Source organism: Amblyomma mixtum, chromosome 3 (assembly GCF_055824585.1).
Source record: "Amblyomma mixtum isolate Tamu chromosome 3, ASM5582458v1, whole genome shotgun sequence".
NCBI lineage: Eukaryota > Metazoa > Arthropoda > Arachnida > Ixodida > Ixodidae > Amblyomma > Amblyomma mixtum.
This window is the reverse complement of record NC_143014.1, coordinates 219,923,476-219,995,564: the sequence shown is the minus strand read 5'-3', so window position 1 is coordinate 219,995,564 and position 72,089 is coordinate 219,923,476. Positions and strand designations below refer to the sequence as shown.

At 45.1% G+C, this 72,089-nt stretch overlaps 2 long non-coding RNA genes across 2 annotated transcripts; both read left to right on the top strand.

The window, feature by feature from the left end:
* The first annotated feature begins 17,330 nt into the window (after window positions 1–17,330).
* LOC149353735 (uncharacterized) lies at window positions 17,331–18,553 on the top strand. The gene is made up of 2 exons (XR_016289598.1): window positions 17,331–17,790; window positions 18,410–18,553. It is a non-coding gene; the product is annotated as an uncharacterized LOC149353735 (long non-coding RNA).
* A 20,961-nt stretch (window positions 18,554–39,514) lies between these two features.
* LOC149353734 (uncharacterized) lies at window positions 39,515–40,737 on the top strand. Its single transcript, XR_016289597.1, has 2 exons — window positions 39,515–39,974; window positions 40,594–40,737. It is a non-coding gene; the product is annotated as an uncharacterized LOC149353734 (long non-coding RNA).
* Window positions 40,738–72,089: the final 31,352 nt, after the last annotated feature.

The following is a 72,089-nucleotide window of genomic DNA, read 5'->3' as shown; positions in this document are numbered from 1 at the left end:
TTTTGTGGTTTAACGTCCCTCAGAAACACGAGCTACGATGCCAAAATGGAGGACACCAGATTAGTTTTGAAGACCTGGGGTTCTTTAGCATGCACTTGCAACACACAGCAAATGGGCACTTGTTAATTTCCCCTCCACTGAAGTCCTGCCTCCATATGGCTGGGAGCCGAACGGGAAGGCCGCCGGTGCACCGCGGCGGTTGAAAAGTTGGTAGAAAAGCAGCAGAAAAAAAATCTGTTGAGAATTAAAAGGCCTCAAAGAGAAAAAACTAGCTAGGCACCCCGCTTCTTTTCAGATCCTCCAGGCTAAACCACCCTCGTTCGCACTTAGTTTGCGCACAAATGCGACATTTACAGGTTATTTTTTTAATACTGCGCTTCAATCGAGTACTTACCTGCATCGGTAAGAATTAATCGAAAGTCCGTGTCATGTACAGGCGCGGCCATAAGTAAACGGAGGACGCTGTTGCGTTCGAAACTGTGCAATCGCGCTTTCTCCATTATTAATGACGAAGCGTTGTCTTTCTACAAGAAAGCCCACCAACCTCCTTTACCAGCATGCGCGTACCATTGCCGGAAATTTCAATTAGGTGACGCGTGAAAAATATTCGAAGACAGTTGCGTGCTCCGTTTACTTTTGTCCGCGCCTGTACATACCGTAAAACGGCCATACGAGGTCTGCGTAAAACGGCAAGGGCAAAGCGTAAAAGGAAAAGCGTAAGACGTAAAGCGCTTAACTCCTTGTATACTCGGCGTTTCTTTGTTCATTAAGCCAACAGCAAAACACTTGCTTACCTTCTCTGCACAAGTGATGGCTTGGTATGAACGTATACAGGAAGGAGCGACGAATTCGTGACCTTACGGGGTTCGCGACTGAAGCAGACGACAAGACGACGCAAACGCTCTGCCTTTGGCAGGCAGGCCATATAAGCATTCATACCAAACAGAAAGTCTTAAATTATTCACTTGTACTTTAATTTTCGTGTTTCACAAGCTGAAACGAAAAAAAAAAAAACTGGAAACAGATCTCAGACGACAACTTCTTTCAGTTCTTCAGTGACACGGACGTCTGCGTGACGGGCTCTGTGCGATTGGCACACGGCAAGCTGAATGAAGGAATTCCTATCTCTTTTGTAGAGCCTGTGTGTGCCTTGACGATCAGCAGCAGTGCAGATCGGAGCTTGGAGTGCATCGTCGATTGTGCTCTAAATAGCATTCAAAATTGACGCCGCGTCGCACAGGCCCGGCTGGGTTCGTGAATGTGGCGGCAACCGCAAGGCGCCACTGCTCAGATTTCGGTTCTGGTTTCTCATTTCAGTTGTTCGCCAGATATTCAGCGCTTTTTTAAAAGCAGGGTAGAAGCGCTAGATGAATGGCTTATCTGCAATAAGCACTATGCGATTTCAGCTGAAATAAAGTGAAAAGAAAATAGAATTCTGCTGATGAGGATCGAACCCCAGACGCCCACGTGAGAAGCGATCGAGTTCCCTACCCACTAGACTTCATTTTTTTTTTCATGGAAGTACACCCACACTGACAGGCTCCGACTTAACCAGGTCGCGTCACGCAACCAGTCATACAAAATTACACCAGCATCCACTCTCACTTTGTCAGCACATCAAAATTCAGGGAGACGCACGCCCCCACCATCCCCCTCTTAAACCGTGGCGGCTCTGCGTGGCGATCTGTCATGCGGCTTTTCCAGAGGCTAAATAGTCCTATGATGATCACATGGAACTTTGGAACCTTCCACATGTGGGCAAAAATCTAATAATATAGGGCGTAATCTCAATGACCTTTTTGACAGTGTGCTGAAGAATGTCCGAAAAAACAAGGCATCACGACAAAACACAAAGCAAAATGATCAATAGTTTCTGGCTGCTGACACAAGCGACAGCTCACCGACCATGGCATAAAAGTCCCTTTTTCACGAAGCCATGTTCTTACAGGTAAAGTTGACGTGTGAAGTTTAAAACAGAAAGCCTTTGCGGTTGCTTGAACACCCATCCGTTGCACCCACTTTAATACACTGTTGTCTAGAAAGGAGGGGTAAGCTTCTACCAATTCATTGGTGCAGGATACAATGCTTCAATGAGAATTTTTGTCATCAGTCTTCTATATAGACTAGTAATTTAAGGAAAACCATACACTGATGGAAACGGAATGTGTCGGCGACTTCTTTAAGAAAACCCCACAAAGGCCTCTCACTCCTTTGCCCAGTGGGCGCAAACAGAATAGGCAAATGAGCACTTAATCGTCTGTTAAACACAGCTAGAAGGAAGGGATGGTTTGCTGTTTTAGAAAAGAAAAACCTTGAAACAAACTCATGAACAAACAATTGAGTGCTGAAGGCTACCTCCATCAGCCTCCAGAGGGCGAAACAAATTGTCTCGACACATATAGGCTCCCATTGAGAGCGCCACACATAAGTCACAAAAATTCTATGAATCGTTTGTACTTTTTATATAACCTCCGAAACAAAGAAGATATTGCAAACTTGTGCTCGTGCAGATAGAGACAGCTCCCTGCCCATCCAAGCCTTGGTTTGTCGCCTATCTAACGAGATCTGAGAATCCCAGTGACGCCCACTGTTACGATACTGATGCAGGTGAAGCCCTAAATACTGTACATCGGAGTCCCACCTGATGCTGCCAAAAAGGCCTGGTTTTGTACCCCAGTGACCCAGAACCCAACTATAATACAAAAGATGCCCCCTCCGGTGCCTCTAAAAAGGTGCTTGCCCAGGGAAGACTAACGACTGCAGCGCTCCAAGCAGAAATGACCTTTTTTGGCCTCAGTTTCAGACTCTCGTTTGAGGCACTCTCTTCTTCTAGTACACTCTAGTTGAGTTACAGTGAACTGGAAGTTGAGGCGAGGCAGCCATGACTAGAGACGGCCAGCTCGCAGCGTAACAAAATCATTCCTATATGTACAAAACGAATTTCGTCCGTACTATTGGTTCGAGAGCAATGATTTCACCATGGAAATATTGATGTTAGAGCACTGAGGTAGCAAGACGTGAGGGACACACACTGTGCTGCTGTTTTCTTGACCTCGAGCAAGCGTACGACAACATACCCCACGCCGGGACCATGCTTTTATGTCCCTGTTGGACCTGAGGCTTCTGGAGCTACTGCTCGCCAGCATTCCATGCCTGTGTGAGGAAAACACGGTCGTCGGACACTTAGGGTCCTTGATTGGTTTTAAGGCCCCACTGCAGCGAAGAAAGGTCTGCGCCAAGGATGCCCGTCACCACCACTCGTAGAATTCAGTGAGGGCTGCTTAGGCTGCACGTTAAACAGGATGACAACTGCTCACTGCACGGTTTAGCCTTCGCAGACGATCTAGTACTACTTGTGAAATCCTCCTAGGATTTCCAGTGGTTGCAAAACTTCTGCCAGAATGAGAATACGCATCGGAACCTGAGGCTGAATTCCAAGAAGACGGTGGTTGTCCAAGTTCAGAGTTTTGGTGCCTGAGAGTGGAGGTACGCACTGCAAACCCACATGCAGCCTTCACGAGGCTAGATTCGACAGGCTGCCCTGCGGGTTCAGTTTCCCGCGCTGCCGATGCCTCTAGGGGTAATCTCTATGTGATGTTTGGAGACCTGTGGAAGCTTGTGCATCTCTCTGTGTTGATGCTTGAAAATGCTGTTGCGTGCCTGCCAGTGGGCATGAGACAACAGCGTGAGATTGGCCGAACTTCGCTTGGCTGTCGTGGCTGGGTAGCGAACGAGGAAGTGCAAGAAGACCTTTGCCTGGCTTTGAGTCTCAAGAAGCGTGGAGTGAGCTAACCTACAAGGGTCGTCTCCAGTGCATACCTCGAACTTGTTGGGCATGCCGAGCGTTTGACAACCTGGCCTGCCTTTTCATCCAATGGACAAAATGCATCTACCATCTCAAAAAGCAATGCGGCTTCTTTTGGGTGTGGGTTGAATGCAACTTCTCAGCAAAGTGGAAAACAGAGCTTTGCAGATGCTTCGAGGCTTCAGACAGGGAGATGTCGTAGGCTCCTGTAGAGGCTAAGACCACATTCTTTCTGTATAGCTTCCAGGAATAGGCATGTAGCCTACAATGCTCTACAGTGAGTGTTGTAGGAGTCTCCTCTTCGAGGCCAGAGCGGGGGCTCGGCAGACCCACAGTACTGGCACTGATTTCATCAGACAGTGGAGAGTACGCTATGCTGAAAGTGTGGCGCAGCAGACAAAACCAAGAAATGCTTGGTGCTGTGCTACCAATGCAACTCCAGACCACTACGAATGTTATGTTCTACAGTCCCCAGGGTCTTCATTTCCCACCCAGCCAGAGGAATTATATCCCAGTCACAGCAGCAAACATGACATCTGAGCCCCAGTGGAGACACGCAAGAAGCACCTTGCTCAGTGATGCTGAGAGATTCGGATGCACATATCAATTTCATAGAGTGTGATTTCTAACGGTGCACTGAGCTTCGAAGGCACACTGTGCTCGATGGCACTATGACACTTCAAGTTCATCAGAATGATTAAAAGTTCCTTGTGCATGTCTCTCGCAACATTTTCTGGGAGTTTATGAAGATTACGTGATGCCTTCAAATAGAAAAGACCTGAAGTGTTCTGAAGCCAGACCTTTTACCCAGTTTTCATTGGTTATCATCGCATAATGTGAGGTGGATATCCGCGCATGTTCTTGAAAATAAACTTTCCGGCAGTGCGGCCTGAACTAAAAGCCATACGCACTCATCTATCTCCCACTTTTGTTTCTCAAAAGAAGGCAGCATCTGACTAATCCTTTGCATGCCCTCGATAATGAACTGTTTTTTTCCTACTAGTGCAGTGATTATATTGATAATTTTCATCTCATAAAGTGACAACCGCAGTTGGAAATGATGCACTGCGCCAAATGCATATCATGGTTGCATATATGAGGATGTATGGGTTGATGTGAAATGCTTGGACTTAGTGAAGGTAGCTTTGGGTTCTACTTTTCGAAATGCTCGAGCCGATTTTTCAAGGACATTAACGAGGAAAGGTATATACCCCGTCATTCTACTTGTGTCTTTTGCAAACTCTGCTCTTTGAGTCGCTTTCTCAACAGTTTTTTTCTTCTGCAGCTGTTCTATCTACTTTCCTAATTTGAACCACCACGGTGCGGCAGCGGCCTTGCCATTCGGCTTCCGGCCACGGTGGCAGGACTTCAGTGGAGTGGAAATTCAGAAGTGCCCATTTGCTGTGCATTGCATGTGCATGCTAAAGAACCCCAGGTGTTCAAAATCAATCCGTAGTCCTCCATTGTGGCATCCCTCATGGCTCATGTGTCACTGAGGGACATAGAACCACAAAATTTAATATGAAGTTTTTTTCCCAATTTTTAGGAAGCAGAATTTAGCCTAGTGTGAATAAGTTTACTCCGCTCAGGGAAGTAAGAAACACCTACAAACATTTATTTGCTTTGTATGGTGGGTCACTGGTGCCATAGGTAGAGCACAAAATTGCAGGGGAACATTAAATTCCTTCTTATTATCCTTTGAAAGGATAGAGCCTACCAAAGAAAATGCCTGACACATCTCAGCTCTAAGGCACTTCTGCTGTATCCCGGAGCACCAAAATACAGTTGCTGATACGACGTATATTCCAGATCATTTAGTCACTTAATTATGCCTGCAATGCCAAATTTAAAGAGTGAAGAATTTGGCTGCACAAGCAATCCTTTTTAACAGGCTCAGCACAAATTTCCGAAAACTAAATGCCTTCAGTGCCACTTCTACGTCCCACTAGCTATGAACAAGGAGCAGATTTTTATGCTGAAAAAGAGTTGATGCCTATAAAAAGAAAATGCTGAAAGTTCTGAATACCATTTTGTAATCACTATGTAAAATACAATCACATGGCACATGTAACAAAAATAAAAGAAAAGTGCAATGCACCTCGTTGGTGTAAGTTGTTACAAATATGGGCAACTGAGGAGCAGGGGTAGACTCATGGCTCAGTCTTGGGAGGGGGGAGGGGGGAGGGGGGGGCATTTGGACCCTTTGTTTTTGGGACCTTTTTTGTTTAAAAAATAGGGTTCAGCATGGTTTTCCGTTGTAAAATTTCTTGCTTGAGAAAGTGTTGCCTCCACTACCCTGTATAGACCCATCCCTGTGGCCCAATTTGTGTCAGCAGAGGCAATTTAAGCAATTCTGGGCATCAACACCATCCTTTAGCCCAGATCACTTCTACCTGGTAACAAGGTTTGTGAACTCCAACGAAGACCATTCCACTTATCCTTGTTCCTGTTTATTGTGGGAAAAGAAAGACACTAAAAGTGAGAGAAAACATTTGATTTTCCTAAGCAAGCATAAGCACATGACACAGTCTTCAAAACGTGCCTCTCATCATTCGTTGAAATGTCTAGAATAATAAAGTGGCCTCGAGAGTTGCAACTTTATTGGAACGTTTGGTAGAATGCCTTTAATGCTAAGAGAATAAAGCAGGGTGGAGTGCATCTGGCAGGTATTCGCAATTAAGCAGTGAAAACCAGGTGACGAGTATTCCTCAAGAAGGCACAGCATCTTCCTTGATCTTACTGATGTGGCACAAACAATAAGGGTGAAAAAGGGGGTGGAATTCGAAATGAGGACAATGCAGGAAAGTATGGAAAGTAAAATAGCGAGGTAAGGGTATGAAGAGATCCTAATGCATATGGGAACAAATAGGAGTTAAGCATATGTTAACTGAAATCAAAGAAATGTGCACAGCCTGTAAGGTGGAGAACGGATAACTGATGATTCATTATACTAAAGTATTGGACTCCAATACAAGATGGGCATAGCAGAGAGTCAGGTGTGTGGTTGAGATTAAGAAGATTACAGGGATAAGGTGGCCACATCTAGTGCAGGAGAACATGGTTAATAGCATGGATAATAATATTGGAGAAGTTTTCATCTTGCAATGGGTAGAGTTCGGCTAATGTTGTGACTTCAGATGCTTCCAAGAATGAAAGTTATATGCCTAGAAAAGACATGCTTTCTTGAGCTAGCTTTACTCGTTAGCAATAAAGACTCTCCGATAGCAGATGGTTGCAAAGATCAGAATTTTAGTGGCACAAGCAAAACATGTTTCTTAACCATCGAAATCTGACATTTAACAACACATGTATATCAGGCATAGCTCTGAGTATGTACTACAGCTACAATGTGAATGCTATGCATATAATGAATTCTAAACAATTCAAATTGTTTGGTCAGCATGTCATACTGCTTTATAACTACATATGGCAATCGTAACAGAACTCTCTATGTATTTAATGCAAGCCAGTAATGGCAGCATTACTGCATTAGTTTTTACGGCTGCTAAGCTATTTGCGCCGGTCGTGTTGCATTATGGTAGGATAATTAAGTAAAGTCCGATTAATTCGCATCGCAATGATATGGGTAGGCTTGGGCAAAAAAGCCAATGGTTTGCACTTGAAGGAGCTTGAGCCCCCCTTACAAGACATACAGCATGAGCAAGCAAGAAAGGAAATAAAAAAATTTACATACATAACACCGAGCAGAAGAAAGCAAGTGTCAAATGCAATCGCCTATGACAAATGTTCACGAATGTTCATTAACAGGCACAGCGTATATTTCCCTGCCAAAGAAAACCTCTAAAGCGAAATGCACATATCAACACTAGGAAAATACAAAGACGCTTACAAAAAATATTCTCATAGAGTTCGGAGACTATAGATGTTTGTACTGACAGAGCACTAAAAATTAGTAAATCAATCATGGGGCTGCATGGTTTATTATGTTTAGGCCAAATTCTGTAGGGGTAATGCAGATAGATGTTCCAGTATGCTTGTTTTCAAAATTTATATGGTGCTGAGTCTGGCTTGAGGCGTGACAGTTGCAGAAAAATATATAGGGTCACGGTGAGAAATAGGTTTTTTGTGTTTTATGGCTAAGGAAAGTTGTTATAAATTATAAATTGGCCACAATTTTGATCTGCTTGAACAGCTAATTGCTATGTGATAGGCAAAAAAGATTAGGTATGTTACGTGCTACTTTCTATTGCAGCATGTATATTTTATTTTGTCCAGGTTAGCTTCAATTGTACTTCCCAAGGCAACGGAACAGTAGCTTTTCTGTCTGAAAACTTGGAAAAAAGGAACACAATTGGGCTTCATTGCACAAAGCCGGTTTAAGTTAGTTGAGAGTAGAACTAATCACCAGGCTATCGACGAAATTGTCTGGTTCAAGACTCTTTTTCCAAAGCATTTCACGCCACAAAAGCTAAACACAAGGTGTGAGGAAAGCTGGTGGGTTCCCAGCAGCACTGGGGATTGAACCTGGCACCGTCCACATGCAAGGCGCATGCTGAAATTTTTATACCTGTGCTTAGCAATTAGCTGGCAGTCTTACAATTTTGTTTGTCACAGTAATTGAGAACTCAGCCAACATACTTTTATTGAAGGAAAAAAAATGTACGATTTCTTTGAGGACAGTAATGATCATGAACATTCCACTTCTTGTCAAGGACATGTTAATGTTGTGGTAATAGTGGTGGTTATGTTATGGGGCAGGCAAGATTAGCCTTGCATTGAAAATTGCAGAATTGTTATAACTCTATCGCATAGTCTATAAAACAACTTACAACTCCTAGCACTGCTGCATCACAGAATGAACTGTGAGATTATGCTTGTGAAAATATCAAGAACACCCTTGTCACATTAAATAATACTTAATTTTCTTCCTATGAAGCAAATACCTACTGATCCATTAGAAATGACACAGAGTATTTTATGTGCTTCATGGGACTCTTGTTTTGTAAAAAGTGAATTATTGCTACTATGGTTCATCTTTTGAAAGTATGTAATGGAACAAGCACAATAGTAACTGGATAACACATAGGTGCTTTTTTCACAAGTGAATTGTGTTATTGAAAAGTAGTCTTGTACATCTCAATAAAGGAGCATACAATAAGAAAAAAATCAAAAATGCAATGAAGCTAATCGCTAATATCTCTAATATCGCTAATATCCCTTCCCTTACAGCATTCATTTCATTTTATTTCATTACCTTAAAGGCCCCTTAAAAGAGGTGTTACATAAGGGGTAGCAAGAATAAAAGTACAAATTCACAATAACAGGAAAGCTTCTACAATATCAGTGAAAAGACTTGGGCAAGTGATGATGGCACCGTTGTTTGGAAGGCTCTTCCAGTCTGCGGCTGCACAAGGAAAGAAGGAATTAGAAAAAGTGACAGTGCGTGATCGTGGACGGGCAACTTGTAGGTGATGGCTGGTGCGGTGAGATATGCATGTGGGTGGAAGAATATAAGGTGCGATGTGCATAGGGCTGGGGAAGAATTTGTGAAATAAAGACATGCTGGCAATGAGACGGCGGAGTGATAAGGGTGATAATCCAGATGCTGTTTTTAAGGACGAAACACTGATGTCATAAGAGTAGGATGAATGAATGAAACGAGCAGTGCGATTCTGTACAGATTTGAGGGTATTGATGAGATATGCTTGATGAGGATTCCAGATAGGTGACGCAAACTCTAGTTTGGACCTGACGAATGATTTATAAGCTAATAACTTGACATGATGGGGAGCATGATGAAGATGGCGCTTTAGGAAACCTAAAGTCTTGTTTGCTGACGATATTATATTAGTAACATGCAGGCTCCAAGAAAGATCGCTAGAAATAGTTATGCCTAGATACTTGTATTGAACTAGTTGTACCGGAACTTCAGATATTACGTAAGAGAAGGTTAGAGGATTACGGCGATGGCTAATGGACAAAAGATTACACTTATGTGGGTGAAGTTCCATTAGACATTTATTACACCACTCCTGAACAGTATTAAGATCATTCTGGAGAGAAGATTAGTCAGCGGTGGTGAAAATAGCTCGATAAAGTACACAGTCATCAGCGAACATGCGTATGTTAGATGTTACGTTTGAAGGCAGATCATTAATGTAATGAGAAACAGTAGTGGGCCAAGCACAGATTCCTGTGGGACGCCCGACGTTACTAAGAGTGAGTTAGAGTTCTTATTGTTAACGGATACAAACTGCGAACGATTAGTCAAAAATTCTTCAATCCACTTCAAAATATGAGGGTGCAAATTTAATTGAGAAAGTTTTATCAGCAGGCGTTTAGGGGGTACTTTATCAAAGGCTTTGGCAAAATCTAGAAAAATGATGTCAGTCTGTAGATTAGAATCAAGGTTAGCATGCAGATCATGAATGAATGTGGCAAGTTGGGTCTCGCAGGAGTAACCCCGGCGAAACCCGTGCTGAGCAGGATGGAAAGAGTTATTCGAATCAAGGAATGTCATGATGTGGGTATAGATGACGTGTTCCATGATTTTGCAGGGAATACTAGTTAGAGAGATGGGGCGGTAATTAAGCGGCGAGTTCTTGTTACCTGATTTGTAGACTGGAACGACCTTCCCATTTTTCCAGTCTATGGGCAGTTGACCTGTGAAGAGTGACTGAGCAAATAACAAGCACAACAGAGATGAACATATATCTTCAGTATTAATCAGTATTTTAGGGTTGATATTGTCAATTCCAGCAGAGGATGATATTTTAATGTTTTCTATTAGTTACAAAATTCCTGCAGAAGAAAATATAAGAGAAGGCATAGTATATTGAATAACTGGGGGGTTTGGAGGAAATGTCGGATCTGTTTCATTAGTAAACACGGATGAAAAGGCTGTGTTGAACATGTTGGTGCATTCAGTTTCACAGACAGTTGCACCCGAAGCATCGGTGAGGGAAACAGTGCATGTGTGCTGGGGGTTAATGACTTGCCAGAACCTACGGGGATTAGTTGACAACATTTTAGGCAGATCAGAGTTAAAAAAAGTGCGTTTGGCTTCCCGAATACTTGATACATAAGTTTTTTCGGCTGCATAATATTTGTTCCAAGCGTTCTGACTAGGAAGCAACTTGGCCGATCGGAAAAGACGCTTCTTTTTATTTTCAAGATGTTTTAGTGTATTTGTGAACCATGGGTTTTGAGGGTTATTTCGTATATTTATGTTCGGAATAAACCTGTCGACCAAATCTTCGATTTTCCTCTTAAACAAGGACCAGTTATCATGGATGGATCTTTGATGAAAGCTGGATTGAACTCCTGGTAAAAATGCGCGAAGTTCATTATTTATTGCTGTATAGTTTTCTTTATCGTACAGTCGGATAGTTCGTTTAGTTGTTATGCATAAAAATGGTTTAATTGTGAAGCTGGCATGTATGACGTGGTGATCGCTGACGCCTGGTAGATGCGTGATGGAATGAACACATTCAGGATTATCTGTTAATATTAGGTCTAGGATATTAGCGCAGCCTTCGGTTACACGGGTTAGTTCAGATATAGTTTGAACGAGGTTAAAGTTAAGGCACACGTCTAGAAATTCATTAGCATCCTTATTACCTGTAGTGGTTAGATTATGCCAGTCAATACTCGCAAAATTGAAATCTCCAAATAGGAGAGTGCAGGTGTTAGGTTGCTTAGCTTTAATTTCATTTAATGCGTTATTAAGTTTACGAGGGAAGTCTGGGCTGCTAGGAGGCCTGTAGCAAACGCCAATCACAACTGATTTAGGTGAAGCGTGGCATAAAACCCATAATATTTCTATATCTGATGAAAGATGAATGGCTGAGCATGATAGATCCCGAGCTGCTGCAATCAGTACCCCTCCTCCCCTTCAATCTGGGCGATCTTTGCAAAAAACGCTGAAATTAGGCAAGTCAGCAAGGACTTCACTATCAGAGATATCACTGTTTAGCCACGTTTCCGTCACGACTGATATGTTGCTAGCAGATGAAGTGACAATATAGGAAACAATGTTGCGCTTTGAAATGAAACTCCGCATGTTAGTAAAGATTGCTGACAATGAAAGTGCTTCTTGTTGTTCATGCTTCGAACGATCTGTCGATAGGTGCTGAGATGGTTGCTATTTCACTTCTTTTACTGTTTGTGATGGTTCATGGAATATGTAGCGTTTGGGACCAATATGTAAAGTTTTGAAGCGCAAAGAGAACTTATCGGATACTGATTTGGCAAAGGCTACAAGATGTTTGCGAGTGTTACGAACGGGAAGAGAGAAGTCTTCGCCAATGCTGTAGTTGGTGCCTTTAAGCTTAGTACCTAAAGAAAGGATGCTTTCTTTAGTTTGTGATGAGGTGAATTTAACGATGATTGGCCTAGTGCGATCAGTTGAGTGGCGCCCAAGGCGGTGAGCATGCTCAATTAGATCGGGTTCGATGGCAAAATCTAGTTGAGTGGAGCAATGACGAATGACTGTTTCTTCCGAGTCTGCATACATTTCAGTGGGGTTAGTGTCAGGAATATTGTAAAATATGAGATTGTTACGGCGAGAGAGATTTTCTGCATCGTCATTACGTGCTTCAAGTTTGTCGATCTTGCCGGTAAGTTTGGTGTTCAAAGTTTTCAGGGCGTCTATTTCAGATTAGAGAGTAGAAAGTGTGGCGTAGCGTGATTCTAAGGTGTCCATGCGCTTCTTTAAGTCGGTCAAGGTTGTTTCGGTAGTTTTCAGTTGATCTTTAATGTCCTGTAGATCAGTAATTAATGTACCTTGCCCGGTAGTTACTTTCTAGAGCTCGGAAAGTATGCAGTCGTAACGGTCGGGTCCTGGGTTAGTTTCTACATCACCTGACAACAGTAAAAGAAAACGGAGAACACATGAACACTCGGCAACAATACTACAGCAGCACTGAGGGCTCGGCAGCTGCATTAAAAATTGTTACTGGTTTTTTTAGCAAATAGGGAAAACTTGTTACTAACCTGCATTGCGAAAAGCAGAGGATTAGTAGTCTGTGCTGACAGCACGGGCTTTATATGCCTGATAGAGTTATCGGGTGTTGATGTTCCTGGCGATGGGGCTGGCCATGGTTCAGGTGTCCACCAAGATGTCAGTTACTGTGCCATTTCCTTTCTCAAAAACCAATTTTCAGTTTTACTGTGTGGCTAACATAACCTTCACCACATGTCAGGGGTGCATAGTAGAGGTCTTTTTTAAATAATATGAAAATTATTAAAGAACATCTTGGATTGTTATTAGCCGCCACCTTAGAGATAAAGAGTTGAGGCATGGAATAGGATGCCTTGCATGTTGCAGTGAACGATATATATTGTCATTGAGTAACTATTCTGTATATGCAGTTGATGGCCCAGTTCACATTAACAGTGGCAGCCATTAGATCCATTGCATTCGATTTTCCAACAGCTGACAATGAATAGACATATGATTTTATGTCAGGAACGTTCTATCCTTTCAGAGTCATCTAAACAATATTTTGGGGTTTGCTGCGATGGCAGATTTACATTTTGCCCACAATGTACGTAATGCATACATGCACACTACATAGTTTGTTGCTAAAAATGTACCCTTATCTCTGGCATATGGGCTCATGTAGGGTCACTGCAGATATGTGCACCCTTAAGTGTTGCTTTTCTAGTCATCCTCATAACTGTCAAATATACATACAATGCCCTTTCACACTTTTAATATCTAAATATAACCTACAATGCACACCCTTCTGCTTGAAGGAGCATGAATATTTGTTCGTGTTGTCAGAAATTCATTCCTGCAGAAGAGCACAGAAAAAAGTAAGCGAGCAAGACTACAAGAGTGCGTTACATGAAAACAATGCTTTAAATTGTCTGGGAGGATAAATGCAAATATATGCATCCAACACTCGTTATAATACATCCCCATACAGTGGGCATTTGGATGTAACTATTGGTGTTGTGATTTTTCTCTGGTCCGAGTCTATTTAAATCTAACATGTTTTTGTCTTAATGGGCATAGTTATAAAAGACTAGCAATTGCAGTGTTCTAAATTTGGGGTAGAGTTTGGTCCAGACCAACATTTCCAGCAAACATTTGCAGATTATTACTCTTCATGAAACGAACCTCCACAGCAGAACACACCATCTTGTAGACATGTGAAGCCCCAGCAGCAGTGTGAGCTTTGTCATTCAAGAGGATGCCTATTTTCTGACGTGAAGGTGGATTGCACCATACACTTCTAGCTACAGTTACGGTGTGTCAAAGTGTGCTGCGACACCATGTGCCCTTGTGCCCACCATTTTTCTTTCTAGGGGAAAGAGCCTTCCTTCACCTTTATTCATTGCTCCATTTTTTTTTCATGTAGCTTCATGTAATTGTGTTGCGAAAGTATGAAAGTGAGTTCACACATTTGATTCCCGCAAACAATCAAAGGATTCCGCCAGACAGCTGCTCTGTTAGGTTCTTGATTACATACTAGAAATATTGCAGTGCAAAGCTAATGCAGGTTCGTTTATGTGACCAAGGAAGTCTTTCATGGCTCAGTTGCTCTCAGTAAACAAAGCTTGATTAAGGTGTGCGGCTAAAGGGTTTTATTTTCTTGTTCTTATTTTTTCTGCCTCCTTCGGTTCACATTGACTACTTTTAATACAGTGGCCCTTCCCATTTAACACAAGTGGCCATTCCCCACATTTAGCTGTTGTGCGGTGTATATATATATATATAGCAACTTGCCCACTGTGTCAGGCAACAGTAATTTAATCGCAAGAGGCTGGTGAGGAAAACCAATCTTGGTTGCACCCCAACTCAAGCAACCGAAACCTCACCATTGGCAGCACCTGCCCTAGAAGAGCACAAGTGCAGCAAGGCAACTAAATTTTGTGATCACACACTAGAAATATTGCAGTGCTCAGTTTCTCTCTACATACAAAGCATCCTTAAGGTGTGTTGCTAAAGAACACTCCCAGGGATCAGTGAATGGAAAGAATGACCAATTCCGCATATTAAACCATTATCACTATCCAAGCAACTGCCATCTGGGTGCACTGGATCTGAACACCAGAACCGAAGGGAAAACTGAACTGCTAGCACTCCTAATTCGTATTTGGCCTAATTATTACTCAAATCAACCATCATCTTTTTTCTTAAATGATGCAAGTTAACTGTAGCATGTTGACTGTAGCACGTTTACTGAATGACTGCAAATTGTTTTTACTGCTGCTTGTGCTCTGGTGCACCTACAAGTATGGAATACATACTCTGAGTCATTTTTGGCAATGGATAAAGGGAGGTCTGCTTAACTGTGTCAGTCTGTCAGCGTAATTATGAATTCATATAGTGCAGTTGTCAGGATGCACACGTGCTGTAGCAATACACTGCGTGTCCCATTTTAAATTTTAAAAAATTAACTGCGGTTTAACTACTGCTGAACCTGGTAGAGAGCTAAAGCTGTGGCGTATCGGGCAACTGTACGCGGCTTGCCGGCTCTAACATTGAGTGCATTCCGGACAATGCATAGGCAGTGCACCTACCCTGCCACCCTGGCAGGTGGCAAATGGTTGATCGCGAGAATTTGCTCACCCAATGAATGCTGCAGCCTATTCCTGCAGTGCCGCATGTCTGTCACAACATTGTCAGAGCTAACACAAGCAGGCCACATCTCTCTCTCTCACCACCCCCCGTACCTCAAAGCGCGATTCAGGCGTCCACTGATCCAGGGAGCCAGTTATGTGCACTTCCTTTCCCTCAAATCATCGCAGTCTAAAACGTTTTCAACACCAACACCAGTGAACAGAATGAACACTGACAGCCTATGGCTTCAGTGCCACGCTTCTGCCACAATGTTGTCACTACCGCCAAGTAGCTTAAAGTGCGCCTAGGGTGCCCACTGCCCAAGGGGGTCAGTTATATGCCTGTCCTTTGCTTTTGAAGCTTCCGCTCTTCATCGGTTTCGTAGCAAAAAGCGCGCCTAAGGTGTCCACTGTCCCAGGAACCAGTTATGCACTTTCCTTTCCTTTGCTTTATCTGAAGCACCGCGAAGAAAGCCTGAGGTCCCGTGAAGCTTTCGCTTCAAAATATTTATATAATGTTTAACCACACAGAAAGATACCAGACCCTCTGCATATATCCAGACCCTCTGAATATCTACCCTGTCAAAAAATAAATGTGGAAATTGGAAATTCTAACTCCAGGGTACTTCAACTGGCTTCCCTACTTACAGTGGATATTCCAGTTGGTTCCATCATTTGGATCATCAAAACATTTACTGAGGTTCCAGTTATTTTCATGACACTCCCAATGGGTTGCCAAATTGGTTGCAGCTAAATAGCCCAGTTGGCTTCCCAGTCACAAAAGAAAGACACTGAGAGAGAGAGATAATGAGGAAGAGGAGGCAGGGATGTTAACCAGAAAAGTGTTCTGGTTGATTACTCTGCATTGGCACTGAGCAGTGGCACTGAGAAGAAAAAGAGAAGGGACGAGGGGCACAGTCACAATTGGTCCCTTAAAGGGCCACTGCCCAGGGTCCGGACATGTTTGAAAAACAAGCCCACTGCATGGATGAGGCATCGAAGATAACCTCTGCAAAATACTACAGCCATGCGCGCCCCGAAAAGCTGCGAAAATTCAAATCAAAGCCCGCTCGTTCTTTCCTTCAGCAAAAACGGCCCGCCCCACTACTCTGAACCCCGTTGACGTCATGGGGGTTACTTTAGCCAAAGGCACTCATTGGCGCATCGTTCTGACTGACGGGAGAAGGTTGGGCGTAGCCTTGGCGTCGCGTCGTCTGCACAGCGCTTTCCGCAGCGCCTTCTGTTCTGGCTCATGCCTACAAACCCGCATGAAGGAACAAAAAAAAAAAAAAACTGCGGAGGGAGCGTGCGGCGACAGCCTTGAACCCTAGCCATAAAAAGTAAAAAAAATAGTAAAACTGAGGAAGTTGGTTCGCCCCCCAGCCGTGATCACGTCACGAGACGCTCTGCGTGCGCGCTCCCTTCTCAGTTTTTTTTCTTCTATGCAAGCCCCCCAAAACAAGGTTTTAATTAGTAGTGCAGCAGAGCCTTTCCCTCGCTCGCCCACTTGACCGCTCCGCACAGACACCACTTATCCTTCATGCATCTTGCGTACGCCTTGACTCCAATGAACGACATGGGCTTCGGAGCGGAGAAAAGACACAAACACACAGAACACAAACACACATGAAAAAAAGCAAACGGGCGGTTGCCGGGCCCGCACTTCGCCGTGTTTTTCGAACAGAACCGCCCAAGCAACCACAGATATCCGTCAGACGTACGAGCTAGATCCGAACGTCCTTTGCCGAGATCGGACGTCCATCGGACGTACGAACACAATCCGATTTCGGATATCCGTATTCGTACATCCGCCGGACGTACGGACAGTGTCCACTTTTGTATATCCGCATGAGAGACGAGGTGGACGTCCGAAGGATATAAGGTCAAGTATTTTCCCAGGCCATGAGTATGGACGTTTTTTATTTCACAGAAAATTCGAGTCTTTCGTGTATGTATACTGTTTTATTTGCATCAGTTGGAGGCCGCCAACGAGCTAAATTTATCTAAGAGGAGAAGCAGGTGTTGCAGAATTTTGCAAGAACTCAATGACTAGTTTTATATTTATAAAACTTCTCCAAATTAGAGGAGTTGCGCGACATGTCCACTGTTTTGCTAGCTAAACTTGCCATTGAAACCATTCGTAAGCATCAAAACTCCCGTGCATTCTGCTATCACCATCATCATAGATATCAGTTCGCGGTCAGACCAATCCAATCCATCAGTACGGCTCCGTAGCGCTGTTGTTGATATGTCGCGTAGTGTTGTCGCGCAGATCTTTATAGCTCTGTTATTATAAAATGTGGCTTTGTTCGGTCTGTGGACGAAAGTTGTATGTAACTTAAGCAATTCGAAAGATACGGGAAGCGCCTGAAGCTCTTCTGGAACACCGGAATCCCGTACTGCGTCGACCTTGGTGTAAAGAAGGCTTAGTGCACATGTGATTGCCTACGAAGGTATGTATCCAGTACACTTCTTGGAACTTTGCTTCTAGGACAATGCAGCATGCTCATATAACATTCGTTCACAGGACAGTGGGAGCAGTAAGCGCGAGGAGATGGCTTCCCCAAGTGTGTGCTGTTCTCGCACTTTCGGGAGCCTACATCACACAGCTGCGGGAGCCCTCAACTCGCGCGACTAATTCCCACTCCTCTTCAAAGTTGCGGGATGGAGTGTTTTCGCATCTTGTTAATTTTTAAGGCATCGCTATGTTCACTGTTCCTATATAAAGAATGACAACGCGCGAAAGGCAGACCATAGGAAGCACGTGAGGTCGCAGTGGTTCGCAACGGAAGCTTTGCGGCTTTCTGTGCTCAGTCGCGTACAGTGCTGCGCAGGTTAGTGCCCTAAGGCTCATGAAAATAAATAAAGAACAGATACATTGTCAAATATGGTGTGGAAAAGTGAGAGCTGTTATTGCTTTATATTTATTGAAGTGTTTGTTAAAGTGCATTGTCTGTTATACTTGCAGCATTAAACACTTCTATTAATTGGTTCCAATGTTTTTACTTAGGCTACTGCATTGTACCATTTGTTTCACATGACTGATGTTTGCCGCGTTCTTTTTTATTTCAGAAATCCTGTGGGTGTGAAGATTACGGATGTGTGTCCCAAGCTTGCCACATTTGAAGAGTCACATTTAAGAAATTTTCCGAATGTAACCCATTGCTCTGCTGATGTATCATCAACCACAATAAAATATGCGTGCTATGCATCAAATTGTTTTTGGTTTTATTGCATTGTGCGGAAAAAAGCACGCATGCACCATATATGCGAATATTCGAGAAAGATCCGCCAATGGACGTACTCAACTGGACGTCCGTCGGCGGGCGAACCGTATACCTTTGGCCACCTTTCGGACGGCCGATGGACGTCTACCGGCTGTTTGCGGATGTTCAGCGGATGTACAGAACATCCGAAATAGACCTCTGTCGGCCGTCCGAAAGATATCGGTGGTTGCTTGGGCGACTTCCGCCCCTCCGCTCGTGAAGCGGTGGGGAGGCCTAAAAAAAAATGAAAAGGTGGCTCGCTAACTGGGAATGACAAACAGATGTATGAAAGGATGCGCTCGCTAACAAGTCTTGGTGGTCGAGCCGATCGCGCCTCTCGATCGTTCAGTGTGCGCGCCCGCAGCGCCCCCCCCCCCTCCCCTCGAACAGACCCAGCAGCAAAAACCAAGAAAAGAATTCTATTGAAGGCGGGGCCATGATGCAGCCCTGTGACGCACTCCACAGACACCACGCCTCCGGCTTACATCGGAGAAGGAAGGGGTGATTTTGCCTTGCCGAGCCTACTCGACGAGGAGCGGGAGAGAAAAATTTCGAGGAGGGAATGGAAGGAGAGGAGGCTCGCTCAAAGTGAGGTAGAGAGTGTTTGCGACCATGGGGTGGGCAGGGGCCCTTTAATTAAGTATTGTTAATTAAGCTGCCTTAAGCCAGTCGCTCTAAGGAAGCAAAACAGTGCCTTGTATGCCTTGATGGCAGTCGACTGCTCTGTCCATGGTCCCAGGATCTTATCCTCTGTTAAAGGGCGATGATCAATGGGCAGTTCAGCGCACAACGCAGTGTATGTCTTTCGCCAAAGCAGAGTACTCACACAGGAGATGCACTGTTGTTTCCTCGCAACTACATGTTTCACAAATAGGGCTGTCGGTCATTCCAATCCAGAATGTGTATTGCTTTGTAAATGCAACACCAAGCTATAGATGGCTCAGCAATGTTGCTTCGCGACACGGTACATTATGAAGAAGATAAAAGCGCAGTCCAGGGTCCAATGCTCTGAGGTGACGGCTGAAAAACTGGCCAGTGTTCCATGCAGAAAGCGTGAGCTTATGCACCAATCCTAGTTCACACAGTGCGTCATACTTTGAAGTCTGTAATTCTGTGCAGATTGGGCAGCCTTGTTCGCGTGGTGGCTTCCTTTGATACCGCAGTGTACTGGCAGCCATTGAAAAATGACATCATGACCTTTTGATATGGCGCACAATACTCCTCGTGAATCTCTGTAACCAGTTGTTCGTGCGAACCACAGCGTGGAGCAGCTTGCAGGCCTTGAAAGGCTGCTTTAGAATCAGTGAAAACTGATCATTCGTGAGAGGTTCTTGGCATGATGAACTGAACTGTAGCCTGAAGGGCAGCTGTTTCGCACCAATTGAGGAAGTGAGGTAGGTCATCTTCACCTTCCTCAAGATATGTACAGTCTTTGTGAGAGAGAGAGAGAGAAAGGAATTTTAATGAGGGAAAGGTGGAGAGGTCGGCCGGTGGTAACATGGCCCTGGCCTGCTACTCCACACAGGGGAAAGGGAAGAGGAGGAAAAGGAAAGTACGAATGAAGGCTGATGATGGCATAATACAATGAGTTTCACGGGTGATGTCTACACACACACACCACACATGTCTGGCACTCGCAGCGCGGTTAGTAGAATTCATTATATGCATAGCATTCACATTGTAGCTGTAGTATATACTCAGAGCTATGCCTGATATACATGAGGTTTTAAATGTCAAATTTCGGTGGTAAAGAAACATAGTTTGTTTGTGCACCAAAAATGATGATCTTTGCAATCATCTACTACCCGAGAGTCTTTATTGCTAACTATTAAAGCTAGCTCAAGGGAGCACGTCTTTTTAAGGTATATGACTTTCATTCTTGGAAGCATCTGAAGTCATAACATTAGCCGAACTCTACTCATTGCAAGATCCCTCTCCAATATCTCTCCCATCAACTATGTCCTCCTGCTCTAGATGTGGCCACCTTATCCCTGCAATCTTCTTAATCTCATCCACAAACCTGACTCTCTGCTATGCCTGTCTTGTCTTGGAATCCATTCTTTTAGTGTAATGAATCATCAATTATTCGTTCTCCACATTACATGCTGTGCACATTTCTTCGATTTCAGTTAACATATGCTTAGCTCATACTTGTTCCTTTACGTATTAAGATCTCTTCATACCCTTACCTCGCCATTTTACTTTCCATACTTCCCTGCATTGTCCTCATTGTGAATTCCACCCTCTTTTTCACCCTTAAAGTTTGCGCCTCATCAGTGAGGGCAAGGAAGATGCTATGCCTTCTTCTTGGGGAATACTCGTCACCTGGTTTTCATACCTTAGCTGAGAATACCTGCCAGATGCACTACACCCTACTTTATTCTCTTAGCATTAAAGGCATTCTACCAAATGTTCCAATAAAGGTGCGACTCCCGAGGTCACTTTATTATTCTAGACATTTCAACGAATGATATGACAGGCACGATTTCAGGACTGTGTCATGTGCCTGTGCTTGCTTAGGAAAATTAAACGTTTTCTCTTATTTTAGTGTCTTTCTTTTCCCACACTAAACAGGAACAAGGATAAGTGGGATGGTCTTTGTTGGAGTTCACAAACCTTGTTAGCAGGTAGAAGTGATCTGGGCTAATGGATGGTGTTGATGCCCAGAATTGCCTAAATTGCCTCTGCTGACACAAATTGGGCCCCAGGGACGTGTCTATACAGGGGAGTGGAGGCAACACTTTCTCAAGCAAGAAATTTTGCATAGGAAAACCATGTTGAACCCTATTTTTTAAACAACAAAATGTCCCAAAAACACACGGTCCAAATGCAACCACCCGGCCCCCAACCCCCCCAACCCCCCCCCCCTTCCCCAAGACTGAGCCATAAGTCTACCGCTGATCGTCAGATGCCCATATTTGTAACAACTTACACCAATGAGGTGTATGGCGCTTCTTATGACAGATGTGATTTTTGTTTTAGAAAGGAGCTTGGAACTAAATTTAGGAATCACAATTTTATTTTTGTTACACGTACCGTATGATTATTTTATACAAAGCGATTACAAAATGGTGTTCAGAACTTTTACATTTTCTTTTTATAGACATCAACTCTTTTTCAGCGTAAAATTCTGCTCCGTGTTCATAGCTAGTGGGACGAAGAAGTTTCACTGATGTTATTTAGTTTTCAGAGATTTCTGCTGAGCCCGACAAAAAAAGATTGCTTGTGCGGATAAAATTTAATAAGGTGCAACAGGCATACTTAAGTCACTAAATGATCTGGAATATAAGTCGTATCAGGAACTGTATTTTGGTGCTCTCGGATACAGCAGAAGTGTCTTAGAGCTCAGATGTGTCTGGCATTTTCTTTGATGGGCTCTATCCTTTCAAAGGATATTAAGGAGGAATTTAATGTTCCCGTGCAATTTTGTATACCTATGGCACTGCAGTCACCCACCATACAAATCAAATGAATGTTTGTAGGTGTTTCCCTACTTCACTGAGCGGAGTATGAAGGTAAACTTACTCCCACTAGGCTAAATTCTGCTCCCTAAAAATTGGGAAAAAAACTTCATCGTAAATTTTGTGGTTTAACGTCCCTCAGAAACACGAGCTACGATGCCAAAATGGAGGACACCAGATTAGTTTTGAAGACCTGGGGTTCTTTAGCATGCACTTGCAACACACAGCAAATGGGCACTTGTTAATTTCCCCTCCACTGAAGTCCTGCCTCCATATGGCTGGGAGCCGAACGGGAAGGCCGCCGGTGCACCGCGGCGGTTGAAAAGTTGGTAGAAAAGCAGCAGAAAAAAAATCTGTTGAGAATTAAAAGGCCTCAAAGAGAAAAAACTAGCTAGGCACCCCGCTTCTTTTCAGATCCTCCAGGCTAAACCACCCTCGTTCGCACTTAGTTTGCGCACAAATGCGACATTTACAGGTTATTTTTTTAATACTGCGCTTCAATCGAGTACTTACCTGCATCGGTAAGAATTAATCGAAAGTCCGTGTCATGTACAGGCGCGGCCATAAGTAAACGGAGGACGCTGTTGCGTTCGAAACTGTGCAATCGCGCTTTCTCCATTATTAATGACGAAGCGTTGTCTTTCTACAAGAAAGCCCACCAACCTCCTTTACCAGCATGCGCGTACCATTGCCGGAAATTTCAATTAGGTGACGCGTGAAAAATATTCGAAGACAGTTGCGTGCTCCGTTTACTTTTGTCCGCGCCTGTACATACCGTAAAACGGCCATACGAGGTCTGCGTAAAACGGCAAGGGCAAAGCGTAAAAGGAAAAGCGTAAGACGTAAAGCGCTTAACTCCTTGTATACTCGGCGTTTCTTTGTTCATTAAGCCAACAGCAAAACACTTGCTTACCTTCTCTGCACAAGTGATGGCTTGGTATGAACGTATACAGGAAGGAGCGACGAATTCGTGACCTTACGGGGTTCGCGACTGAAGCAGACGACAAGACGACGCAAACGCTCTGCCTTTGGCAGGCAGGCCATATAAGCATTCATACCAAACAGAAAGTCTTAAATTATTCACTTGTACTTTAATTTTCGTGTTTCACAAGCTGAAACGAAAAAAAAAAAAACTGGAAACAGATCTCAGACGACAACTTCTTTCAGTTCTTCAGTGACACGGACGTCTGCGTGACGGGCTCTGTGCGATTGGCACACGGCAAGCTGAATGAAGGAATTCCTATCTCTTTTGTAGAGCCTGTGTGTGCCTTGACGATCAGCAGCAGTGCAGATCGGAGCTTGGAGTGCATCGTCGATTGTGCTCTAAATAGCATTCAAAATTGACGCCGCGTCGCACAGGCCCGGCTGGGTTCGTGAATGTGGCGGCAACCGCAAGGCGCCACTGCTCAGATTTCGGTTCTGGTTTCTCATTTCAGTTGTTCGCCAGATATTCAGCGCTTTTTTAAAAGCAGGGTAGAAGCGCTAGATGAATGGCTTATCTGCAATAAGCACTATGCGATTTCAGCTGAAATAAAGTGAAAAGAAAATAGAATTCTGCTGATGAGGATCGAACCCCAGACGCCCACGTGAGAAGCGATCGAGTTCCCTACCCACTAGACTTCATTTTTTTTTTCATGGAAGTACACCCACACTGACAGGCTCCGACTTAACCAGGTCGCGTCACGCAACCAGTCATACAAAATTACACCAGCATCCACTCTCACTTTGTCAGCACATCAAAATTCAGGGAGACGCACGCCCCCACCATCCCCCTCTTAAACCGTGGCGGCTCTGCGTGGCGATCTGTCATGCGGCTTTTCCAGAGGCTAAATAGTCCTATGATGATCACATGGAACTTTGGAACCTTCCACATGTGGGCAAAAATCTAATAATATAGGGCGTAATCTCAATGACCTTTTTGACAGTGTGCTGAAGAATGTCCGAAAAAACAAGGCATCACGACAAAACACAAAGCAAAATGATCAATAGTTTCTGGCTGCTGACACAAGCGACAGCTCACCGACCATGGCATAAAAGTCCCTTTTTCACGAAGCCATGTTCTTACAGGTAAAGTTGACGTGTGAAGTTTAAAACAGAAAGCCTTTGCGGTTGCTTGAACACCCATCCGTTGCACCCACTTTAATACACTGTTGTCTAGAAAGGAGGGGTAAGCTTCTACCAATTCATTGGTGCAGGATACAATGCTTCAATGAGAATTTTTGTCATCAGTCTTCTATATAGACTAGTAATTTAAGGAAAACCATACACTGATGGAAACGGAATGTGTCGGCGACTTCTTTAAGAAAACCCCACAAAGGCCTCTCACTCCTTTGCCCAGTGGGCGCAAACAGAATAGGCAAATGAGCACTTAATCGTCTGTTAAACACAGCTAGAAGGAAGGGATGGTTTGCTGTTTTAGAAAAGAAAAACCTTGAAACAAACTCATGAACAAACAATTGAGTGCTGAAGGCTACCTCCATCAGCCTCCAGAGGGCGAAACAAATTGTCTCGACACATATAGGCTCCCATTGAGAGCGCCACACATAAGTCACAAAAATTCTATGAATCGTTTGTACTTTTTATATAACCTCCGAAACAAAGAAGATATTGCAAACTTGTGCTCGTGCAGATAGAGACAGCTCCCTGCCCATCCAAGCCTTGGTTTGTCGCCTATCTAACGAGATCTGAGAATCCCAGTGACGCCCACTGTTACGATACTGATGCAGGTGAAGCCCTAAATACTGTACATCGGAGTCCCACCTGATGCTGCCAAAAAGGCCTGGTTTTGTACCCCAGTGACCCAGAACCCAACTATAATACAAAAGATGCCCCCTCCGGTGCCTCTAAAAAGGTGCTTGCCCAGGGAAGACTAACGACTGCAGCGCTCCAAGCAGAAATGACCTTTTTTGGCCTCAGTTTCAGACTCTCGTTTGAGGCACTCTCTTCTTCTAGTACACTCTAGTTGAGTTACAGTGAACTGGAAGTTGAGGCGAGGCAGCCATGACTAGAGACGGCCAGCTCGCAGCGTAACAAAATCATTCCTATATGTACAAAACGAATTTCGTCCGTACTATTGGTTCGAGAGCAATGATTTCACCATGGAAATATTGATGTTAGAGCACTGAGGTAGCAAGACGTGAGGGACACACACTGTGCTGCTGTTTTCTTGACCTCGAGCAAGCGTACGACAACATACCCCACGCCGGGACCATGCTTTTATGTCCCTGTTGGACCTGAGGCTTCTGGAGCTACTGCTCGCCAGCATTCCATGCCTGTGTGAGGAAAACACGGTCGTCGGACACTTAGGGTCCTTGATTGGTTTTAAGGCCCCACTGCAGCGAAGAAAGGTCTGCGCCAAGGATGCCCGTCACCACCACTCGTAGAATTCAGTGAGGGCTGCTTAGGCTGCACGTTAAACAGGATGACAACTGCTCACTGCACGGTTTAGCCTTCGCAGACGATCTAGTACTACTTGTGAAATCCTCCTAGGATTTCCAGTGGTTGCAAAACTTCTGCCAGAATGAGAATACGCATCGGAACCTGAGGCTGAATTCCAAGAAGACGGTGGTTGTCCAAGTTCAGAGTTTTGGTGCCTGAGAGTGGAGGTACGCACTGCAAACCCACATGCAGCCTTCACGAGGCTAGATTCGACAGGCTGCCCTGCGGGTTCAGTTTCCCGCGCTGCCGATGCCTCTAGGGGTAATCTCTATGTGATGTTTGGAGACCTGTGGAAGCTTGTGCATCTCTCTGTGTTGATGCTTGAAAATGCTGTTGCGTGCCTGCCAGTGGGCATGAGACAACAGCGTGAGATTGGCCGAACTTCGCTTGGCTGTCGTGGCTGGGTAGCGAACGAGGAAGTGCAAGAAGACCTTTGCCTGGCTTTGAGTCTCAAGAAGCGTGGAGTGAGCTAACCTACAAGGGTCGTCTCCAGTGCATACCTCGAACTTGTTGGGCATGCCGAGCGTTTGACAACCTGGCCTGCCTTTTCATCCAATGGACAAAATGCATCTACCATCTCAAAAAGCAATGCGGCTTCTTTTGGGTGTGGGTTGAATGCAACTTCTCAGCAAAGTGGAAAACAGAGCTTTGCAGATGCTTCGAGGCTTCAGACAGGGAGATGTCGTAGGCTCCTGTAGAGGCTAAGACCACATTCTTTCTGTATAGCTTCCAGGAATAGGCATGTAGCCTACAATGCTCTACAGTGAGTGTTGTAGGAGTCTCCTCTTCGAGGCCAGAGCGGGGGCTCGGCAGACCCACAGTACTGGCACTGATTTCATCAGACAGTGGAGAGTACGCTATGCTGAAAGTGTGGCGCAGCAGACAAAACCAAGAAATGCTTGGTGCTGTGCTACCAATGCAACTCCAGACCACTACGAATGTTATGTTCTACAGTCCCCAGGGTCTTCATTTCCCACCCAGCCAGAGGAATTATATCCCAGTCACAGCAGCAAACATGACATCTGAGCCCCAGTGGAGACACGCAAGAAGCACCTTGCTCAGTGATGCTGAGAGATTCGGATGCACATATCAATTTCATAGAGTGTGATTTCTAACGGTGCACTGAGCTTCGAAGGCACACTGTGCTCGATGGCACTATGACACTTCAAGTTCATCAGAATGATTAAAAGTTCCTTGTGCATGTCTCTCGCAACATTTTCTGGGAGTTTATGAAGATTACGTGATGCCTTCAAATAGAAAAGACCTGAAGTGTTCTGAAGCCAGACCTTTTACCCAGTTTTCATTGGTTATCATCGCATAATGTGAGGTGGATATCCGCGCATGTTCTTGAAAATAAACTTTCCGGCAGTGCGGCCTGAACTAAAAGCCATACGCACTCATCTATCTCCCACTTTTGTTTCTCAAAAGAAGGCAGCATCTGACTAATCCTTTGCATGCCCTCGATAATGAACTGTTTTTTTCCTACTAGTGCAGTGATTATATTGATAATTTTCATCTCATAAAGTGACAACCGCAGTTGGAAATGATGCACTGCGCCAAATGCATATCATGGTTGCATATATGAGGATGTATGGGTTGATGTGAAATGCTTGGACTTAGTGAAGGTAGCTTTGGGTTCTACTTTTCGAAATGCTCGAGCCGATTTTTCAAGGACATTAACGAGGAAAGGTATATACCCCGTCATTCTACTTGTGTCTTTTGCAAACTCTGCTCTTTGAGTCGCTTTCTCAACAGTTTTTTTCTTCTGCAGCTGTTCTATCTACTTTCCTAATTTGAACCACCACGGTGCGGCAGCGGCCTTGCCATTCGGCTTCCGGCCACGGTGGCAGGACTTCAGTGGAGTGGAAATTCAGAAGTGCCCATTTGCTGTGCATTGCATGTGCATGCTAAAGAACCCCAGGTGTTCAAAATCAATCCGTAGTCCTCCATTGTGGCATCCCTCATGGCTCATGTGTCACTGAGGGACATAGAACCACAAAATTTAATATGAAGTTTTTTTCCCAATTTTTACGAAGCAGAATTTAGCCTAGTGTGAATAAGTTTACTCCGCTCAGGGAAGTAAGAAACACCTACAAACATTTATTTGCTTTGTATGGTGGGTCACTGGTGCCATAGGTAGAGCACAAAATTGCAGGGGAACATTAAATTCCTTCTTATTATCCTTTGAAAGGATAGAGCCTACCAAAGAAAATGCCTGACACATCTCAGCTCTAAGGCACTTCTGCTGTATCCCGGAGCACCAAAATACAGTTGCTGATACGACGTATATTCCAGATCATTTAGTCACTTAATTATGCCTGCAATGCCAAATTTAAAGAGTGAAGAATTTGGCTGCACAAGCAATCCTTTTTAACAGGCTCAGCACAAATTTCCGAAAACTAAATGCCTTCAGTGCCACTTCTACGTCCCACTAGCTATGAACAAGGAGCAGATTTTTATGCTGAAAAAGAGTTGATGCCTATAAAAAGAAAATGCTGAAAGTTCTGAATACCATTTTGTAATCACTATGTAAAATACAATCACATGGCACATGTAACAAAAATAAAAGAAAAGTGCAATGCACCTCGTTGGTGTAAGTTGTTACAAATATGGGCAACTGAGGAGCAGGGGTAGACTCATGGCTCAGTCTTGGGAGGGGGGAGGGGGGAGGGGGGGGCATTTGGACCCTTTGTTTTTGGGACCTTTTTTGTTTAAAAAATAGGGTTCAGCATGGTTTTCCGTTGTAAAATTTCTTGCTTGAGAAAGTGTTGCCTCCACTACCCTGTATAGACCCATCCCTGTGGCCCAATTTGTGTCAGCAGAGGCAATTTAAGCAATTCTGGGCATCAACACCATCCTTTAGCCCAGATCACTTCTACCTGGTAACAAGGTTTGTGAACTCCAACGAAGACCATTCCACTTATCCTTGTTCCTGTTTATTGTGGGAAAAGAAAGACACTAAAAGTGAGAGAAAACATTTGATTTTCCTAAGCAAGCATAAGCACATGACACAGTCTTCAAAACGTGCCTCTCATCATTCGTTGAAATGTCTAGAATAATAAAGTGGCCTCGAGAGTTGCAACTTTATTGGAACGTTTGGTAGAATGCCTTTAATGCTAAGAGAATAAAGCAGGGTGGAGTGCATCTGGCAGGTATTCGCAATTAAGCAGTGAAAACCAGGTGACGAGTATTCCTCAAGAAGGCACAGCATCTTCCTTGATCTTACTGATGTGGCACAAACAATAAGGGTGAAAAAGGGGGTGGAATTCGAAATGAGGACAATGCAGGAAAGTATGGAAAGTAAAATAGCGAGGTAAGGGTATGAAGAGATCCTAATGCATATGGGAACAAATAGGAGTTAAGCATATGTTAACTGAAATCAAAGAAATGTGCACAGCCTGTAAGGTGGAGAACGGATAACTGATGATTCATTATACTAAAGTATTGGACTCCAATACAAGATGGGCATAGCAGAGAGTCAGGTGTGTGGTTGAGATTAAGAAGATTACAGGGATAAGGTGGCCACATCTAGTGCAGGAGAACATGGTTAATAGCATGGATAATAATATTGGAGAAGTTTTCATCTTGCAATGGGTAGAGTTCGGCTAATGTTGTGACTTCAGATGCTTCCAAGAATGAAAGTTATATGCCTAGAAAAGACATGCTTTCTTGAGCTAGCTTTACTCGTTAGCAATAAAGACTCTCCGATAGCAGATGGTTGCAAAGATCAGAATTTTAGTGGCACAAGCAAAACATGTTTCTTAACCATCGAAATCTGACATTTAACAACACATGTATATCAGGCATAGCTCTGAGTATGTACTACAGCTACAATGTGAATGCTATGCATATAATGAATTCTAAACAATTCAAATTGTTTGGTCAGCATGTCATACTGCTTTATAACTACATATGGCAATCGTAACAGAACTCTCTATGTATTTAATGCAAGCCAGTAATGGCAGCATTACTGCATTAGTTTTTACGGCTGCTAAGCTATTTGCGCCGGTCGTGTTGCATTATGGTAGGATAATTAAGTAAAGTCCGATTAATTCGCATCGCAATGATATGGGTAGGCTTGGGCAAAAAAGCCAATGGTTTGCACTTGAAGGAGCTTGAGCCCCCCTTACAAGACATACAGCATGAGCAAGCAAGAAAGGAAATAAAAAAATTTACATACATAACACCGAGCAGAAGAAAGCAAGTGTCAAATGCAATCGCCTATGACAAATGTTCACGAATGTTCATTAACAGGCACAGCGTATATTTCCCTGCCAAAGAAAACCTCTAAAGCGAAATGCACATATCAACACTAGGAAAATACAAAGACGCTTACAAAAAATATTCTCATAGAGTTCGGAGACTATAGATGTTTGTACTGACAGAGCACTAAAAATTAGTAAATCAATCATGGGGCTGCATGGTTTATTATGTTTAGGCCAAATTCTGTAGGGGTAATGCAGATAGATGTTCCAGTATGCTTGTTTTCAAAATTTATATGGTGCTGAGTCTGGCTTGAGGCGTGACAGTTGCAGAAAAATATATAGGGTCACGGTGAGAAATAGGTTTTTTGTGTTTTATGGCTAAGGAAAGTTGTTATAAATTATAAATTGGCCACAATTTTGATCTGCTTGAACAGCTAATTGCTATGTGATAGGCAAAAAAGATTAGGTATGTTACGTGCTACTTTCTATTGCAGCATGTATATTTTATTTTGTCCAGGTTAGCTTCAATTGTACTTCCCAAGGCAACGGAACAGTAGCTTTTCTGTCTGAAAACTTGGAAAAAAGGAACACAATTGGGCTTCATTGCACAAAGCCGGTTTAAGTTAGTTGAGAGTAGAACTAATCACCAGGCTATCGACGAAATTGTCTGGTTCAAGACTCTTTTTCCAAAGCATTTCACGCCACAAAAGCTAAACACAAGGTGTGAGGAAAGCTGGTGGGTTCCCAGCAGCACTGGGGATTGAACCTGGCACCGTCCACATGCAAGGCGCATGCTGAAATTTTTATACCTGTGCTTAGCAATTAGCTGGCAGTCTTACAATTTTGTTTGTCACAGTAATTGAGAACTCAGCCAACATACTTTTATTGAAGGAAAAAAAATGTACGATTTCTTTGAGGACAGTAATGATCATGAACATTCCACTTCTTGTCAAGGACATGTTAATGTTGTGGTAATAGTGGTGGTTATGTTATGGGGCAGGCAAGATTAGCCTTGCATTGAAAATTGCAGAATTGTTATAACTCTATCGCATAGTCTATAAAACAACTTACAACTCCTAGCACTGCTGCATCACAGAATGAACTGTGAGATTATGCTTGTGAAAATATCAAGAACACCCTTGTCACATTAAATAATACTTAATTTTCTTCCTATGAAGCAAATACCTACTGATCCATTAGAAATGACACAGAGTATTTTATGTGCTTCATGGGACTCTTGTTTTGTAAAAAGTGAATTATTGCTACTATGGTTCATCTTTTGAAAGTATGTAATGGAACAAGCACAATAGTAACTGGATAACACATAGGTGCTTTTTTCACAAGTGAATTGTGTTATTGAAAAGTAGTCTTGTACATCTCAATAAAGGAGCATACAATAAGAAAAAAATCAAAAATGCAATGAAGCTAATCGCTAATATCTCTAATATCGCTAATATCCCTTCCCTTACAGCATTCATTTCATTTTATTTCATTACCTTAAAGGCCCCTTAAAAGAGGTGTTACATAAGGGGTAGCAAGAATAAAAGTACAAATTCACAATAACAGGAAAGCTTCTACAATATCAGTGAAAAGACTTGGGCAAGTGATGATGGCACCGTTGTTTGGAAGGCTCTTCCAGTCTGCGGCTGCACAAGGAAAGAAGGAATTAGAAAAAGTGACAGTGCGTGATCGTGGACGGGCAACTTGTAGGTGATGGCTGGTGCGGTGAGATATGCATGTGGGTGGAAGAATATAAGGTGCGATGTGCATAGGGCTGGGGAAGAATTTGTGAAATAAAGACATGCTGGCAATGAGACGGCGGAGTGATAAGGGTGATAATCCAGATGCTGTTTTTAAGGACGAAACACTGATGTCATAAGAGTAGGATGAATGAATGAAACGAGCAGTGCGATTCTGTACAGATTTGAGGGTATTGATGAGATATGCTTGATGAGGATTCCAGATAGGTGACGCAAACTCTAGTTTGGACCTGACGAATGATTTATAAGCTAATAACTTGACATGATGGGGAGCATGATGAAGATGGCGCTTTAGGAAACCTAAAGTCTTGTTTGCTGACGATATTATATTAGTAACATGCAGGCTCCAAGAAAGATCGCTAGAAATAGTTATGCCTAGATACTTGTATTGAACTAGTTGTACCGGAACTTCAGATATTACGTAAGAGAAGGTTAGAGGATTACGGCGATGGCTAATGGACAAAAGATTACACTTATGTGGGTGAAGTTCCATTAGACATTTATTACACCACTCCTGAACAGTATTAAGATCATTCTGGAGAGAAGATTAGTCAGCGGTGGTGAAAATAGCTCGATAAAGTACACAGTCATCAGCGAACATGCGTATGTTAGATGTTACGTTTGAAGGCAGATCATTAATGTAATGAGAAACAGTAGTGGGCCAAGCACAGATTCCTGTGGGACGCCCGACGTTACTAAGAGTGAGTTAGAGTTCTTATTGTTAACGGATACAAACTGCGAACGATTAGTCAAAAATTCTTCAATCCACTTCAAAATATGAGGGTGCAAATTTAATTGAGAAAGTTTTATCAGCAGGCGTTTAGGGGGTACTTTATCAAAGGCTTTGGCAAAATCTAGAAAAATGATGTCAGTCTGTAGATTAGAATCAAGGTTAGCATGCAGATCATGAATGAATGTGGCAAGTTGGGTCTCGCAGGAGTAACCCCGGCGAAACCCGTGCTGAGCAGGATGGAAAGAGTTATTCGAATCAAGGAATGTCATGATGTGGGTATAGATGACGTGTTCCATGATTTTGCAGGGAATACTAGTTAGAGAGATGGGGCGGTAATTAAGCGGCAAGTTCTTGTTACCTGATTTGTAGACTGGAACGACCTTCCCATTTTTCCAGTCTATGGGCAGTTGACCTGTGAAGAGTGACTGAGCAAATAACAAGCACAACAGAGATGAACATATATCTTCAGTATTAATCAGTATTTTAGCGTTGATATTGTCAATTCCAGCAGAGGATGATATTTTAATGTTTTCTATTAGTTACAAAATTCCTGCAGAAGAAAATATAAGAGAAGGCATAGTATATTGAATAACTGGGGGGTTTGGAGGAAATGTCGGATCTGTTTCATTAGTAAACACGGATGAAAAGGCTGTGTTGAACATGTTGGTGCATTCAGTTTCACAGACAGTTGCACCCGAAGCATCGGTGAGGGAAACAGTGCATGTGTGCTGGGGGTTAATGACTTGCCAGAACCTACGGGGATTAGTTGACAACATTTTAGGCAGATCAGAGTTAAAAAAAGTGCGTTTGGCTTCCCGAATACTTGATACATAAGTTTTTTCGGCTGCATAATATTTGTTCCAAGCGTTCTGACTAGGAAGCAACTTGGCCGATCGGAAAAGACGCTTCTTTTTATTTTCAAGATGTTTTAGTGTATTTGTGAACCATGGGTTTTGAGGGTTATTTCGTATATTTATGTTCGGAATAAACCTGTCGACCAAATCTTCGATTTTCCTCTTAAACAAGGACCAGTTATCATGGATGGATCTTTGATGAAAGCTGGATTGAACTCCTGGTAAAAATGCGCGAAGTTCATTATTTATTGCTGTATAGTTTTCTTTATCGTACAGTCGGATAGTTCGTTTAGTTGTTATGCATAAAAATGGTTTAATTGTGAAGCTGGCATGTATGACGTGGTGATCGCTGACGCCTGGTAGATGCGTGATGGAATGAACACATTCAGGATTATCTGTTAATATTAGGTCTAGGATATTAGCGCAGCCTTCGGTTACACGGGTTAGTTCAGATATAGTTTGAACGAGGTTAAAGTTAAGGCACACGTCTAGAAATTCATTAGCATCCTTATTACCTGTAGTGGTTAGATTATGCCAGTCAATACTCGCAAAATTGAAATCTCCAAATAGGAGAGTGCAGGTGTTAGGTTGCTTAGCTTTAATTTCATTTAATGCGTTATTAAGTTTACGAGGGAAGTCTGGGCTGCTAGGAGGCCTGTAGCAAACGCCAATCACAACTGATTTAGGTGAAGCGTGGCATAAAACCCATAATATTTCTATATCTGATGAAAGATGAATGGCTGAGCATGATAGATCCCGAGCTGCTGCAATCAGTACCCCTCCTCCCCTTCAATCTGGGCGATCTTTGCAAAAAACGCTGAAATTAGGCAAGTCAGCAAGGACTTCACTATCAGAGATATCACTGTTTAGCCACGTTTCCGTCACGACTGATATGTTGCTAGCAGATGAAGTGACAATATAGGAAACAATGTTGCGCTTTGAAATGAAACTCCGCATGTTAGTAAAGATTGCTGACAATGAAAGTGCTTCTTGTTGTTCATGCTTCGAACGATCTGTCGATAGGTGCTGAGATGGTTGCTATTTCACTTCTTTTACTGTTTGTGATGGTTCATGGAATATGTAGCGTTTGGGACCAATATGTAAAGTTTTGAAGCGCAAAGAGAACTTATCGGATACTGATTTGGCAAAGGCTACAAGATGTTTGCGAGTGTTACGAACGGGAAGAGAGAAGTCTTCGCCAATGCTGTAGTTGGTGCCTTTAAGCTTAGTACCTAAAGAAAGGATGCTTTCTTTAGTTTGTGATGAGGTGAATTTAACGATGATTGGCCTAGTGCGATCAGTTGAGTGGCGCCCAAGGCGGTGAGCATGCTCAATTAGATCGGGTTCGATGGCAAAATCTAGTTGAGTGGAGCAATGACGAATGACTGTTTCTTCCGAGTCTGCATACATTTCAGTGGGGTTAGTGTCAGGAATATTGTAAAATATGAGATTGTTACGGCGAGAGAGATTTTCTGCATCGTCATTACGTGCTTCAAGTTTGTCGATCTTGCCGGTAAGTTTGGTGTTCAAAGTTTTCAGGGCGTCTATTTCAGATTAGAGAGTAGAAAGTGTGGCGTAGCGTGATTCTAAGGTGTCCATGCGCTTCTTTAAGTCGGTCAAGGTTGTTTCGGTAGTTTTCAGTTGATCTTTAATGTCCTGTAGATCAGTAATTAATGTACCTTGCCCGGTAGTTACTTTCTAGAGCTCGGAAAGTATGCAGTCGTAACGGTCGGGTCCTGGGTTAGTTTCTACATCACCTGACAACAGTAAAAGAAAACGGAGAACACATGAACACTCGGCAACAATACTACAGCAGCACTGAGGGCTCGGCAGCTGCATTAAAAATTGTTACTGGTTTTTTTAGCAAATAGGGAAAACTTGTTACTAACCTGCATTGCGAAAAGCAGAGGATTAGTAGTCTGTGCTGACAGCACGGGCTTTATATGCCTGATAGAGTTATCGGGTGTTGATGTTCCTGGCGATGGGGCTGGCCATGGTTCAGGTGTCCACCAAGATGTCAGTTACTGTGCCATTTCCTTTCTCAAAAACCAATTTTCAGTTTTACTGTGTGGCTAACATAACCTTCACCACATGTCAGGGGTGCATAGTAGAGGTCTTTTTTAAATAATATGAAAATTATTAAAGAACATCTTGGATTGTTATTAGCCGCCACCTTAGAGATAAAGAGTTGAGGCATGGAATAGGATGCCTTGCATGTTGCAGTGAACGATATATATTGTCATTGAGTAACTATTCTGTATATGCAGTTGATGGCCCAGTTCACATTAACAGTGGCAGCCATTAGATCCATTGCATTCGATTTTCCAACAGCTGACAATGAATAGACATATGATTTTATGTCAGGAACGTTCTATCCTTTCAGAGTCACCTAAACAATATTTCGGGGTTTGCTGCGATGGCAGATTTACATTTTGCCCACAATGTACGTAATGCATACATGCACACTACATAGTTTGTTGCTAAAAATGTACCCTTATCTCTGGCATATGGGCTCATGTAGGGTCACTGCAGATATGTGCACCCTTAAGTGTTGCTTTTCTAGTCATCCTCATAACTGTCAAATATACATACAATGCCCTTTCACACTTTTAATATCTAAATATAACCTACAATGCACACCCTTCTGCTTGAAGGAGCATGAATATTTGTTCGTGTTGTCAGAAATTCATTCCTGCAGAAGAGCACAGAAAAAAGTAAGCGAGCAAGACTACAAGAGTGCGTTACATGAAAACAATGCTTTAAATTGTCTGGGAGGATAAATGCAAATATATGCATCCAACACTCGTTATAATACATCCCCATACAGTGGGCATTTGGATGTAACTATTGGTGTTGTGATTTTTCTCTGGTCCGAGTCTATTTAAATCTAACATGTTTTTGTCTTAATGGGCATAGTTATAAAAGACTAGCAATTGCAGTGTTCTAAATTTGGGGTAGAGTTTGGTCCAGACCAACATTTCCAGCAAACATTTGCAGATTATTACTCTTCATGAAACGAACCTCCACAGCAGAACACACCATCTTGTAGACATGTGAAGCCCCAGCAGCAGTGTGAGCTTTGTCATTCAAGAGGATGCCTATTTTCTGACGTGAAGGTGGATTGCACCATACACTTCTAGCTACAGTTACGGTGTGTCAAAGTGTGCTGCGACACCATGTGCCCTTGTGCCCACCATTTTTCTTTCTAGGGGAAAGAGCCTTCCTTCACCTTTATTCATTGCTCCATTTTTTTTTCATGTAGCTTCATGTAATTGTGTTGCGAAAGTATGAAAGTGAGTTCACACATTTGATTCCCGCAAACAATCAAAGGATTCCGCCAGACAGCTGCTCTGTTAGGTTCTTGATTACATACTAGAAATATTGCAGTGCAAAGCTAATGCAGGTTCGTTTATGTGACCAAGGAAGTCTTTCATGGCTCAGTTGCTCTCAGTAAACAAAGCTTGATTAAGGTGTGCGGCTAAAGGGTTTTATTTTCTTGTTCTTATTTTTTCTGCCTCCTTCGGTTCACATTGACTACTTTTAATACAGTGGCCCTTCCCATTTAACACAAGTGGCCATTCCCCACATTTAGCTGTTGTGCGGTGTATATATATATATATATAGCAACTTGCCCACTGTGTCAGGCAACAGTAATTTAATCGCAAGAGGCTGGTGAGGAAAACCAATCTTGGTTGCACCCCAACTCAAGCAACCGAAACCTCACCATTGGCAGCACCTGCCCTAGAAGAGCACAAGTGCAGCAAGGCAACTAAATTTTGTGATCACACACTAGAAATATTGCAGTGCTCAGTTTCTCTCTACATACAAAGCATCCTTAAGGTGTGTTGCTAAAGAACACTCCCAGGGATCAGTGAATGGAAAGAATGACCAATTCCGCATATTAAACCATTATCACTATCCAAGCAACTGCCATCTGGGTGCACTGGATCTGAACACCAGAACCGAAGGGAAAACTGAACTGCTAGCACTCCTAATTCGTATTTGGCCTAATTATTACTCAAATCAACCATCATCTTTTTTCTTAAATGATGCAAGTTAACTGTAGCATGTTGACTGTAGCACGTTTACTGAATGACTGCAAATTGTTTTTACTGCTGCTTGTGCTCTGGTGCACCTACAAGTATGGAATACATACTCTGAGTCATTTTTGGCAATGGATAAAGGGAGGTCTGCTTAACTGTGTCAGTCTGTCAGCGTAATTATGAATTCATATAGTGCAGTTGTCAGGATGCACACGTGCTGTAGCAATACACTGCGTGTCCCATTTTAAATTTTAAAAAAATTAACTGCGGTTTAACTACTGCTGAACCTGGTAGAGAGCTAAAGCTGTGGCGTATCGGGCAACTGTACGCGGCTTGCCGGCTCTAACATTGAGTGCATTCCGGACAATGCATAGGCAGTGCACCTACCCTGCCACCCTGGCAGGTGGCAAATGGTTGATCGCGAGAATTTGCTCACCCAATGAATGCTGCAGCCTATTCCTGCAGTGCCGCATGTCTGTCACAACATTGTCAGAGCTAACACAAGCAGGCCACATCTCTCTCTCTCACCACCCCCCGTACCTCAAAGCGCGATTCAGGCGTCCACTGATCCAGGGAGCCAGTTATGTGCACTTCCTTTCCCTCAAATCATCGCAGTCTAAAACGTTTTCAACACCAACACCAGTGAACAGAATGAACACTGACAGCCTATGGCTTCAGTGCCACGCTTCTGCCACAATGTTGTCACTACCGCCAAGTAGCTTAAAGTGCGCCTAGGGTGCCCACTGCCCAAGGGGGTCAGTTATATGCCTGTCCTTTGCTTTTGAAGCTTCCGCTCTTCATCGGTTTCGTAGCAAAAAGCGCGCCTAAGGTGTCCACTGTCCCAGGAACCAGTTATGCACTTTCCTTTCCTTTGCTTTATCTGAAGCACCGCGAAGAAAGCCTGAGGTCCCGTGAAGCTTTCGCTTCAAAATATTTATATAATGTTTAACCACACAGAAAGATACCAGACCCTCTGCATATATCCAGACCCTCTGAATATCTACCCTGTCAAAAAATAAATGTGGAAATTGGAAATTCTAACTCCAGGGTACTTCAACTGGCTTCCCTACTTACAGTGGATATTCCAGTTGGTTCCATCATTTGGATCATCAAAACATTTACTGAGGTTCCAGTTATTTTCATGACACTCCCAATGGGTTGCCAAATTGGTTGCAGCTAAATAGCCCAGTTGGCTTCCCAGTCACAAAAGAAAGACACTGAGAGAGAGAGATAATGAGGAAGAGGAGGCAGGGATGTTAACCAGAAAAGTGTTCTGGTTGATTACTCTGCATTGGCACTGAGCAGTGGCACTGAGAAGAAAAAGAGAAGGGACGAGGGGCACAGTCACAATTGGTCCCTTAAAGGGCCACTGCCCAGGGTCCGGACATGTTTGAAAAACAAGCCCACTGCATGGATGAGGCATCGAAGATAACCTCTGCAAAATACTACAGCCATGCGCGCCCCGAAAAGCTGCGAAAATTCAAATCAAAGCCCGCTCGTTCTTTCCTTCAGCAAAAACGGCCCGCCCCACTACTCTGAACCCCGTTGACGTCATGGGGGTTACTTTAGCCAAAGGCACTCATTGGCGCATCGTTCTGACTGACGGGAGAAGGTTGGGCGTAGCCAGGGCGTCGCGTCGTCTGCACAGCGCTTTCCGCAGCGCCTTCTGTTCTGGCTCATGCCTACAAACCCGCATGAAGGAACAAAAAAAAAAAAACTGCGGAGGGAGCGTGCTGCGACAGCCTTGAACCCTAGCCATAAAAAGTAAAAAAAATAGTAAAACTGAGGAAGTTGGTTCGCCCCCCAGCCGTGATCACGTCACGAGACGCTCTGCGTGCGCGCTCCCTTCTCAGTTTTTTTTCTTCTATGCAAGCCCCCCAAAACAAGGTTTTAATTAGTAGTGCAGCAGAGCCTTTCCCTCGCTCGCCCACTTGACCGCTCCGCACAGACACCACTTATCCTTCATGCATCTTGCGTACGCCTTGACTCCAATGAACGACATGGGCTTCGGAGCGGAGAAAAGACACAAACACACAGAACACAAACACACATGAAAAAAAGCAAACGGGCGGTTGCCGGGCCCGCACTTCGCCGTGTTTTTCGAACAGAACCGCCCAAGCAACCACAGATATCCGTCAGACGTACGAGCTAGATCCGAACGTCCTTTGCCGAGATCGGACGTCCATCGGACGTACGAACACAATCCGATTTCGGATATCCGTATTCGTACATCCGCCGGACGTACGGACAGTGTCCACTTTTGTATATCCGCATGAGAGACGAGGTGGACGTCCGAAGGATATAAGGTCAAGTATTTTCCCAGGCCATGAGTATGGACGTTTTTTATTTCACAGAAAATTCGAGTCTTTCGTGTATGTATACTGTTTTATTTGCATCAGTTGGAGGCCGCCAACGAGCTAAATTTATCTAAGAGGAGAAGCAGGTGTTGCAGAATTTTGCAAGAACTCAATGACTAGTTTTATATTTATAAAACTTCTCCAAATTAGAGGAGTTGCGCGACATGTCCACTGTTTTGCTAGCTAAACTTGCCATTGAAACCATTCGTAAGCATCAAAACTCCCGTGCATTCTGCTATCACCATCATCATAGATATCAGTTCGCGGTCAGACCAATCCAATCCATCAGTACGGCTCCGTAGCGCTGTTGTTGATATGTCGCGTAGTGTTGTCGCGCAGATCTTTATAGCTCTGTTATTATAAAATGTGGCTTTGTTCGGTCTGTGGACGAAAGTTGTATGAAACTTAAGCAATTCGAAAGATACGGGAAGCGCCTGAAGCTCTTCTGGAACACCGGAATCCCGTACTGCGTCGACCTTGGTGTAAAGAAGGCTTAGTGCACATGTGATTGCCTACGAAGGTATGTATCCAGTACACTTCTTGGAACTTTGCTTCTAGGACAATGCAGCATGCTCATATAACATTCGTTCACAGGACAGTGGGAGCAGTAAGCGCGAGGAGATGGCTTCCCCAAGTGTGTGCTGTTCTCGCACTTTCGGGAGCCTACATCACACAGCTGCGGGAGCCCTCAACTCGCGCGACTAATTCCCACTCCTCTTCAAAGTTGCGGGATGGAGTGTTTTCGCATCTTGTTAATTTTTAAGGCATCGCTATGTTCACTGTTCCTATATAAAGAATGACAACGCGCGAAAGGCAGACCATAGGAAGCACGTGAGGTCGCAGTGGTTCGCAACGGAAGCTTTGCGGCTTTCTGTGCTCAGTCGCGTACAGTGCTGCGCAGGTTAGTGCCCTAAGGCTCATGAAAATAAATAAAGAACAGATACATTGTCAAATATGGTGTGGAAAAGTGAGAGCTGTTATTGCTTTATATTTATTGAAGTGTTTGTTAAAGTGCATTGTCTGTTATACTTGCAGCATTAAACACTTCTATTAATTGGTTCCAATGTTTTTACTTAGGCTACTGCATTGTACCATTTGTTTCACATGACTGATGTTTGCCGCGTTCTTTTTTATTTCAGAAATCCTGTGGGTGTGAAGATTACGGATGTGTGTCCCAAGCTTGCCACATTTGAAGAGTCACATTTAAGAAATTTTCCGAATGTAACCCATTGCTCTGCTGATGTATCATCAACCACAATAAAATATGCGTGCTATGCATCAAATTGTTTTTGGTTTTATTGCATTGTGCGGAAAAAAGCACGCATGCACCATATATGCGAATATTCGAGAAAGATCCGCCAATGGACGTACTCAACTGGACGTCCGTCGGCGGGCGAACCGTATACCTTTGGCCACCTTTCGGACGGCCGATGGACGTCTACCGGCTGTTTGCGGATGTTCAGCGGATGTACAGAACATCCGAAATAGACCTCTGTCGGCCGTCCGAAAGATATCGGTGGTTGCTTGGGCGACTTCCGCCCCTCCGCTCGTGAAGCGGTGGGGAGGCCTAAAAAAAAATGAAAAGGTGGCTCGCTAACTGGGAATGACAAACAGATGTATGAAAGGATGCGCTCGCTAACAAGTCTTGGTGGTCGAGCCGATCGCGCCTCTCGATCGTTCAGTGTGCGCGCCCGCAGCGCCCCCCCCCCTCCCCTCGAACAGACCCAGCAGCAAAAACCAAGAAAAGAATTCTATTGAAGGCGGGGCCATGATGCAGCCCTGTGACGCACTCCACAGACACCACGCCTCCGGCTTACATCGGAGAAGGAAGGGGTGATTTTGCCTTGCCGAGCCTACTCGACGAGGAGCGGGAGAGAAAAATTTCGAGGAGGGAATGGAAGGAGAGGAGGCTCGCTCAAAGTGAGGTAGAGAGTGTTTGCGACCATGGGGTGGGCAGGGGCCCTTTAATTAAGTATTGTTAATTAAGCTGCCTTAAGCCAGTCGCTCTAAGGAAGCAAAACAGTGCCTTGTATGCCTTGATGGCAGTCGACTGCTCTGTCCATGGTCCCAGGATCTTATCCTCTGTTAAAGGGCGATGATCAATGGGCAGTTCAGCGCACAACGCAGTGTATGTCTTTCGCCAAAGCAGAGTACTCACACAGGAGATGCACTGTTGTTTCCTCGCAACTACATGTTTCACAAATAGGGCTGTCGGTCATTCCAATCCAGAATGTGTATTGCTTTGTAAATGCAACACCAAGCTATAGACGGCTCAGCAATGCTGCTTCACGACGCAGTACATTATGAAGAAAATAAAAGTGCAGTCCAGGGTCCAATGCTCTGAGGCGACGGCTGAAAAACTGGCCAGTGTTCCATGCAGAAAGCGTGAGCTTATGCGCCAATCCTAGTTCACACAGTGCGTCATACTTTGAAGTCTGTCATTGTGTGCAGATTGGGCAGCCTTGTTCGCATGGTGGCTTCCTTTGATACCGCAGCGTCCTGGCAGCCATTGAAAAATGACATCATGACCTTTTGATATGGCGCACGATACTCCTCGCGAATCACTGCAACCAGTTGTTCGTGCGAACCACAGCGTGGAGCAGCTTGCAGGCCTTGAAAGGCTGCTTTAGAATCAGTGAAAACTGATCATTTGTGAGAGGTTCTTGGCATGATGACTGAACTGCAGCCTGAAGGGCAGCTGTTTCACACCAATTGAGGAAGTGAGGTAGGTCGTCTTCACCTTCCTCAAGATATGTACAGTCTTTGTGAAAAGTATACAGCCCAAGGGGTCTGCTTCTGAGCCCTGCAGTGCAGCTCCTCTTGAATTCTCAGGGACGCTATTCTCATAAAGGAAGTAAAGTCCTCAACCCTCCCAAGCTTTGGACTGTCAAATATGCTTCAGATCTAGACGTACAAAGACGTACTGAAAAAGACATACTGTACCTAGCTGGGATCGCCACAGACCCAAGGGAACTTGATCAGATAACTGGGCGATCTGTGCATAGACATCGATACGATGACTATGGTTAGAATGCAAATGTTCCAACGTATGTGATCTAGCCGTTTGAGAGCAGCCAGTGATATATCAGCTTTCTTCGTAATTCCAGGAATATAAAGGTGCACCTGAGGTTTATGTAGACTCTATAAGGGCGAGCATGGTGCGAAAGTCCAATTTCAAGCTATAGTGGTTTCCTTGATCAAGCTCTGTATGCTTTGCATATCTACAGAAACAGAGCAGAGTTAATGTGTTGGATTATTTTAATCATTTCCACCACCACCAAGAGACATATAATTAAATAAAATGGCTTTGGCCAATGGATATTAAAGTGGCACTGGCTCCAGGAGAGGATGCCATGACAGGTATATAAGTGGGTGAAAAAGTATACATTGCGGTAATATTGTACTCATGTTCACGTTGACACCTCATCACATTTAGACCAATTAAGCATGTCAAGGATGAAGGCAATAAAAATGTCATACAGCACAGATTTTTGGCTCCTGCTAGCATTCCATCCAACAGATTACAGTGTTCACGTGCGTGTTACATGCCTGCTTGTTTGTCTTGATTTCTGTGCACGCACATACGTGCCATTCTAAAAACTTCAGTTCCACTACAAAAACTTTGTCACGAGGCACACTGTTTCTCAGCAGCCTTAGGAGAAAAGTCAATTGGTTCCATTTAGAATTTTGAATGTATTTTTTTTATTGGGCAACTTAAACCTCCTGTCTAAGCATTTAGGTGCAATACAAGTACACCAATGTTTGAGTTCAGTTGGCTATAGTCATTTGGTTTGGTTAGCTAGATGGCCATGTCATTTAAAAATTAAAAGTATCCAGTATGCCCAAAAACATTTCCATTCACTCAGACACTACAAACCAATGAAGTTCTAAAAAGTCTTACATTATGAATAAAATTTGCCCAATCCTGTACTGAAAGTTCACTTTTAGATGACAGGAAAATAAGTAAACTGTGGCACTCAAAAGTTGTCATATTATTCAAAACTGAAAGAAACTGAACCCTTTGGAAAGACTGTCTGGTGTCAGCTAGCTGCATATAGTTGCAATCAACAATTATTGACGCATACTGCCTTAACACCTGAAGGATAAGAAATAGCCTCAGATATGCTTTATATATATGCCATTGCTCAATCAATGAAAAGACAATTTTTTAGAACTAAATGGAACAACATATATGATGCACAACACCCTTTTACTGAGGGGGAATTCACTTCTCAATTTCTTAAACAGTATATACTGATACCATGGCAAACCTTTTGTATGACATGTTGCTTAGGGCTCCAATTTCATACAGATATCAGATACAATATCTACGGTTGTGAAGTTCTTATTTAATTTAAGTACCACACATGAGGCACTTTTAGCATTAATTGGACTGAAAATAACTCCTCATTTCTAAGTGAAATAAAAATGCCTTTTGCCATTGACCACATGTTTAATGCTAGAAGAAGCATATTAGAAATCACTGCACCAAATGATATTGAGAAACAAACTTTGCTCTGAGACTAATACAGCATCTCAAACCAAGGTTTATATCTTATAGGTGGTGGCATTTTGATTCACCAATTACTTGTGCAAACATGCTGATCTGCAAATGCTTGATTTCAGAACTAAATGTGACAGGCTCAAGATTCTTTTCCTAACTGCTAACCCCAGGGTAAGAATCAATCAGTCAAATTACTTCTAAATTAAAACAGGAGAAGAATTACGCAATCGTCACAGTTTGTACATCCCAATGCCGACTGTCTGGAATGATTGCTTTAAATTTAGTTTTTTTTTTCCGAGAACCATTAAAGGCACTATGAAACAAATTTATTGAGATTATGTAAAGATAGGCAATCCATCACTCGTCACTCCAGCGCAAGAATTTTTGAGCTAGCATCAATAACAACGAAGTTATAGGCGATTAAAAATCACCCTCCTCCTCTCCCCCCTCAACTCGTACGCGCGGGGCACCATAAAAAAATAAAGAAAACAGCTCCGGGATTGGGCTCCGCCCATGAAAACGTCATTCGCTGACGTTAGGTTTACAACTTCCGGTTGTCGCACTCGCGAGGAGCAGCGTGCGTCGGCAGCGTCTCTCCGGTCTCGGCGCTTTCTTGGATTGCGGCGCGCGTCGGGTTTCTTTGCTAGTTGGCAGAATGGACCCGGACCCGTTCCCGGCTCACACAATGTTTTATTTTTTTGTGCGCTGGTTCGGCCGTCACACCGATGCTGCCAAGTCTTGGTGTGAAACACCGTGCATATACTGAGCCTAGCTCTCGAATGATGTTGGACACCCGGCTGCGGGATCGCAAAATCGCGCCGCCTGACTTAGAACACAAGGAACATACGGTATTACGGTCGTAAAACGGACGGGAGAGTCAAAGAAGGTCGGGACCGAGTCTGCATGTCGAAGCAGCAGCCGAATGTGAACAGCAGCAGTACGTAGCCGTCAGGCCAAGGCCCTCCGCGACAGCTAACGCTTCGAATTCGTCCTGTGCCCTAAGTAAATGCGGCACCTTTTTTTAAGTTCTCGTAGATAAAATTGTCTTCCATCGCAGATCATATCGTGTAAACGTCCATACCGATCGCTGTAAGCTGGAAACTCACCTTCCCGGCGGGAAGAAACAGTGTCGGCAGCGACTTCGGTCGAAGCTTCAGGTGCTTGACATGCATGCCTGACTATCGAACGAGCGCTGGATTATAGTAGTAAGCGTCAGGTGCGAAGTGTCGACCGCAAACGCGGAGTCTTCGGCGTGCGTGCGACGCTGGCAGTCCGATGCGCTCCATCCAGGCTGCTCGCTCACGCACGTCTCTAGGAGTAACATGCCTGAGTTCAACACCTCGCCAGTCACTGGGTTTGCAGCCGACGACACAGCACGGCGTATTCATCTTGGGCGGTCGAAAAAGGCACTGCTAGTGGCTCCCGAACTCGCGACAGAAAGAGGCGGCAGAGGTAAATTAAAACCATATGCGCGAAGGCAATGCCCTCGCTCGCGCTTGCCCCAGGGGGTCGCGCGGCAGCTCGAGCAGACGATTTTCACCGCTACCGGAAGTGTGCCCGTGACGTCGAAGCTGCCGCGGCTCTAGCGAATGACAGCGTGTGGTGGCCTGCCGACGTCATGGGACTAGTGACGTCTATCTTCCCGGTTTTGGTTTCAGAAGGTCTGTTCGATTGAGGACTGGTTCTCTGCACTAATTCTGAAAAAGTTCCGTCGGTGCCGGCGCGGTGCAATTCCAGTTTCTTGGTGCAGGTGCAGCGCGTCAGCAGCGTCACAAATCACTGGTGCGGAGATTTTCAATCGAGCGCGTGCACGCACAGGCCTTGTCGTCTGCTATCCGGTTCTCGTCCGTCGTGGTGTGTTGTGTTGCGGTGCGTCGCGTCTGTTTTTCGTGCCTCGTGGAGTCATGGACTACGACATCGCCGAATCCACTTTTATGGAATTTTCTGAGTCGTCAGACAGCGAAGATGAGGAAGCAGACGTGGTGCTTTCTTTTGCAGCAACACAGTTCGGACAGACCGCAACAGAATCCCCAACTACTACGAAAGCGTAGTAGCTAGGTATTTCAGCTTCGAATTCAAGAGGCTGTTTAGGCTGTCGCGAGAAACGGGAAAAACTTCCTTTAGTTGGCCATTGATGTTAACAAACAAAACGTCGGCTGCGCGCGTCGTCTGCTTACGCCGTCAAACACGTGCACCACTATCCTGCACCTCCGTCTCTGACGGTGCCGCGGTTCTTTGCACCGAAGCGGCACCACGACTGCACCAAAATCAATCGCGGACGGTGGTGCAGGGGGCGCTGTGAATCGAGTGCTTTGGTGCAGCGCACCGTGAACCGGTTCCGGCGGTGCAGAGAACCACGGCTGAATCGAATGCAGCTAGAATTGCTCCCTACGAAGACACCAAGCGGCCCGCGAATTTTGAAAAACACGGTTTTTAAAAATTCATAATAAATTGCCGGCTGAGTTCCGAAGACTCATACTTGGTGTCAATGCTTCTGAGCATCACTTCTAACATTTACAAGCGGCTTTTAATTCTTTTCATGGTCCCTTTAAGTAATCAAACATGCTACCAAACTCCATAGCTGCATCTCATTCACTACTGAATCTTTAGGCAAGCTGCACAGTGTGTAGCCTTCTACTTGATATACACCAGTGTTTTATTTTGTATCAGAGGCAAACGAAATGTATATGAAATTCAGTGCTGGTTTCAATGTTTATTTTATTTCGGTGTTGCTTTTTGTTCCTTTTCATTCCATGTTTGGACATCCCACTCCTGTAATTGCCCACGATCAGGCCTAACAGCGTGAATAAATGGAATGAAAGTGAATGATGTCATCAGCATAAAACATAGAACAATTTACTCTCTCTGCAATTTTAAGTCTTTTTGATTATGTGTGCATAAGTGTGTATGCATGTGTGCGCTGCCATTAGTGCCCTTATTTGATAAATGTAGATCACTCTCCACTGATTTTTTTATGCTAGGCTAACATAAGTAGAAAAGAAACACATAAAGGCAAGTTCTACCTACAGTTCACAGATTAATATACATATATATCATGACCACGGTGTAAGATTATGTTTAGGTGCTAAGGGGCCCTGGTTCGATTTCCCCAACTCGACCAAGTTCCTACTCGCTTTTATTTAAAGGGGTGAAGACACCAAATTTTGAGGTTATAAAAAGCATGCTATGGGATTCCTAAGTATGCAAGGACACTCACAGCCAGGTGCTGGACGCAACAAACATTTAAAATATATTTTAATTTGGTTCCAAAGATTACCTAAATGCTCGCTCTCACCATCTAGACCCATTGCTAGCGCAATCAATGTTGACATCGGGAGCATGGGCGCCGCCATATTTGGTCACATGACCATTCCACCATCGCTGGCCTTCGGGCCTTCTCGTTTCGACGGCTGCCGGTGCGCTGGTGCCCGGCTGCAAGACACTTCTCCGGCTCTCGTTGTGCATAACGAGCTGCCGGATGCCACAAAAATTTCTTGTGAGTGTGCATAGAATGTGTTGGTGATGGAAAATGTTTGCTTCAACCAGCAGATTTACTCGTCTCCTTCAGACAGGCTTCAGGCATCGGCTCGAATGTGTCAACATACCGCAGTCAGCTACCTGCGCGTTCGTATTTATTTACTCAATGCACCACGTAACGATATTTGTGGACCGCATAACTTGTTGTCGAACTGCAGATTAAAAGCGGGTAAATGCCTGAAAGCGTGCTTTTGAGAGCTCTATATTTTTGCTGAATGGAGGAATATGTGTTCACAGTTATCAAGAACGTTCGCTGCTCAGCACTGTGCACGCGTCTTACAGCCGAACATCCGCGTGCATGTGATCGCTGGCCAATTGTCCAGATATTTACTTTATCCTCCGTTAACATTCCGGCTTCTAAAGGAAGAGTATGGATCTTTTTCAAGGACCACATCAGAAGCTCAGCGACGTTTGACCGTGCTCTCTTGCTAAGTAAAACTGAAAACTGCTTGGAGTTCAGCACCCGCAGATGTAAGCAGCCGGAATAAGCTGGAATATTCGAAGTCCTGTAAGGATAAGTTTCACCGCTGTCCTGTGCATTAGCGCACTTCTGTAGAGCTTTGCACTGGGTGACAGAATTTTATGTTGAAGCGCCTCCTTTGAGGACTTTTGCAAACGCTCAGTTGCTGCTTCACACCGTGCTAGCGTTAAGTATGCACGACAGTTTAGTGAGCACTGACGCCGAGGAAGCACTTATTGCAAAGGTCTAAAGCACCGATCATTCGATGTTTTGGATCAGTGTTTGTCGATGGCAAGAAAGGTTACAGGCATAGGTATGCTCATTCTGCGATTCCCGCAGGTACTGCTGGCGTTGAAGTAAACTGGGGCGGCATTTGTGATATGTTTATTTTTTCGTGGAACAACACATTAACATTCTGTTCTGCTTGGAAGCGGCATGAACTCGCAAGACAGCTCCTCCAAAAACGGCGGCAATTGTTTTGCGGTTTCGTTTATGTAACAAGCGCGTCTATTTTTCCGACTCTACACCACAGGGATATTAGATCTAGATATTAATTCAACAAACAGCTAAATTAATTCAACAATACGCATGACTTCCTTATCACAGCTGGGTTGTTTAAGAGTCACTTGACGTTCGTACACAAGCTGCACACAACAGCGTTTCGCAATGCGCGGTGATGCTGCTGACGCCGGCTTTGAAGGCCAGATGTGGCGGACCTCCTAGTGGTGCCATCTGTCGTGGAAAGAGCAAACTGCTCTCTGTAAACTGTCTGTAGTAACCAAAGTTTTAGTGATGTCAGACCAAAATACAGTGACGTATTATGAGCGGGGCACAGCCGCAGTTGAGGCACGAGTGACGACCCAGGTGAGCAGAGCTGATGCACCAGTGAGCTTCATTTGCTGCGAACCGCCACTCGCTCGGTTAGTTCTTGTGAACGTATTGCCGAATTAGTCATGCTTACTGAAATTTTGCAAAGTGCTTCGCATCCTCAGGCGAACCTGCGCGAGGCCCACAACTTTGTGGGCCCACGTCACCAGGCAAAGTAGTTGAGCATCCTAGAAAGTGACCTCACTGTCTAACTCGGCATTCTGAAACCAAAACTGAAAATCGTTCAACTAAAAATGCGATATTAAATTATTCACTGTGAATATATGAATCTTCGAGTGTGTATCATGCTTCCTAGAGCAATAAGAAACGTTTGAAACAAATAATGCGCCAACCCCAAATTTGGTGTCTCCACCCCTTTAATAATGCTTCTGGGATTTTGCGCTCATGGCAGACGCCGACGATGACAATGACTTTTCTGCTACACGGGGCCCTTAATGCTGTCGCAATAATATCTACGCAACCCTAAACTGAGATTGGCGGATTTCAGTTGAGAATTTTTGCAGCGACTTGTTGACTTAATAATGTTGGGTCACGAAATTCTACATGGAGCATTCTAGGGTCCTGCAAATTATGCTGCTGCATATTTGTTATAAATATTACCGGCATGTCTTATGGCTTTCATACCACCATGTTTTGTGGCACCAAAATGTACAACGGGTGGAAAGTGGCCACGAAATCGCTGAAGGAAATTAATTACTCTGCTGCCACGGCAAGTCGCATCTAGTGTGTCTATGTAGATGCTTCTTCAAAAAAGTGGCTTCCTCCACACAGAAACAGACAGCCCAGACCACTATTAGTAGCTTGAATTATTTCATTCGCCGACATCGTGACCTCTAGAACTACATCATGGGCAGCAAATGCTAGTGATATCTCAGCAAACCCGAAAAATATCAGATAGACTAATCTGAAAGCCCTGAAGGTCCCAGACATAAAATCATATGCCCATTTATTTTACTTTCCATATTTCACTGCATTGTCCTCAATTCGAATTCCGCCCAGTTTTTCACCCTCGATGCTTCTGCCTCATCAATGATAGCAAGCAAGATGCTATGCCTTCTTGAGGAATGCTGGTTACCTGGTTTTGATAGCTTAATTGAGAATATCTGCAAATGCACAACAGCCTACTCTTATTCTCTTAGCATAAAGGGCATTCTACCAAACATTCCAATAGAAGTGCGACTCCCCAGGTCACTTTATTATTCTAGACATTTCAGCACACGATGAGAGGCATGTTTTTAAGACTGTCATGTGCATGCTTGGGAAAATTGAACGCTCTCTCTTGTTTTCAGTGTCTTTCTTATCCCTCACTAAACAAGAGCAAGAATAAGCTGGAAGATCATCTTTGCAGTTCACACTTGTTAGCAAGTAGAAGTGATCTGGGCTGAAGGCTGCTGTCGACACACAGAATTGCCAAAATTGCCTCTGCTGACACAAACTTGGCCCCAGGGACGGGTCTATACAGGGGTGGGGAGGCAACACTTTCCCAAGCAAGACATTTTACAGAGGAAAACCATGCTGAACCCAAATTTTAGAAAAAAAAGAGGTCCAAAAAACACATGGTTCAAATGGGATTCCCCAACATCCACCAAACCACCCCCACAACAGTGATCCATAAGTCTACCCCTGCTCGTCACATGCCCATATATGTAACAACTTAAGCCAACAAGATGCATGGCTGTTTTCATGCCAGATGCGATTTTTGTTTTAGGAAGGAGCATAGAACTAGATTTAGAAATCACAATTTTATTTTTGTTACATGTACTATATTGTAGCAGATGAAATGGGTTTTATACAGGTGAAGGCTGGACGGAACACGGCTGGCCGCAAACAGCTCAGAGCCCAGATCAGTCTGCATGCACCTCCCTCTTCTTCCTCCAAGTCCTGAGTAAGCCGCTACGCGGCGTAACGGGCTATACGACGGGCTTCTTCGGCACAGCAGAGTATCTGGGCAACGGACGCGTTGTCGTTGAGGGAAAACGGGAAGATGGTATCGAGGAAAACGCGGGGAGTTCGGGCATATAGCAAATAGAAGGGAGAATACCCGGTGACCTCATGATTTGCCGTGTTATAAGCGTACGTCACATATGGCAACACGGCGTCCCAGTTGCGATGGTCAGACGAAACGTACAGGGACAACATAGTTGTCAGGGTGCGGTTGGTGCGTTCGGTAAGACCATTGATCTGCGGGTAGTACGGTGTAGAGTGCCGGTAGTCTGATCCACAGAGCCGGAGCATTTCTTCCACGACATCAGCAGTAAATTGCCGTCCACGATCACTTATTATAACACGGGGTGTGCCGTGGCGAAGAATAACAGAGTGGAGAAGAAATGACGAAACATCATCAGCCTTGGTGGTAGCGAGAGCAGCGGTTTCGGTGTATCGGGCAAGATAGTCCACGCAGACAATCACCCAACGGCGTCCCTCTAAAAACTTTGGGAAAGGACCAAGCAGGTCAATTCCAATCTTTTCAAAAGGGGAAGTGGGTGGTTTGACGGGCTGCAAAGGACCGGCCATCGTGGTGGTTCGTGCCTTAAGGCGTTGGCATTGTTCACGTCGCAACGTACTGCTTGGTGGTCTTATAAACTTGCGGCCAATAAAAACGCTGCCGAATTTGATGGAGGGTGCGAGAGAAGCCTGGATGACCAGATGTGATGTCATCGTGCATAGCGTGCAAGACTTGCGACCAGAGCCTTTTCGGGACGACCAAAAGCAGGGCAGCACCATTGACACAGTAGTTCTTGAACAAGATACCATGTTTGATAATAAATGGGGTTGAATCTACTCCTCCTTCTGCTGCTTCTATAAGGGGTTGCAGTGAAAGGCCCCTATGTTGCTCTCGGCTAAAGGTCGCCATACTGGGGAACGTCCGCTCGCACGAGGCTAAACACTCTTCGAAACCGTCTTCATCATTGGCTGAGGTTGGCAACGGGTGACGTGACAAGCAGTCTGCATCACTATGACGGCGCCCAGTTTTGTAGCAAACAGCAAAGTTATATTCTTGTAGGCGCAATGCCCAGCACGCCAGACGCCCAGATGGATCGCGAAGTCGATGAGCCAGCAGAGAGAATGATGGTCCGTAACAATGGTGAAGTGGCGTCCATACAGATAGGGTCGGAACTTGTGCACAGCGAACCCAACGGCGAGGCACTCCAATTCGGTGACAGTGTAGTTGCGCTCACATTTTGTTAACTTGCGGCTGGCATAGGCAATAACGTACCAGACCCACCGTGCAGCTGGACAAGCACCGCCCCAAGACCGACGCCACTGGCGTCAGTGTGGATCTCCGTCCGAGCAGAAGGGTCGAAGTGCCGCAGGAGGGGTGCTGACGTGAGAGAAGATTTCAGTTGATGAAAGTAGGAGTCGCACTCGGGGGTCCACACAAACTGCAAATCCTTATGCAGAAGAGAAGTGAGGGGGTGGGCAATCTGTGCAAAGCCAGCAATGAAGCGACGAAAATATGAAGAGAGTCCAAGGAAGCTCCGAAGGCTTTTCAGGGTGCGTGGAGGCTCGAAATCTCGTACTGCAGCGACCTTCTGCGGATCCGGCCTGATACCATCCTGGTTGACGAGGAAGCCAAGAACTAGAGTTTGCCGGTCCCCAAAATGGCACTTCTTTGAGTTCAAAATGAGTCCCGCCGTTCCGATGTATTCGAGAACAATATGGAGTCTTTCATTGTGCTCTTGGAAGGTCTTGCCAAAAATGATGACATCATCCAGGTAACACATGCAGATTTCCCATTTTAAGCCACGAAGGATCGTGTCCATAAATCGCTCGAACGTTGCGGGGGCGTTGCATAATCCAAATGGCATTACATTAAATTCGTACAAACCATCTGGTGTTACGAAGGCTGTCTTCTCACGGTCGGATGGATGCAGAGGAATTTGCCAATAACCAGATCGCAAATCAACAGAGGAGAAATATGACGCCGAATACAGACAATCGACTGCGTCGTCAATGCGAGGTAAGGGGTACACGTCTTTCTTTGTTAGCGCATTTAGACGACGGTAGTCAACGCAGAATCGCCAAGAGTTGTCTTTTTTTCGCACTAGGATCACAAGGGCGGCCCACGGACTGGAAGATTCGCGGATGACTCCTTTCTGCAGCATTTCGTCCACCTGTTCTTGAATGATCTTGCGCTCTGCAGGGGAGACTCTGTAAGATTTCTGGTGAATAGGGGGTGCGTTTCCTGTGTTAATTTTATGCTGTATTCGAGAGCCTGGGAAATGACTACCCGATCCCTTAGAGGCAAAGTCGAACACTTGAGCATGACGTGCCAAGATTTCTTGCAGCGTATGGCGTTCACTAGAAGGGAGTAATTTGTTGATCATGCTCTCAAGCTCAGCAGAAAAGTCAGACTTCCCGGGCGCTGCTCTGCTGACATCAGAAATAGTTTCAATGGTGTGAGTCACATGGTTCTCAAATCTTGCGAGTGCTAAACCAGAAGGAAGACGAACAGGCTTCTCTGACACATTCACAGTACAGATTGTTTTTTACACAGCAATTACAAAATCACATTTTTTCTTTTCATAGACATCAACTCTTTTTCAGCATAAAAATCCGCTCTCTGTTCAGAGACTAGTAGGACATCGATGCTTCACTGAAGGTATTTAGTTTTTGGAGATTAGTGCTGAGCCTGACAAAAAAATTGCTTGTGCAGCTAAACGGTACCTGCTTTAAATTTAATGCTGCAGGCATACTTAAGTGACTAAAAAAACTGCAAAAAGTCGAATTGGGAACGGTATTTTGGCGCTTTGGAAAACTGCAGAAGTGCCTTAGAGCTCAGATGTGTCAGGCATTTTCTTTGGTGCGCTCATTCTTTCAAAGGGTAACAAGGAGTTATTTAATGTTCCCATGCAATTTTGTGCTCTATCTATGGCATCAGTCATGCACTATACAAAGCAATGAAATGTTTGTAAATGTTTCCCTACTCCTTGTGCAAAGATTGAAGGTACACTTCTCCACACTAGACTAATTTCAGCTCCCTAGAAATTGAGAAAAAAAATTAATTGTAAATTGTGCAGTTTTACGTCCCTCAGAAACACGAGCTATGAGGGATGCCAAAATGGAGGACACCGGATTAGCTTTTAACACCTGGGGCTCTTTAGCATGCACATGCCACGCACAGAAAATGGGCAGTTCTGAATTTTCTCTCCACTAACTTGTTCAGCTTGACGATTGCTATAGGCAACATACCAGCTGATTGGTGCATTGCATGTGTTACACTAATTCATAAAAAGGGTGACCGGCTTTCTGTAAATAATTACCGTCCTGTTTCAATAACAAGTACATGTTGCAAAATGTTGGAGCATGCTATTGCATGTTACATTCAGGGCTTTTTAGCAGATCGTAATTTGCTGTCGCCATATCAGCATGGCTTCAGAAAAGCTTTGTCTAAGGTGACTCAACTGGTTTCAACTGTGCACTGTGTATCGAGAGTGCTTGATGTCTCTGGTCAGGTAGATATTCTGTTCTTACATTTTTCCAAGGCCTTTGACAAAGTGCCTCACAGTAAACTGCTGTATTAATTAGATCGCCTTGGTCTGCCTTCTTTTATCGCTGAATGGGTCAGTGCATACCTCCGCAATAGAAGCCAATTTGTAGAAATAAGAAGTTGTTCATGTCGTGTGCTTCCTGCTACCTCAGGCGTACCACAAGGAAAAGTGTTTTAGGGTCGTTGTTGTTTCTTATCTATGTTAATGATTTAGTAGATGTGGTCCCCGGTGATGCATCTATTCGGATGTTTGCTGATTATTCTCCTGTTTTTAAAGAAATAACCTTTGCTAATGATCACAACTGGCTTCAAAACAGTATTCTTGCATTAGAACGATGGAGTGAGAGAAGAGGCTACTGTTGAGAGTTTCTAGGAAGAAGTCAGTTAATGATTTCACATATTCGCTACATAACAGTCCTATTTCAGCATTTGATAATTATAAATACCTTGGCGTTACACTAACAAAGTCACCTAGTCTAAACATACATCGGATATTTGTGTAGCTGCCCCTAGGAAACTGTGGTGTTCCTGAAAAGAAAACTTAAAAGTGCACCAATTAGTACAAAGATTCTAGCTTGTAATGCATACATAAGGTCGAAACTATACTATGCCTCTGTTGTATAGGACCCTCATGATAAAGAAAGATATTATGCAGCTTGAAAGGGTTCAGAGAAAAGCAGTTATATTTATTTTTTGGAAAGTATGACCGGTTAGATTCTCCTTCTAATTTAATGAAGCACAATAATACCTACGTTAGCAGCTCGGAGGAAGGTTAGCCTCCTTACATTTTCTTATAACAGTATTTCCGCAAAGATTATGTTGACCATCCCAGAATCTGTTAAATATCCTAGTACAAGGACAATGCGGTATAAACATGAACAATCTTTATCCCCAATTTTTGCTCGCACTAACACATATAAACATGGTTTTTTCCCCGTACAGTAACAGAATGAAATTTTTTGCCATATTTTGCATGCCTAATGTATCTTGTTTTCCTTACAAAAAGTCGTCAGTAAAATCGCATTCCTATCATACACGAGATCAGTTGCCATTTATTGCCTAGCAATTTTTTTCCCAAAAGCGTGTTGTTTCCCACGTTTTCCTTTTTGTTGTATGCTTACATTTGTAAGCCCCCCCTGCTTAGGCCAAAGCACTCGCCTGAAGTATGTCCAAATAAATAAAACTCTTCTTCAGCATAAAAAAACTGCTCCGTGTTGGGAAAAGGTGGTACATAGCCTTTTGTCTTTAATATCCTAGAATAATCTGCTTGTTTATTTCGAAAAGCAGAACCAAAGCTACCTTCACCCAGTCCAAACATTTCACTCAGCGCTTACATCCTCATAAGTGCAACCATGATATGCATTTGGCCCAATGCACCATTTCCAACTGCGGTTGTCACTTCACAAAATAAGAAATAATGATCTAATTGCTGTGCAAGTAGACAAAAACAGTTTATAATCGAGGACATGCAAAGGATTCGTCAGAGGCTGCCTTTGTTTGAGACACAAAAGTTGGAGATAGATGAGCGCCTCTGGCTTTCATTCCAGGCCAGATAGTTTATTTTTAAAAATATGCACAGATATGCACCTCGAGAACACTTCAGGTCCTTCGTATTTGAATGCATCACGTAATTTTCATAACCCCCGAGAAAAATGATGCGAGAGGCACACACAAGTAACTTTTCATCGTTCTGACGAGCTTGAAGTGTCCACTCCATGAAATTGCTATATGCATCTGAATCTTCCCACATTCTGAGAGAAAAAAATTTTTTCCCCTGTGGTGCAATGGAGAGCTGGCCTAGTTAAGAAAGTCTGCTACCCTGGTAGCACAAAATGTCACAGGAACATTGCAGCAATGTTTCACTGCAATGTTGCTACAACGTGGATAATGCCCTCTTGAAATCACATTCAGCTAACGTTAGCATGCAACATCACAACATTGCTGTCACGTTTCAACAATGTTGCTGCATCATTGCTGAAATGTTTAAGCAGTGTTATATAATGTTTTAGGAAACATAAAACTACAGTCCAGTAAAGTACAACACATGCATAGATGCTACACGCATACCTTGAAGATTTCGCTTTTGACTTTCATAGCTTGGAACCACCGCGAAGGCTCAGCGGTTATGGTGCTCGGTTGCTGACCCGAAAGACGCGGGTTCAATCTTGGTCATGGCGGTTGAATTTCGATGGAGGCGAAATTCTAGAGGCCAGTGTACTGTGCCATGTCAATGCATGTTAAAGAACCCCAGGCGGTTTAAATTTCCGGAGCCCTTCACTACGGCGTCTCTCATAGCCTGAGTCGCTTTGGGACATTAAACCCTACAAACCAACCAACCAACCTTTCATAGCTTGACCAGCCAGCAGCTTGTAAGAACGGCAGTGCTTAAACAGACAAACAAATCTGCGGAGTAACTTGTAAGACTTTTTATTGCTCTTCGAAACTTGACCCTGGAACTAATGGAGGTATTTCTGGCCTGTACTCGGCAATGCTGCATCCTGCACGAGTCCCTGCTGAGTGTAGCCCAAGTGCTGCAAACTAAAAAAAAAAAGTTACACTTGAAACTGGAAAATCTGATGGAGAATATTTGCAAGAATGAAAATGTTCTTTCTACTAGCTTTTGTACATGTTTTGACAGAAACATGCCACGAAGAGTGCGAAACATGCATCTTAGATGAAATTAATGTCCTTTTCAGTGCAGTGCTATGACTGCAGACAGCTCATGCGAAAATAAATTCGTGTCCGCAACCAAACTGTACTAACGCCTGCTGTCGGCCAAGTTGAATATGTCACAGTATGTGCTGCTGGTTGTGCTCGTCAAGCATAATACACCTAAAAAGCATCTTGGACTTTCAGCAGCTGCATCTCCCCACATATTTGACAAAGCACTGAGGTGAATAATCTTACCTTTGCTTAATGCTTGATGGGGCATAGCATAGTCAATCAGCTGCATATGACTGCACCTTCTTATCAGTGACTCCAGCAAACTTTTTCTTCACTGCCACTGAAAAGTTCAAAACCAAGAATGCAGAAGGTTGTGCGATCAGCCAGTGCAGCAAATGATATAAAAAAAAAACATTCTAAAATCTTGTGAGAATTGTGAGCCATGACAAATTTTGAAGAATTCAGTAGAAAGTTAAATAAAGAACAAGTAATTAAGTGACTAGTTACTGGAATGTAAAGGGTCTAAGAACATTATACATGATCTTTTCTATAAATTATTTGATCTTTTTATTGTCATTTCTGCACCTTGTTGGAGCACTTGGACACCATTTTAATGTTTGATTAGGCCCGACTGCGTCGTTCGGGCGTAGTACATACTGACTCATGGAGAAAGAAAATTTTCTTTCCTCCATGTTTCCAGTGTTTAGAACACTGCACTCCATGTACCGACTTCTAGCCTCAAGCCACCATGATATAACAACATCATGTGGCGCCTCAGAGCTTTGTCTGCTCAGTCGTGTTTCGTGCGTGTTTTCCCAACTTTTGTGTTTCTGGAGGTGGTTTCCAGTGGACTGCGAAGGATATGAAGAGGTCGGCGAACGGTCTGTTCCCAGACGACGACCAGATAATCACAAACCAGGACGTCAGGAAAGCAAGAATGTGCCGCTTCCAAAATGTAAGCACACAAAAAAAGACTTTCAAGTGTGTGCTTGTGACCGATGCATTGGTGAAAAGTTTCAAAAAGAAATTTAATGAAATGTGCGGTGCAAAGAACTTTCATACTAATGCAGTGCACCCTATCTGCAGTAAAACGCCGAAAAGGAAAAAGAGAGGAACCTCGTCGAACCCTCGCTGTTTCATAAAAGGTACGGCTCGAAAGTGGAAAAGAGATTCTTGTTTGTTGTGATATGCTTTGCGCAGTGCTTGGTGTTAGCCACAGCCCAGTTACTCTCTATGTTAAGCACAGGCATGAAAAGGGCGAGCTGAAGGTAGATACTCAAGGCGATCAGAAGCTAAAGCGCCATGGTCAAAAGCGGTCAGCTGTTGTGATATGACTTCCCGCAGAGTCACACTACAGTCGACAGAAGACGCAAAAGCTGTATCTTCTGGCAGAGCTAAAGAGTATCTGAAATGTGTGGCTGATTTATAATCAAAAGCTACCGAAGATGTGCGGGTGAAATATAGCTCCTTTTATCATATTTTTTGCACCAAGTTCAACCTGTCGTTCGGGACACCGAGGACGGACGTTTGCTCAGTATGCTTGAAAAATGCATAAAAGATCAAGAATTTAAAAGATTCCGTACAGGAGCACCGTGTTCTAACAGAGCAATGGGTACATAAACTGAAGTACAGGGTCTTGAAGCGAAAAGCTTCACTAGGCTCGTCAACACCGCGCTTCGTGTGAGCCACCCCTTGGCGCTGCCGCGGCACATGCTACGTCGCCACTTCTCCCCCTCGCCACCGGTTTAACCCTCGCCGCTGCCACGCGGTCGTCGCCGCCGTCCCAAGAGGAGAAGGTTCTTCCGTAAAGCATTGCGAGAACGCGTGAACGGCGGTGGCGGCCGTAGAAGAGGCGCAGGCATTCGCCATGGAAGGAGGAAAAGAAGACCCAGAAGTGATAGCGAGGGAGTTGGCTACTGCGCGCTCGCCTCCTCGCCACTGTTTGCCCTTTCGTTGCAGCCGTGTGTTTACCACAGTTGCTACGCATGCGGAAGGAGGGCTAATAACCCGCTTGCCTACACCGTTATCGTGGTGCTCCTAGTGCATTGTGCGCGAACTGTGACAGCCATGACGTCAAACAAAGCATAACTGCAGCTTTTCGCTTGTATATCCAGGCTGAACCAGAGCTAAGCCACTGCCAATTTTTTTTATTCCCTGCTGCATAAAAAGAGAGAAGACTTGAAGACATTCTCTTCTGACTGCCAACAAAACCAAGCGACGCGTAAAGTTCCCGACCAGCAAGCATACTATAGCCGCCAGTTGTACCAGTACCACCTGTGCGTGGTAGAAAATCAGGCAGATGGATTCATGCCCAAAGATGCCATCCATTGCTACACATGGAACGAAGACGAAAGCACCAAGGGAAGCAACCAAGTTGCCAGTGCAGTGCACAACACACTTCGAAGTGCAAGTTTCGAAGGAATTAAAGAGGTGCGATTGGTGGCTGATGGCTGTGCTGGTCAGAACAAGAACTCTACTATGCTTTGGATGATTCTTTGGTGGATGCAAAATGAAGCTTCAGCAGGGGTTTCGTTGGTTTCCTTTGTGTTTCCTGTGAAGGGTCACAGTTTTTTACCACCAAAAAGAGTATTTGGTAGGTTTGAAAAATATATCAGAAGATATGAAGAACTCCTGAATCCAGAAGGCTACAAGTGAATTTTTGCAAATCACGGCACCATATTAGAGCTGGGAAAGCATTGGAATGTCTATGACTGGAAATCCTGCAGTTCGGAAGTGATGAGGTCAACTTCGAACTTGCCTTTAAAGATAACCGAAACCAAGGTTTTTACATTCAAAGAAATGGGATAGGACGGAGCCCTCAAATTAGAGCTGAGCATCACTACAAGGTTTCTGCGTCAAATTTCACAACTGTCCTAAAGAGAGGAAAGACTTGAACAAACACCAGAACAGTGCGAGCTGTACAAACACAGCCTTAACGAACTGAAGGTGAGAGACATAACCAGCCTTCTGGTGAAGCATTTTAGCATGTCATGGCAAGACAATGAACTTGCTTACTTCGTTACTGCCTTCAGTCGCGGTCAAGAAAAGAAGCCTATACAAGACTGCGAAGAAGGCTGCTCATGCTGCCAGGAAGACAAACTTGCGATCCATGTATAACTCCTAGAGCACTGGCGACACCGACCTGTAATGCTGTTTCTGCTGAAATCATAGCACGAATGTTTCTAAGAGTTATTCTGAATTAAAAGCTGGAATATACTTCAGTAACAACAGAGTCAAATTCAATATTTCAATTCGATATGGGTCAAATCCAACGTTTACAACGTTGTATCGGCCAAACTATGCACACAATTTTTTGGCGATTGTTGCTGGTAGATATCTCTAGGTTTCACAAGAAACATATGAGGTAATAAGTTGGACACCATTACACTGCATTCGGGTAACAAATTGTCAGTTTTTTCTCGGTTTCTGTTCTGGTAGATCTGGCTTAATTCGAAAAAGAACTCTTCATATGTACAACTGGAACAGAAATGACAGGCAGTACATCGCGAGCAGTGGCTGCTACCACATTACACCCCCAACCAGTGTTTTTAGGTGCTCCTAGAATCGTCGGCACACAGCACCCCACCACTCATCAAGACGCTTCTTGATGGTCTCTACTGGGACTTGGATATCATGTCTGCTGCTGTGACTTGGATCCAATGCCTCTGGCTGGGTGGGCAGTGAAGACACAAGTGACTGTAGAATGTCACATCCGTCGTAGACTAGAGTTGCATTGGCAGCAGAGCGCCAAGCGTTCCGTGGTTTCGTCTGCTTCCCCACTCTTTTAGCACAGCGTACTCTCCCCTGTCTGATGAAATCAGTGCCAGTACTGTAGGGTCTGCAGAGCCCTCACTCTTGTCTCAAACAGGAGACTGCTGCAAGACTCACTGTAGAGCATTGTAGGCTACATGCCTATTCCTGGAAGCTATACAGAAAGAATGTGGTCTTAGCCTCTACAGGAGCCTACGACATCTCCCTGTCTGAAGCCTCGAAGCATCTGCAAAGCTCTGTTTTCCACTTTGCTGAGAAGTTGCATTCAACCCACACCCGAAAGAAGCCGCATTGCTTTTTGAGATGGTAGATGCTTTTTATCCATTGGATGCAAAGGCACACTGTGGCTATGTGGTCAAACACTCGGCACGCTCAACGAGTTCAAGGTAGGTAGGTTGGCTTACTCAACGCTTCTTGAGACTCAAAGCCGGACCAACCTAGGTCTCCCTGCACCTCCTCGTTTGCTACCCGGCCCCAGCAGCCAAGCTCTCTCGAGCCATTCTCTTCTCGTGTCCACTGACAGGCACACTACAGCATTTGCAAGCATCAACATAGGGAGATGCGCAAACTTCCACAGGTCTCCAAACATCACATAGAGATTACCCATAGAGGCACCGACTACAGAGGAAAGACTGAACCCGCAGGGCAGCCTATAGGATCTAGCCTCACCTGTGGGATCTAGGCCTGGCTTCGCGCCAAGGGGATTTTTGTGCCATGGTCGGTTAACTGCTGCCTGTGCGGCCAACCAGAGACAATCGATAATTTTTTGGTGTGGTGTGGTGCCATGATACAGTGATTTTCTGGGACATACTGCAGTGGACAATCAAAAAGGGCAATGACATCATGCCTTACAGTATAAGGTTCTTGCTTGTCCTCAAAGGCTCCAGGATTCTGTGCGATCTGTTAATGCTGATTGGACTTTTCAGCCTGTGGAGAAGCTGCATGATGGATCGACACACAGAACCACCTCGTTCATCTAAGCTTCTGTTCAGTGAACAGTGCGCCTTGGTGCAGGGTGGTTTACGCTGCACAGGACCAGCCACCTGAATGGTTGCCAATTCTTGACACATCTGTTGGTTTATTGGTTTGTTTATTGGGGTTTAACGTCCCAAAGCGACTAAGGCTATGAGAGACGCCGTAGTGAAGGGCTCCGGAAATTTCGACCACCTGGGGTTCTTTAACGTGCACTGACATCGCACAGTACACGGGCCTCTAGAATTTCTCCTCCAAAGAAATTCTAGCCGCCGCGGCCGGGATCGAACCCGCGTCTTTTGGGTCAGCAGCCGAGCACCATAGCCACTGGGCCACCGCGGCGGCTTTTTGACACATCTGTATGTGTTCCGCAATTCTGATGTGTGAGTGGAGTACAGTGTACGAAGACAAGAGAATGTGTGTCTGCATCATGGAGTAGTATGCGTGTACAAAAAGCATTTCTTGCTGAGCGGGTTTGATTTCCATGCAATAAAGAAAAAAAAGAGCTTTTGCAGAGTGTTTTGCGTGTGCTCGCTTCGCAATCTGAACTACTTTGGTTTGATTCCCCTTATCTGCACAATATTTTTTTTATTTTGAAGTTCTTGTGTCTCGTGCTTGCATAGCCAACAATGCCGACACTGTTTTTTTTTGTGACACAAGGCTCTTAACGCTATCGCATTAATAGTGTCTATAAAATGGGCTTAAAGTAAAAAAAAAAAAACATGCACATTGTAGCCAATTTGACAAGGTAGAGTGACAAGCGTGAGGTTCAAAAAGATGACATAAAAACTGTACGCCCCCATCACATACCCATTGCGTATTGTTCATATGAAGGTTCATCATAATATTTTCAAAAAAGCTGACAATCTTTATGCACTACTAACACTGAACTTAGATGCAAACAGGTAGCTCAACTCTAGTGATCTACCTAGCAGCGATGTACATATCCACTGCAATAGAAGAAACTACAAGCTGGGTGCAATTTGCATGAAGTATAAGGCTTCAAATTTAGTGAATAATTGCTCAACAGACACAAGCGGGCACATTGTGCGAATCTGGGCAAATATGATTAAACATACCATAGGACTTATCAGAAAAATACGTTAAACATTTTTTGAAGTTCATAAATGTGCCATCTGCCCCTGAACTCTCGTCTAACTTACTGAACTCATTTGTAGGGTTCCTTCCTCGGTGCAACAGCCAGCCTTCTGAGACTGTAATGTTAAGGCACCTGATATGCAAGTAACTAAACAATCACCAAATCCTTACCACAAGTAAACATATTTCCACTAACAAAAACAGAAACTATATATAGATGTTACGAGCGCGAGTACGCACGCACGTACACATGCATGCACACCCACACGCACGCATGCACGCACACACACACTAATTATCAACCACAGCTAGCCTAGCCTGTGCATGCACTGCAAACTGCCAACGGTGCAAGTGCGGTTTTCCAGCAGCGATTATCCTTGGCAATAGCCTACAGTATAACTTAGTGAGATATGCTGCATTTTTAAGCAAGTAAATGTCCACCATGCAGGCAGCCTGTGTCATTATTATAACAAGAGCCTCCATACATGAACCCGAAGTAGTATATCTTTGTTTCTCCTTAGAGGCCTATCAGAGCCATGTTCTCCACAGACAGCACTGTGTACAGGAAAATGTACAGAATGCATACATACTGATTTGCAGTCACAGACACGCTAGCTGTATTCTAGGTTTATATCTGCCAATAATACTGTGGAATTTAATTACCGCCCCAGCAACATATCATGCATAGCCTTCAGTGTCTGCTCAGCTGCACCTCTTGTCAGCAGAAAAATACTTCTGCCCATCCTACTGAGCATGCCAGCACAGCACTGCCAAAGACACAGGACAAAGCATGAGAATGTAGAGTTAGAATACTGGGCTACATAATCATTATCACCATTATGAGTCCAGCTACATGCCTCTACTCGATGACAGAGCTCCTAATACTCTCTAATAGCCTTCTCCTCTGCCAGCTGCAGACACTTTGCCTCAGCTGCCCTATCTCAACAAATTACCGAATCTCATCCCCGTACATGACTCTTCGCCCCCTTCTCACTTCTGTCTTCTCTCTTATGCCTGAACGCCCAAAGATATTGCCGAAATCGTAATATTTAATATTTTAATCTTCGCTAGAAATGCTCATTTCAAGCCGATAGTGTCGCAATGCAGTGGCCATTTTCAACAGCAGAAATGAGGTGGCATCCAGATTAGGCGCTGCCTTTCTGATTGGTTGGGCGTCCAGTTTAAATATTGTTCCTTTATACTCATGAAACAGCTCCAAGCATTATGTATCTGAGTACTGAAAGCTTTTTGCATGCCACAAAAACTGGAAAGAAGCAGTGAAAGTGAACAAAAACTAATAAGAATAACGCTAAGGGTGACACTTTCCACCCTGCTTAAAAAAAAAATCTTCATGGCGGTGAGCACTGTTCAAACCTGAAAAAAAAAGCCAGTCAACACATCTTGCCCAAAAATGTGAAAAAATGCTGGACAGGAGACAGAAGGCGAGGCGAGGTTGGGAAAGAGGGGGGTGGGGGGAGGATAGCTGACAGCCTTTCGAATCCTACCAACAAAGAAACATTGGGGAGCTCCCTTTTTTGGTAGTCACCCCTGCCCTGTCTACAGCGCTGAGTACAGAGGGGATGACGCTGTCAGAATGTGTGACTGTGGGTGGCTGCCCAAACAAAGCAACAGTTGCATGCAAGCTTCTGCTGCATATGCGCTAGGCATGGTTCCGATTGGTAGCGCCCAATTTCAGTACTGGCTGAGTGAAACGCATTTTAGTCTCCATCACAATTCCATTAGTGCCTAGCCATCCTGTCAGAACATGAATTATGGTAGCATACTGTTGTTCATTCATATGCAAGATGCAAGACGACAATAATATCAATGTCTTCAATGCACGCAAATGACAAATAATAGAATCACTTGATTATCGCAAAGAATTGCTGACACTGCACAATAATCATGCATAGCTGCTGGTTTACTGAAGTCCTTTTCTGAATGCCACCTGCCAGGCCTCAGAAATGCGGGTGACAGAATTTATACAATTGAAGCCAGTCTTTAGAAGCAACTAAGAAGAGACTAAAAAAGTCCAGGGCAAGAATAAAACATTATAGAGGCTCTGATAACATTCCTAAATACAGACTATTATATGACCTTAGTTAACTGGTTCCTAGCCGTTAGTTCAAATACTGCCAATTCTTCAGCAGGTTCTCTGCAAGCTTAAAGAAAACCACATAATTATAAATTTGGCATTGATGCTGCTTTCCAGAAATTTTTAACAAAGATGATTCTAAAAAAGAAAACTTACCCCGAGCTAGCAGGACTTGCCAGCATGTCTGCAGAGGCACAGTGGGAATTGCACTTTTTGTGAGCTTTGTTCGAGCAGGGTCCATAAAGCAGTGAGCAGCAAAGTGCAAAAGGTGGCCTCGAAAGAAGGTCGGCACGTCCGGCGTACTGCACCCACATTTTTGCCCTGAGGAGAAAGATTATTCTTTAGCAAGGGCTTCAAGTTTGATGTTTGTTGAACATTATTTCAGCAAACTTTCTTGGTATAAGTGATGCTGAAGTGCAAGTTCAGATGGGAATGTCAAGAATTAAGTTGTGGGTTTCTACGTGGACAGAGGCCACCACCCACCGCGGGTTCGAGCTTCGCGCGAGCCAAGGGCCCCGATCAGCCGTCACCACACACACACTGGGACACCGATGCGGCGCACTCAACCTCCGCTGGGAGGAGAGCGATTCGCCGCAAAGAAATAGGCCTCCAAGTTCACAAAGGAGACGTTTATTCACATCGTCCTCCAGCTGATACACACACACTCAATAGTCACCCCGTCCCGGGGGCGCGCGAGGAGCAAGGCTCCGCTGCGCGCACGAAGCGACTCGAGTAATGCGCACCGCTAGCACGCCGCTGCAGGAGAATGTCCCCGCGGCAGTGCTGTGATCTCTCTCTCGTGTCGACCGTTGGGCCGGTTGCGAGAGAGAGTGGGCAATCAACGCAAGGTACGCCTGTCGGAGGTCGCTGGACCCCGCTGGACAGGCTCGAGCCGCTGCAGGTCAGAGGACACGTGCGAGCGAGCTCGAGTAAGCACTGGTCCGAACGGCAAGGCCGGCACGGACAAACAGTAACGTACGCACCTTACGCTGTCTCGGAGGGATCTCTTCTCTCTGGGCCCCGCTCGGACGGTCGCGCGGCGCGCGGCCGCCCAAAGCGGGGTCCCGAATTCCCGCCAAAAGGCGCCAATGGCAAAGGCCCTTGGGGAGCCGGGGCGGAGCTGTGGCTAAATGACAGTGATTAGTCACCCAGCCGCCTCTCCACCGCCTGAGGCGGGAGCAAGGGAAAGAGGAGAAACAACGCGGGCGGCCGGCACAGCCGCGCAAAGGCGACGGCGGAAAGCCAGGTTTCCACATCCCCCTCTCCTTAAATGCCCTCCTACCCATCGGCAAAGCACGCGGCCAAAAATAAAGAAATCAATACACAAAAAAACTACACTTCAGTTCCAAAATAAAGAAATGAATACACAAAAAAAAACTAGCTACACTTCAGTTCCAGCCAGAACAATGTAAAAAAAACAAAGGAAAAACAAGGCAAACAACACTTGCATACGCTTCAGTAAATCAAAACAGCTTGCAGATTATATACACGGTACACAAGAAGATGTGAATACAACTGTACAACTATGTTACAGGTGGATGCCAGCCTCAAAGTTCGATGGCGCGGCCCAGTAGGCCGGTCGGCGACTCACCGCTCGCAGACTTCAAGTTGAACGGGTTGGGAGGGCCGACGACTGATGGCGGTCTTCTTTCCGTTGATGTAGGGTGCGTTGATGACGACGGGGCCGCGGCAGAGCACTGACCTCGCGCCCTTGGACACGACATCACGTTCGGCACAAGAGAGTGCACCCCCTTCACGCCGGCTGAAACGGGCGAGGACGTTCGGCGGCGTCCAGATGTGTAACCTTGTCCACAGCGAGGGGTCCTTCTCATCCTCGCGCTCACGCAGAAGGACACAACGGCACAACTCACAGGCGTCGCCTTGGCTCATGGTTACGCGCGCACACAGCCACAGCCACAAACACGCATACACCGGCACGTGCGTGGACGCTGGTCGGCGACAACGACCCCCTCATCAGAAGCGTCCAGAGGCGCCGCGGCGAGGGTCAAAGGGTGCACTTTCCGCCCCCCCATCGCCCCAAACGCCCCGCCAACTTCCCCTCCATACGGGCCGCACAAAACTCGCAACGCGACACACAGCTCCTTAACGAGCCAACCACCCACAGTCGGGCCGGAAATGAGAAAAGGCGCGCTGTACAAACGACACCTAATCCAATCTATTCCTTCTAGAAGATAAGAGCAAGCACGAGCGGGCTGAAGTTTGCCTATGTACAAGTCTGGTAAAAAAACTGAACGCCAATGCTGACGCATGTTGCCTATGTACAATCTCGGTACGTTAGAACGAAAACAGACGTACAAGCAGGAAACGAAAGTGGCTAGAAACTGACTCAAACAAAACAAATAAATAAATAGATAAACACGCAAGGCTGGAACTGACCATGCTGCAAAAACAAAAACAGAAAAAAAACACACCGTGCTTCACCTGGGTAGGGCCTGACAAGAAAGCTCGCCAGCTAGCTGAGGCTGCGTGCCTTCGGTTGCGGAAAAGTCCGCCGTCCGGCATCAATCACACCGGTGACCGTCGCCTCAGATTGTACCGGTGCTCCGTACGCTTGCGTTCCGCAGCACCAGTTGTGCCTTTACACTTGCCTTTGATACCAATGGGTACCGGCGCAAGCTCATCAGACCGTGACGCGTAGGCCTTCAGGTCAATGAACCCCTGCTTGCTCCTGGGGAAAGGCCCCATCAAATCGCAGGTGGCCATCTGCCACGGACGCACACTGTCAATCGGTTTCATCATTCCAGGCGGCTTGCCACCCCGTGACTTCACCGCTTAACAGACATGGCAGGAACGGCAATAGCGGATAATGTCACGCTTCATGCCGGGCCACGTCACCGATTGACTCAGTTTTGCAAAAACTTTGGAGTCACTCAGATGACCGGCCAGTGGTTCGTCATGAGAGAATCGCAAAAGTGCGCCTCTTAGACTTTTGGGGATAACCACCTAGAACGGGTCGATGGACTCGTCATCGGTGGCTATGTACTTCAGCACGAGCCCGTCATGGTCCAGCAAATATGACTCCCCGGGGTTCGCCGCGACACACGCTGGCTTCTGCCCCCCTGCGCCCGCTACAATACAAGTAGCGTCACGGCGCTCCGTCTCCCTGAGACCGTCGCTCACCTCGCGACAAAAGGGGTCATTTTGCTGGGCTTTCAGTAGCTCTTACGGCTGAAAACGATTCCAGTCATCCCAGAGGGGAGCATGGTCTCGTCCCCACTCAGGTTTGCAGCCAAAATTTCCGTTCGCGTCGGCACCTCCGAGGCGCTCACGAAGAGCTTTGCCTCTCGTCCGCTTTGCGAAGCGCTGCTCGCCTGGTTAGCGGAATGGGTTAACCCGTTTGCGGGTTCCCCCTCCTTGCCGCCCGGCGGCTCGTCCGCTGTTTCGCCCCCTCCGCCTACAGGCGTCAAGGCGCCGCTGGCGAGTGGGGCACGGGATAGCGCGTCAGCTACCACGTTTGTGCTCCCCTTTCGACACTGCACGGAAAAGTCGTAATGCTGTATCAGGAGAGCCCAGCGCGCCAGCCGACCCGCAGGCTCGCGGAGCCGCATCAGCCAACTGAGCGCACTGCACCCCTGCCTCAGTGGAGGCTTGGGCGGGCTACACGAACGAGGGAGGCAAGGCTCCTAGTTCGATGAGCGGCGTGGTTTCCACAGGGAACCGGGCCAGCGCCTCGCCGTTCCCAGAGCAGAATTGACTGCTCGCGGGGCACGGCTGCTGCTGTTCGAAACTGCCGGTTGCGGCAGCGTGACACGAACTGCTTTCGCACTGGGCGGAAAGCTTGCACAGCTGAGGCATGCGACCAGCGGATGCACCGCAGGGTGCTTCCGATACAGCTCCAATGGGAGCCGCGTGGTCGACATTTTGGGTTGTGCCGCCGTAAACCCCAATGGGGGCCGCGGCCAACCACGGTGTCTAGCTATTCGAAGGAACAGCAGCCAGCGGATCAAACGACGCTACAACTCCGTAGGGAGCCGACATGTAGCTGCCGAGTGCCGCGCTGGGGGTGGTAGACACGGTGCGCAAGCGTGATCGTCAAGGCGACCTGCTCGGCTAATGTGCCATCAAAGGCGTAAGCGCCAATGACTTAGCACGTTGGGCGCCAGTTGCGGGTTTCTAAGTGGACACAGGCCACCACCCACCGCGGGTTCGAGCTTCGCGCGAGCCAAGGGCCCCGATCAGCCGTCACCACACACCACTGGGACACCGTGGCGGCGCACTCAACCTCCGCTGGGAGGAGAGCGATTCGCCGCAAAGAAATAGGCCTCCAAGTTCACAAAGGAGACGTTTATTCACGTCGTCCTTCAGCAGTACACACACACTCAATCGTCACCCCGTCCCGGGGGCGCGCGAGGAGCAAGGCTCCGCTGCGCGCACGAAGCGACTCGAGTAATGCGCACCGCTAGCACGCCGCTGCAGGAGAATGTCCCCGCGGCAGTGCTGTGATCTCTCTCTCGTGTCGACCGTTGGGCCGGTTGCGAGAGAGAGTGGGCATTCAACGCAAGGTACGCCTGTCAGGGGTCGCTGGACCCCGAGGGACAGGCTCGAGCCGCTGCAGGTCAGAGGACACGTGCGGGCGAGCTCGAGTAAGCACTGGTCCGAACGGCAAAGGCCGGCACGGACAAACAGTAACGTACGCACCTTACGCTGTCTCGGAGGGATCTCTCTCCCTCTGGGCCCCGCTCGGACGGTCGCGCGGCGCGCGGCCGCCCAAAGCGGGGTCCCGAATTCCCGCCAAAAGGCGCCAATGGCAAAGGCCCTTGGGGAGCCGGGGCGGAGCTGTGGCTAAATGACAGTGATTAGTCACCCAGCCGCCTCTCCACCGCCTGAGGCGGGAGCAAGGGAAAGAGGAGAAACAACGCGGGCGGCCGGCACAGCCGCGCAAAGGCGACGGCGGAAAGCCAGGTTTCCACAAAGTACAACACATGGCAGAGGAGCACACAAACAGCAATTTGAACCAAAACAGCACTGGATCAGTAGAAAACATGAGTGGAAAGTAGCAGTCCCAAGTCTGAGGTATCAGTTGATAAGTGCACTTGCAAGATGTGTAGCATCAAAAATATATATGCCTATGCTACCAGTTTACAACATTATATTGAACTGAATGTGGATGCTTTCGATGAGTAGAACAGAAAGTAAATGAAAAGAAATGGAACACATATATGAGCACAAATTAAACAGCTTCACAAAAACACAACTTGTGTTGAAAACAAGTGGAAATGGCAAGCAAATAAAATGTAAAATGTATACCTGTTGTCTCGTGGCAAACAGAAGAATTTTGTGCCTGGCTTCCACCAAGTTCTCTCGTTGTTGCACCATGTTACACAGCAATACCTGCCATTGCCCCCCCTTCCTGGCGGCATGGCCTGAGAACATAGAAATAATTAGTGGTGGTTAGTAGCTCTGCTCCGTGACTGCCAGTGCAGGCCATTTTACTTTGCTGGGCAGTTTCCGCGATATAAAAGCAACTTTTTAGAAGAATTGGTTTGGTTTATGGGGTTTAACGTCCCAAAGCGACTAAGGCTATGAGAGACGCCGTAGTGAAGGGCTCCGGAAATTTCGACCACCTGGGGTTCTTTAACGTGCACTGACATCGCACAGTACACGGGCCTCTAGAATTTCTCCTCTAAAGAAATTCCAGCCGCCGCGGCCGGGATCGAACCCACGTCTTTCGGGTCAGCAGCCGAGCACCATAACCGCTGAGCCACCGCGGCGGCTTTTTAGAAGAATTCTCAAGAAAATGCAACGCCATGCCTACAGTTTTAGCGGCACAAAACATTAAGAAGCACGCAACTCTTGTTTGCCTTGGCTAAAACAGCCACCAAATTTCAATGTTCTGCTGTTTTCACTCCCGTTAATTCATGTATACCTGCATGGGATACCTAGCAGTATTCAAGAATACTGTAAATAACGTCTTAGGAGTAAAGGTCGAACCACATGGCAGCATTCCTTCATCGTCATGCCTTGGCGTCGACACTGGCAGGATGCAGACCAATCAGCACTAGTGCGCCACAAACCAGCGTAAATGCCTGCTTTTGGCTCGCAGAAACGCAACTCCCGACTTTTCCAGCATGGTCGCTGAATTCTGCACTCGTTAGATATCCATACATTTGTGTCCATGTGGAGTAATCGTCTCCAAGCGTCGAAATGCCACCTCGATTGACGCCAGACGCAGAGACGCTATGCCAAAGCCTGAGAAATGCTGTGATGTGGTTCAGCCTTAACACAATGCTGACTAGTGCGAAGATAATGCCACAAGCGCTAGATTTTATACCAAGCTGCGAAAAGAACTATACTTATGTACATCAGTGTACTGCTGCATTGTAATAAACCTAATTCACGTTCTAGCAAACATAAAATGTACCTATACCGCTCATCAGAACGCATGCGATGCGTAGCTACTGAAATTCACACAAAGCCGATATTACAGCTCACTTCACATATCGAGAAGCCGCTATCCACAGCTAAAGCAAGTAATAAAATCCCTCCGTGCCGAATGCTACGATTATGCCACTGTTTCTTGTTCAAAATATTCGCATTGAGAGCTAAGTCTAACAGCGAGACAGCCAGATATGTACATGCTCACTGTACTGCATAAAACAGTACCCGACTGCGGTCTCACAAAGAAACAATAGTCGCCACACCTTAGCAGTACTCCTGGGCAGAAAAAACGTGCTTACAGCACTTACCAGGCGAAAATCATCATGTGGAGCCCACAGCAAAAAGCGACCGGTGCTGCCTCGCTAGCCGAGCCAGTGCTGACGTAATTGCGGCTGTAGCCGCAGCGTTACCCACTCCGATCCAAAACCATGCGCTTTTTTTTTATTTGTGCGTGCAGCATCATCTGGCGGACAGAGCACAATGCCGAACTCGGCCGCGAAAGGGCCTGAGTGTCCACTCTACTTCTGTGTATGTTACACTATGCTACACATGCGTACAGGCGCACACTGCGAGGGATGGCTTGCGTGGTCTTGACTTGGCTCTCGCAGTGGCAGACTTCAATTTTTCGTAATACGAAAACTTCCCTCCAAAGCACCGCTGTTACCAAAAAGCATATAGCAAGCGTAAACAGCTATTATTTATTTATTCACACATAAATCAGACAGGCTTACTTAACTATTTTCTGGCAAGTCCAGT